The sequence below is a fragment of the Saimiri boliviensis genome, chromosome 8, assembly GCF_048565385.1.
Source record: "Saimiri boliviensis isolate mSaiBol1 chromosome 8, mSaiBol1.pri, whole genome shotgun sequence".
Lineage (NCBI taxonomy): Eukaryota > Metazoa > Chordata > Mammalia > Primates > Cebidae > Saimiri > Saimiri boliviensis.
The window spans coordinates 122,287,177-122,359,265 of record NC_133456.1 but is presented as its reverse complement, the minus strand read 5'-3'; the positions used below and the strand labels follow the sequence as shown (position 1 = coordinate 122,359,265).

The 72,089-nt window shown below is 44.6% G+C and overlaps 1 long non-coding RNA gene across 1 annotated transcript; it reads left to right on the top strand.

Annotated features, from left to right (window-relative positions):
- Nucleotides 1-26,808: 26,808 nt before the first annotated feature.
- Nucleotides 26,809-48,894, top strand: LOC141585284 (uncharacterized). The gene is made up of 4 exons (XR_012518684.1): nucleotides 26,809-26,974; nucleotides 33,557-33,634; nucleotides 47,723-47,923; nucleotides 48,799-48,894. It is a non-coding gene; the product is annotated as an uncharacterized LOC141585284 (long non-coding RNA).
- The last annotated feature ends 23,195 nt before the right edge of the window (nucleotides 48,895-72,089 follow it).

The following is a 72,089-nucleotide window of genomic DNA, read 5'->3' as shown; positions in this document are numbered from 1 at the left end:
CCTCACGGTGATCCGGTCCTTACCTTGCAGCCTGGCCCAATCCTCACAGCACCTCTCAGTGGTGAGCATGAGTATCTTCATTCTATGGATGAGGACACGGATAACCAGAGAGGTCAAGTGACCAGCCTCAGGTCACACAGCCAGTTCAAAACAGGACTGCTACTGAGAACCTGAAACAGGGGGATCCTGAGAGGGAAGGAAGAGCATGCATCCTCTCATTCGAAACAGACGTCCGGCTGAGTCCCAAAAGTAAAAGGACTCTGAGTGGGTGCCACCCCCGATGGGGAAGGCAGCCCCCTGGTCACCAGCCTGGGGAGGCCACACAGTTGCTGCTGTCCCGGGGGCAGCTGGTCCCTTCCTCCCACAGACAGCAGCACCTGCTCATCAGATCACCAGGCAGAGGCAAGATGAATGTTCACAGCACCACGTCCGGCTGAAGCTCTGCACAAACACGGCACCCATGGCAACCAAACACAGGGCAAACACAGGAGCAGGAATGCCGCAGTGAGAACGCGGCCCGGGAGTGACGGCCACAGGCCGCCCACTTTATGGGCACTTACTAAGTGCCAGGCACCACATCAAGGATTCAATACCTTATTTAATCACTGATGAGGAATGTGCTATTGCTGTCCCCTTTCACGACGAGGAAACAGACACGAGCAGAGTTTTTGGAAGCTGTGTAAGGAGAAAACCGAAGGCTCTGTCTGAGGCCGGGCAGCTGATGCCACAAACAGCCACAACCTCCATGCTACCATTGCCCCTGACAGACACCCAAGTAACACAGCTCCTCAGGAGAGCTGGGCCGCCAAGCTAGTGATGAGTAAATGATGACATAGAATATAAGCTCCTCCAAGGCAGGAATTTTGTGTTTTGCTCATTGATGGGATGCAAGCTTCTACAATTGCGTCAAGCATGTGGATGACTTTGAATAATCATGTGTTGGCCAGGTGCAGTGGCTCACATTTGAAATCCTAGCACGTTGGGAGGCTGAGGCGGGTTGCTTGAGCCCAGGAGTTTGAAACCAGCCTGGGCAGTGTGGTGAAACACCATCTCTATAAAAAATATACAAAAAGTTAACCAAACATGGTGGTGGGTGCCGGTAGTCCCAGCTACTTGGGAGTCTGAAGTGGGAGATCTCCTGAGCTTGGGAGGTCGAGGCTGCAGTGAACCATGACTGTGTCACTGAACTCCAGCCTAGGTGACAGAGTGAGACCCTGTCTAAAATAGATAGATAGATAGATAGATAGATAGATAGATAGATAGATAGATAGATAGATATAGATTTGATGAAGAAAGTCCAGAACCAGAAAGGCACCCTGATATGTAAATGCTGAATTGGTCAAGTGACTTGATCTCACGCATTGCAGCTTGAAATTCAGATTTTTCCTTACTAAGGTCTAATAGTAAAGTCCCTTAAACATGTCATTTTAAATATAGTATAATTTGTCAAGGAACTACATCTTTATCTCCATTCTTGTTTCACACAGGAGACGGTTAGGGGAGAAAAGTGACACATTTATCGTCCTAGAAAGCTGCTGGCCCGAGAAGGACTTTGACCCCAGCACCTACCTCAACCAGCCACACAGGCTCACCCTGGGTCGTCTCATTTCATCTTCAATAGTGCCACCTCTGCTTTCATGACATGGAATTTTGGGTTCTCATTTACGCCATGATGGTGGGATTTTCCATATCACTGTGTGTCATGGATAGTCTGTTCCACGTAAACAATCATCCACATATTGCATCTACTCAGGGCAAAGCCAGTGACCCTCAGAGGCTTTCCATGGTTTCTGCCCACAGCCCCAGGGATCGACTCTGACCTCCCCTGCTCAGGTATGTCCTGGTGACAGCAGGCATAGAATCTGCTGGAAATAATAAATACCATCCAGCAGCAGAGGGGGTTTCTGCCACACTGGCGTTTTATTAGACCTGCGGGGCCTGTCAAGTGCGTTTGTTTTGCTTTCTAGATAAATGTGGAGCCAAAGGGCATTTTTCTGACTGAATTCTTGGCATTTGTTCAGGCTTCTAAATAAGCAAAGTGAACACTGCCAGTCTCGTCTGGCACCGCTCAGAAGTGTTTAATGAATAATAGGATCATGGATGGGACCTGATACAGGGGTTTCCAAACTTGGCAGGCAGTGGAACCCTTCTTTCCCTTACCCTGAAGTCCGTCATTGTATTATATTATCACATCATATGTATTATATTATCTTATAGAGCTAGGAGTTCTGTGGTGAAGCCAGGCAGCATCTGGGTCCTCTCCGTCTGAGCCCTCCTTAACCTTCCTCTCGCCCTGGTCCACAGCTTCTCTGGGATATCCGGGCCTCAATTCGCACATTTCCAGAAAACCGGTCTAATCTAACCCCTTCATTACAATGGTGGTAAACAAAGGGCCCCAGAGGCCAAGAAACTCAGCCAGGATCTCACAGTGAGTTCAGGACCCAGCTGGGGCAAGCACTGCATCCCAGACTCAAAAGTCAGGGCAATCTGTGTAGCCCATCACCAGCCCAGACCTGCTTCGTTTCTAACCCGCGGCGCTGGGAACACACCTGCCTGGGACAAGAGCCTGGAAAGAATGCAGCTCACCCTGGCCAGAAGGTTCCTGCAGGTCTCGTGCAAGTGGGTGCATGCAAATGACCGCACCTGGCTTCCTTGTGAAAAGTGTGGATTGTAAGAGACAGCTTCCGCGTCTTCCAGGGGTGACGGCCCCAGCCCCAAACCCATCCTAGTTTAGATGTGAGAACCTGTCACAGGAGACAAAGCTCTCCCTGGTTGGCCTGACTTCCCACCTCTCGGTGAACATTTTTTCTTCGAAATGTGTTCTTTAATGCTCCCATTCCTGTCCTTCACAAAAAACAAACTCGAAACCTTCTGTTTCAGCCTTTTATTTACCAGAGGTGGTTCAGAGATGCACCTTGCAAAAATGACACCTTGAGAGCTGAGTTAGAGCCGGGAAGAGCTCATTCAGTGCCAGGGCCTGCATTCACCAGCGCAGCCCTCACAGAGGCCATGGCATACTCGTCATCTTCAGGCTCCCTCCCAGCTTCAGAAGGCTATGAGCCTAAAAGAAATTGGAAACAAGCCAGTCACCCTCCTTCGAGGTGGAGGAGTCCATCTCCGGCCAGCAAAGAGGTGCCACCCGTGAGGCCCCCGCCCTGCTGCAGGGGCAGATGAGCTCTTAGAAGAGGAAGTGCTGTGACTGATGCAGAAACACGACAGAAATGCCTCCAGTCCCCACGGAGCACACCTACTTCCGTAGCCTTTTATTTCCTTCACCTTCTCAGTCACCTTTCTCCTTAGCTTTAACTACTTGAGGAAAGCTGGCCAGATACAGCGGGGCCCTAGTGTTTGTTCTGATCCCCTCTCCGGTCTGCCTTGTCTCAGCTGATAGCGTGGTGCCAAGCCCTGAAATGGGAAGCTCCGCCTTCCTCCCTACACCGCCACACCCTCCTCCTCCAACCCTGCTGCACCCCTCCCCTTCTCTTCCCTTTTGCACTCTTCTCCTCTCTCCTGCATGCTTCTCCCTCCCTCCCTCACCCCTTCCCCCTTCCTCCGGCACCATGACCTCTCCCCCTTCCTCCTTGCACCTTTCTTCTCCCTCCAGCGTCCCTCCCCTCATCCCTCCTGCACTCCTCCCCATCTCTGTATCCTCCCCCCCTCCCCTTTCCCCCCGCAGCCCTCTCCCTCCCTTCCTGCACCCCTCACCCATATTTGGAGGAAGGTCACATGGGGTCTTTGGCTGGAACACTCAGTGGTGCTCAGAAATCCTAAACACTGTGGGCTCTGCAGTGCCTGCCAGAGAGAACAGGGAGTCCTCTCGGAGGCCAGACTCCAAGCAGGCAAGATGGAAGAAGCCTTATTAGGTCATCCAGCCTGAGCAAGGGGTGAGCCTCTTTCTTCTGCTCCCCAGCCCATAAGAAATGCCTGATCTGGCCGTCTCCGTCCCTCCATTGGCTTCTGAGTCCCTTTGGGAATGTGCCCTCCTCCCAGTGACCCACAGTCCTTCTCTGGCTGCGTCTTATCCTTCTCCAGACCTGGAAAGGAAACCCGAGGAATGACTTCTGCCCCAGAGCCTGCATTTTCTTTGTTCTCATCCTCCTGACCTCCCTTGCATTTTCTTCGGCACTGAGCGCCTTTACTTTCCACAGGGCTGCTTTGTCTGTTAGGTTTGTGGTTTACCCTCTGCCTCCTACACTAAAATGTCCAGTCCTTGAGGAAGGCATTGTGTTCGTTTGGGTCGTGTGTGTATCTCAAGCGCAGTTCCCATAAATATTTATTGAATGAGCTTCTCAGGCACTAAGAACCTTCAATGCATGTTCTCTCGCCCCCTAACCTGTGCTGCTGCTTCTCAGCTCTTCCTTCAGGTCGAGCTGTTTCTATCACATGCCGCTTGGAAGGACAGTATCCTTGTCATTTCCTAACTCATTCTATCTGGAGGGCAACAGTGCCTTCATCTCCCATCTGGGATGGTGGAATAGCCTGAAGGCTGGCATGAACCCCTGAGGACAAGGCCTATGTGTGGCTTCCTTAATGACACAGAACAGACCTTAAATCAATGCTGTGGACTAAAGAGATCTCTGGGCAAGTTCACAGCAAAGGGCAGCATCCTGGGTCAAGCTGTGATTTCAAGGGTTACAAAAGGTATCCTTCCTGGGTTAGAATTCCTCCTCTGCCCATTTGCTAATACCTATGATTCCACTGTGAGAACTGCGTTCTGGAAAGCCCAACTCTATTTACAAGCGATAAGACTGAAATCTCAGAAAGGTGACGTGACTTTATAAGCTTTAACACGTTTAAATATCCAGGGAAGGGAAATACTTGAATTAGTCAACAGAGAGCAGGCACAATGATGGTGAATGGGTCTTTCTTAAACACTAAAGGGCAACAAGAAGAGGAGAAATGTGGAGGGCTCAGCATTGGAAGATTAGGGTGGGAGTGGGGATCGACCAAAGAAGTAAATGTGGAAGAGCAGAAAGGCAGGTGACACCAACAACTAACTTCATCCTCTTCCCTTTCTGGGTTAGTTGTATTTTAAAAAGACACACCTGGCCAGGCGTGCTGGCTCATGCCTGGTGCACTTTGGGAGGCCAGGGTGGCCAGATCACGAAGTCAAGAGATTGAGACCATCCTGGCCAACATGATGGAACCTCATCTCTACTGAAAGTAGAGCATGGTGGTACACGCCTATAGTCCCAGCTACTCGGGAGGTTGAGGCAGGAGAATCGCTCCCAGAGGTTGTAGTGAGCCAAGATCGCACCACTGCACTCTAGCCTAGCAACAGGGCAAGACTCCATCTCAAAAAAAATAATTAAAAAAGGACACATCTGAAGATTCTACCTCAACATGGCCCTAGTTAATTAGTTGACCTTAATACATAAGATAAAGTGATTGGACCAGAGCAGTGATTCTTTGATCTTAATGCACAATGGCATTACCTGGGTAGCTTAGAAAATACAGATGCGTGGACCCTGCTCCCAGAAATTCTGATTCAGATGGTCTGGTTTACAGTTCCAGCACTGGTTTTTAATTTTTTGTAAAGCTCCCCAGCAGACTCTGACATGCACCAAAGTCATTTCTGAAGTCATGTTTTAATTCTAAATTCAGATGGCACAGAATTTGAGTTCCCAAAAGCCTCGTGTTTGGTTAATTTTCACTGCCAGGAGGGCCACCCGTTCCACCTACACACTTCTGTAGCCTTCACAGATGCACACACGTGCACATGAATGTGTCTGCACACGGTGGGGCTGTGCTCATAGAGAGCTGGAAGCTTCCATGGTGTCACATCACAACACAACTTCCAATGGCAATACGTGCATGCTATCCTTATTCTCTCTTCATCTCAGGGTTTAACAAAGTAGAGGCAAGGGAGTCCCCATGAGTAAACTCTTGATTGACCATTGGAGAAGACAGAGTACATTTCCCTACTGGTACCCACCAATAGTTCATTGATTTGGTAAAACACTCTACACGTCATCTATGAGGTTGTCTCTTTCTTGGACTACTAGAAATTCGTAAAACATTGAAAGGCCATCTTTAAATGTAAAAAACAAAACAGAAAGATTTGGAGGGGTGATAACAGTGGATGCAATCATAATTTATCATATTGCCAAACACCAGAAGCCTCATTTTGATACGGTAATGTCAACTAATGAAGGCATCAGGCTCTGTCTTCATCTGAGTTTGGAAACAGCATTATCAGCACTAGCATAATCTACTGATTTTTCTGTTTACCTCTGAGGATTTGCTGCACATATGTCCACCAGAACCCTAACAGAACACATGCGTGTACATAGGAAAAATGAGTCGCATTCTCAGAGAAGTCAGCCTTGTAAGTATTTGGGAAATACTTCATCCATCCCTGCAGGCCTGAAAACACCCAAGAGCTTTCTTAAGTTTATGCAAATGTATATATTGTCATGTTGCCTCTGAAGGTGTCCATTTCACAATAATTAGCAGCTTAGCCTGAAGGCACAGGTATCTACTGTTGTTATTTTCCCAACTCTCAAGTACAACTCGATTGGCAAACCACCACTTATGACCGCAGACTCCATCTGATTTTCATCAAATGTACTCTTTGCAGTGAAAAGAAAAGCCAAGTTAAACTTTTACAAGGTCAGCACAGATATATCTTCGCAGTGCCACATCTTGTATATGGAAAATAATAGAGGCACAGTTTCTAGAAAATAGCTGGTTTTTATAGCTGCTGTGAGTTTTATAGAGGAATGAGTAAAAGAAGGCAGCCCCTGGGCCATCTCAGCATCTCATCAGCCACAAATAGGAGACCATGAGCAGTGCAGATGTTTGAAACACAAAAAAATTCCAATCCAGGAAAAAGGAACAAGGTTGTGGGCTTTCTGCACACCTGACCATATGGAAAGTGAGTTAATTTTATTCCAATTGCATTACAGTCAAATGAGACAGTGTTTTTGCCAACGTGAAAAGCCAGAATCTCAGTCCGGGTGCAACAAAGCTACTGATTTATTACAAACCTTTCAGACTAAAGGGGAAAAGTGATCTAGTTCTGGGACCAGAGCCATCCCTTCATTACCGCGGGGGCAGCCGACAGCTGCTTTTCGTGGTCTAGTTTGATGAGCGCTTCAGCTTGCCACCGTGCTCGAAGTTTCCATCATTGGGAATCCTCCATTGTATTCAGATATTGTATCTCCCTGGATTCCAGAAACCTCTACAATATCCCTGGTGGATACTTCCAGGGATGAGAAGCTAACTACTCTCTATAAGGCATGAATTTTGGAAACGTCTCTGTAAAGAGTTGAAGCCCTTCCCGTAATCTTCATTCATACATCCTAATCTTGCCACTCCAGAGTTCCATCGACTAAATCTACTACCCTCTCTCCCTGGCAGCCCTTCAAATATTACCGGGAAACCCACGAGTCTCCTCCAGGCCTTCTCTTTCCAGACTCAAAACCCTGAGCGTTTTCAAACCTAAATGATGCCATTTCCAAAGTCATCATTTGGACCACCTCTCTCTGGACCTGATAGTTAAAATACAAACCCAAAATAGTAGGCACAGTCTTCCAGAAGGTGTCTGACAGCACAGACTACAGCAGAACTGCGAGGACTTTCACGGATTTATTGGCTTCATTTCTCTCAATGCATAAGGTCCTGTTTATAGTTCGGAGTAACTACATTGTGGGCTCACACAGAGCTTAAAGTTAACTAAAAACCCCTCAATGTTCTTCACATGAATTCTTATTAAACCAGGTCTCCCTGGGTGCATGTATAACCTAAACATGTACATACATAACCTACACATATATCTATATGTGTATATATACATATATATACACACACAGAGAGAGACAGAGATATATGTACACACACACAGACATAGATATATATATATATACACATACACAGACATATATATATATATACACACACAGAGAGACATAATAGATATATGTACACACACAGACATATAGATATATGTACACACACACAGACATATAGATATATGTACACACACACACTAATGACAATTAAATTCTCTTTGTTGCTGTGCTACATTCTGCCAAGATGCTTTTTTTCCCCATTTTTGAGATGGGGATCTCACTCTGTCACCCAGGGTGGAATGAAGTGGCATGTGCCATCACAGCTCACTGCAGCCTCCAATCCTGGGCTCAAGAGATTCTCTCGCCTCAGCCTCCCAAGTAGCTGGGCCTATGATTGCATGTCACCACACCCGGCTAAATTTTTCAGGTTTTTTTGGTGTGGAAATGGGGTCTGGCTATGTCGTCCAGGTTAGCCTCGAACTCCTGGGCTCAAGTGATCTTCCCAACTCAGCCTCCCAAAGTGCTGGGGCTCCAGGTGTGAGCCACTGCACTCAGCCTATGATCTTGAATCTTGATTCTTCTCTCCAGGGTATCAGTGATCCTTCCCAGCTTCATGTCATCTGTGCAGTGATAAGGACAGCTTTAATTTCTTGATCCAAATTGACAATAAAATAAGGCATTTAAACAACCAATAGAGAAGTCCTCTGGGTAGACACTGTTGCACATGGAGATCTACAACCAGATGTGACTTTCCTGCCAATTCTGTCTCCTACTCTACTTTTCCCCGTCTTACTCTGAAAAGATTTAATAAAAGAGTTTTGCAGATTCCCAGCCAAGTTCAGATGGGCTGCAAACATTTGACCTTCCCTCCTTAGCCTCTTGCTCTCTTTGGCTCTAATTTTCTCATAGCTTGTTGCTTTTCTAACTGGGTAAATGACCAGATGCCTCTACTTCATGGAGCTTTCTGGGGCAAAAGAGCCAATTTCCCACACTGCTGCATCACACCATCACCCAGAGAAGACCCTTCTTGGTGTTTCTTCTTGGAATGTTGCTAAAAAGCCCGTTTTGGGTCAGGGCTGGTGGCTCACTTCCATAATCCCAGCACTTTGGGAGACCAGTTCAAGAGAATTGCTTGAGTCCAGGAGTTTGAGACCAGCCTAGGCAACATAGCAAGACCCCATCTATAAAAAACTTAAAAAAACTTAAAAACTTATAGCTGAGTATATTGGCATGTACTTATAATCCCAGCTTGTAGTCCCAGTTTCTCAAGAGGCTGAGGTCAGAGGATCACCTGAGCCCGGGAGGTTGAGGCTGCAGTAAGCCATAATCATGTGACTGCACTCTAGCCAGACACTGTCTGCCCCTCTCACCACTAAAAAAGCCCGTTTGGGGTGATGCTTTTCACAAGCGTTGGCTCATTCTGGCCTTCTCAATGTTTTTCCTGCTGGGCACCACCATTTTTTGCATCTCGTCTTGGACTGGGGCTCTCCTTCCATTTCTCCCATCTATTTAAATGTAGACTCCTTGGAGAGTTCAATATGCAGCCACGTCATTTCTTCTGCGATCTCACTCCCTTTGGGTTTTTGTCACTCATTGAGGGTATTTCCGATCAATATCAATCTAGATCTAGGCAGAAGGAGCTGGGCCCTGGGGAAGTGAAGGATTAGCCTTCCTGAGAGAGAAGTTTGGCCTTTGTTCTTGGCTGCTGAGAGGTGATCTCCAAGTCCCCAGAATGTCCAGCCCAATAAGAGGGTCTCTGTTTGCCTGAGGGCTTTAGCCACTGGATAGTCTAATGATATGATTTATGATGGGGCTTTTGGGACACATCATATCAGTTCCAACCTCCAGAATTATTAGCCTGAGCCTCTAAAAAGGGGATGGAAACTGAAGGTCACCCACATGAGCAGTATGTGATAGACCCCAAGCAAAAACTGTGGACAGCCAAAGCTCAGGTGAGCATCCCCAGGTGGCCGTACCCTGTGCACATTGTCATGGCAAACTCTGACTCGTATCCAGTTTTGTGCCTCTGTCTGGGGACAAGGCATCCCCAGAACTAAGGGGACATTGCTGTCCTCTTTCTGTATCACACCCCTGCATGTGCAGGTGAGTGGAGTTTGGATGCGTGTGCTGGGATGTCCACGTGGGCGAGAATGAGTCCCCCCGCAGCGTGGAAGGAATGAGAGGCCAAAGGGGTGAGCTATGGAACAAAGGCCTGCAGCCAGGGCCAGCTTGCCCCGTACCACATATTCCACTGCAGAATTCCAGACAGTGGAGAATTCTAAATTTGAACTTGGACTTCAAGGTCATCATGACAGCATTTTTTTCAAAGCAGCAAGCTACAGTGTATTTTATTTAATAGGTTGTTAGCTTGATTTACAGCCTTTAAGTATCTAGACATATGGTATGTAGGTCTCTATTTGTGCTCTTGCCTCAGGCCCTGAAATGTCAGGAGCCAGCCTGTTGCTGGTTATAAAGATTCTGCTTTTAGAAGCTTCTGCCACGATAGTATCTTTAAAGACAGGCCGCTAAACGTTAACAAAGCATCGCATCTACATTTTCACAGACGATCTTGAAGTGTATGTAACAAGATGTTAAAATGGGGTTTGAGTTGTCTCATTTTCTGCTGAGGTTTCAAAAGGCTAAGAATAAAACAGTAAAGTGAGTATTCCCACATTCCAGAACGAAGCCCTGGAGCACCGTTTTACGTTATCCATTGCTGCATAACAAGATGCACCAAAATTTCACAGCATAAATTTCACAGCTCTTTCATTTCTTCAGGGCACAGAGGCTCACCTCTGTGACCACAGTCTGGGACTTCACCTGGAATACAACAGAAGGGAACCGGCTAAGGTGGCTTGACTGTGTCATGTGGCTGGGAATGCTTCTGAGCACTCGTTTGTGTGTCCTTCCCACATGGCTAGCTTGGGCTTCCTCTTAATATGGTGGTCTGAGTGATCAGCTTTCTTATATGCCTGCTGCACTCTCCCCTGAGAGAGAGCTGAAGATGTCAGGCCTCTCAGAGGCCAGGCTAAGCACCAGCACAGCCTCACGTCCTCCAGGTCCAGCTGGTCAAGGCAAATAACAGGGCCAGCCCAAGTTCAAAGAGAAAGAGCAGAAAATGCCCCGACTTCTTGATGAATGGAGCCAAGAGAGAAGAAAATCTCATATAGGGAGAGAAGGAAATGATGGTGGCCACCTTTGGAGATAATACGCAACTATCCACACAGACTTGCAAAGGAGGGAAGGGAAGATGTTTTGCAACCCTTAGCTCTATGCCAATCAAAGGTTTAAAAGGTTTAAGGTTGGAAATGAGAAAGAGAGTTTCTTTGGAAAAAGCTGGAGCGCAAAGGCACTTGTCTTCTGAGCGTCCCCTTCACCTCGAGCCTGGTAAGAGGGGCTGCAGGGAGACATCACGCTTTGATCTATCTTTCCAGTTTTGACTTTACTGTGTGTCAAAACACAGTTTTTGGCATTTTTCCTCCAGCTACATACACCATGGTCAAGGAGAATTAGCCTTTTGTACACCCAGGTTTGTAGCAGTGTTAGAGTTATCCACAACACCCAAAAGGTGGAAGCAATCCAAGTGTCTGTCAGTGGGTGGATGAGGAATCTCTGCAGCCCACATGACGAGTGCGAACCTTAAAAGGCCGGCTCTCTCAAGGTTCACACTCTGGCTAACAGGACCGAAATTCAATTTAGAACCAAGCTGCTACTTTTTGACTAGAAGTCACACATGTATTTAAGAGTTCCCGGAAAACGCATGGACTTTCATTGCTTCCTGTTCCTGTTTATGTTGCCTGTACCAACCAACAGACTAAGACCTGCATCGACAAATTAGAACTCAGCAAGCATCAACCAATCAGATTAAGCAAGTTTGAATCCTTTATTTGCATAAGTGGACCTGAGTGGGAACATGAGCAGGAACTATCTCTGAAAAAGCCCAGCCTCTCCTTTGTTATCTAGAAAGAACCTTCATTTTACACTGAAGGCTGCCTTTCCCTAGTTTGCAAACTGTTTACAGGAATGAAGTCTCTTTTTAAAAAATCCCTTTTCAGGGAAGTATTGTTCACAAGGGTTATCCCCCAAATCAGAGGATCCCCAGCTATGTGCTTGGAGCCTTCAAGACTAGCAAGGCTGGGGGCTGGGGCGCTCTCCTATGCACTTCGGGTCTTATTTATGTAACATAAATTTCCTGCTGGACCTCAGTTCTTCAATTGTGTTTTTATTTCTTGTTGCACAATTAGGCCTCTGGGAAATACCAGTGTAAAAAGTTAGGTCTTTCTGGGGGTTCTCAGTTAGACAGCAATAGGGAGGGGGGAGTTTAGGGACAAAGGAGGGAAAGAACCGGTCCTCCCCCATTTCACTTTTGGCCCAGGCCTAGCACCATCTGGGTCCCTTCCCGCTGGTGCTCCCCCAGGCATTGGAGGGCACTTTTGCCTAAATGGCGTCCCTCTTTAGGTTGTGATACTCATCAAGCCCAGCAAAGTAAGGGTGACACAGCATCGCAGTCCTGAGAACGCTGCGTTCTGCCCTGGCTGGCTGCAAGGAAACACAGACAGCAGTCTTTGCTTTTGTTTTGTTTTATTTTTTTTTTGTTTTTGTGATGGAGTCTCGCTCTGTCATCCAGGCTGGAGTGTAGTGGCAGCAATCTCGGCTCACTGCAACCTCTGTCTCCTAAGTTCAAGCAATTCTCCAGCCTCAGCCTCCCAAGTAGCTGGGATTACAGGTGTTTACCACCACATCCAGCTAATTGTTATATTTTTAGTAGAGATGGCGTTTCACCATTTTGGCCAGGCTGATCTCAAACTCCTGACCTCAGGTGATCTATCCACCTTGGCCTCCCAAAGTGCTGGAATTACAGGCGTGAGCCACCGTGCCTGGCCTCACAAAGAGCAGTCATCTGAGAGCTGTATTGTGAACACTTAGAATGACTGAATCTGGGCTTCTCCAAGACTCTCCTCCTGCCTTCACCCATAAACATCCCAGAAAACCAGTCACTAGCCTGTCATGGTTTTAAATGTGGCCCACAGTATCTTGATACTGTCCCCACCTTGAATCTGGGACAGTTTGGGACTGCTCCCACCAATAACATATAGTGGAAAGAAAGTCAGGGTGATGGTAGGGACAGGGTCTGTAACGCAGGCAGTGAGCACCACCTCCCCCAGGGGCTGCCCCTGGGGGCTCTTCAAGTTTGAGCTTGTCCCTCCAGCCGTCCCTGTTCCTGCCAGGTGCATAACCATATACATGAGCAAGCCATCTGGAAGAGTGTCCACTTTCCTCCCCTCTCATCTCCCAGCCCTTTGATTTATCCAAGAACCACAGAGCAGGCACAAGTCACCCTTGCTTTGGCCCTTCCAAATTTCCCAGCCCCAATCAGCCGGCATCCTAAGATAGTTGTTTCATCCACGACCTTCTGGGCTGCTTTCTCACATAGCATTAGCAACTGGAACACTGTCTTTGTATCTGCCCTTCAACTAGAATTTATAGAGTGCTTTGTTGATTAAATAACTGTTTAAAAAACAAGAACAAGGACTTAACCCTAGTGAAGAGCCAGGTACAAGTATTCCAGAGGGGCTCTTGACGGGCACTGTGACTCTAGGCTGAACAAAGTGCAGTCCAAAGGCAGCATCTCTTGTTTTGTTTGGGGGTTTGTTTGCATGAGAACACACGTTTCTCCAGTACTTACATAGCTTCCCTAAGGCAGCCTGGCCATGGAAAATTCCCTGAGCTGGATTTGGATGGGGATGATGGCAGCAGATTCCCCTTTTTTCGTTGCTTCCTGGAGCTTCTGGGAGATGAAGGACTCAGCAAAGAGTCGGGTCCGACAGGCTTCCTGCTGCTAAGACACAGATCACAGCCCATCATTTTTACAAAGGTTTGGCGGCGGAAGGTGGGAAGGAAAGCAACAATATGAGGAAATTTACATGGCAACCTCGGGATTCACCTCGGATTTCCTTTACAGGAAAGAGGGGACAATATTATTACTGATTCATTGATTTTTTCCAACAGGAGAGAGTTGAACATACACAGGCAGGAGCTAATGGTGCCCGTCCGTATTCATTCTGCGTTGGAATTGATGGAGCCTCCAGAGAGCGTGTAAAGCAGCGTAAACTCAATCCGTATCACTCACCGGATTGGGGATTTCACATTTTCCAATTTGTGTGATTCAACTCCATAGGACAGGGTGTGTCCTGTTTGTTGTAGAGCGAAGTGAGTTGTTCGAGACCACTCAGTCATGGTGTGGCAGCCCCAGGATAGGCTTCAAGTTCTTTGATGGTAAATAATAGACAGAGAGTCTAGCTCAGTTAACCACAAAGTTACAAGGGGAATTTATTGGAAGAGTTTGAGGGGCTCATAGGATTTTAGAACCAGGCTTACAGAGGACAGGAACCAGGTGTTTTCTTGGGGTTTGGGATCTGGGGACAGTCTATCCAAGTACTGCCACTTGAATGAATGAACTCTGATGACTTCCTGTCTTTTCATCACTGTTTTTTGTCTTACCCCGCACAAGGAGGGATTGTGATTCAAATCCCAGAGAGGCTCCTGGGTTAGGAAGCGCTCACTTGGTCTTGCTTATGTCAAGTAAATATCCCTTAACCAGAGACGGGCGTGGAGCCTTGAGTAACAATCTCCACCAAACTCATCTCATAAGAGAGGTGTAATTCTATCTTCCTTCCCCCCAGATTGGAATGCAGTTACCAAAGGAGTGGATGCTGAATGACCACAAGGACAAAACCTGCCCATTCCATCAGCACTACCCAATGCCCGGTCCAGAATCTTCTCATTGCCTTAGCTCCATTGAGGACATTGTACTCCCATAAAGCTCTGTATCTAAGATGATACTGCACTACCCCTCCATGAAAGGTATTCCAAGAGGTAAGAAAGCCTAAGGGAATGGACAGAGGGGCTCCTCCTCTGGGTCACATGTGGACTCAGCTGGAATAAACCTTCGAGTCTGGGAAAGATTAGAAGTGTATCTTATTCGTTACCTTCTAGGCTGTTCTCTCTAAGGCAGTTTTGCCTGAGACACAGGCTTGATAACAAATGCAGTAAAATTGGGGAAAACGCTGATTTAATGTAACAATATGGGATGATGATGTAATCTATGTAGTAAACAAGAGTAGCTATGGAGTTATAAATAATCGTTTTATAGCAATCTTGAATATCTCTGATACCAGATGTGTAGTACATACAATCACTTTATAGAAATTCCTTTCCTTTGAAAAGATGAGGAAACGATTTACAATATAAAGTTTACATGTGTGCCGTGTGCCGCTCACATGGGCTTTATTTTGTGCTTTTGGTTTGATTTGTTTAACTCTTCTTTGGTCAGCCCAATAGAATAGGCATGGTTACGTGTTTCCTGGTTTTGTATCCCTAAACCATGGCACAGAGAATCTGGGGTGTTCTGCTACGTCTAGTCAGGTCCAAGACTGGCTTATTGATTTGGGAATCTAAATCGCATATTCACTGAATAAAGTGTCACCCCAAAACCTGGCTTTGTGACTCTAGATTGCATACTCAATGAAGTATATTGTCCAAAAAGTTCATTGTCCTAATTTTTTTTTTTTTTTTTGAGACAGAGTCTTGCTCTGTTGTCCTGGCTGGAGTGCGGTGATATGATCTCATGTCACTGCAATCTCTGCCTCCTGGGTTCAAGCAACTCTTATGCCTCAGCCTCCTGAGTAGCTGTGATTATAGGCATGTGCCACAGCCCCTGGCTAATTTTTGTATTTTTAGTAAAGACAGGTTTTGCCATGTTGCCTAGGCTGGTCTTGAACTCCTGACCTCAGATGATCTGCCTGCCTCGGCCCCCCAAAGTGCTGGGATTACAGGTGCGAGCCACTGCGCCCGACCTCATTGTCTTTTCTTAGACCTGTGATTCATGAAGAGCTCTAGAATTTTCTCTCACCTGGGCTTTAGGTCTTTTAGAGGAAGCCTTCAGAGAATGCTGAAGGCAGAATTTCTAATAGATTTTGATTCATGATGGCCTCTAGGAAGGCGAAAACCTGGGCAGTCCCTCCAGCTCTGTGACCCTTTGTTTTGCTTCTCCACTCAACACAACCACCACCTGATGTCTGTGTTCAGGATTCTCTCACTTTCCTTTTATGTATTGTTATTTCATCAATATGCCTTCTAGGATTTTTTTTTTTTTTTTTTTTTTTTTTTTTTTTTTTTTTTTTTTTTTTTGAGACAGCATCTCACTCTGCTGCCCAGGCTGGAGTGCAGTGGAGTGATCGATCATGACTCACTACAGCCTCCACCTAAGCGATCTTCCCACCTCAGCCTCCTGACTAGCTGGGACTGCAGGTGTGTGTGCCACCATGCCTAGCAACTTTTAAATTTTTTGTAGAAATAGAGTCTCCTTATGTCACCCACTGATCTGGACTTAAGTGATCCACCCACTTCGGCCTCCCAAAGTGTTGGGATTATTGGCGTAAACCACCTCTCCCAGTCTGAAAAATATTTTTACATTTATTGGTTTTAGCCCTATAAAATTAAACTAGTTAACAGCTAGATGGGTATATTCATTCTATTCTTCTTGACTCCTGTTGAGTAGCTTAAATATTTGATAAATTTTTACAATTTGCAGATTTCTAAAAAAAATTGTTTCTAAAAATTCTTTTAAATATTTCTGTGGTATAAGAAAGAGAAATGGTGGTTTTGAAAGTTGATGTTGCCAGGTGTGGTGACTCACGCCTGTAATCCCAGCACTTTGGGAGTCCGAGGCAGGTGGATCACAAGATCAGGAGATCGAGACCATCCTGGCTAACAAGGTGAAACCCCATCTCTACTAAAAATACAAAAAATTAGTCAGGCATGGGGTGTCTATAGTTCCAGCTACTCAGGAGGCTGAGGCAGGAAAATCGCTCGAACTCGGGAGGCAGAGGTTGCGGTGAGCCAGATCAGCCAAGATCACACCACTGCACTCCAGCCTGGGCAACAGAGCAAGACTCCATCTCAAAAGAAAAAAAAAAAAAAAAAAAAGAAAGAAAGTTGATGTCCAGGAATATCTGTGGACAAATGTTTTTTTAAGATAGCATCGTGTGGTGAAAATTTGGCTCCTTGTAAAACTGGGATTTCTACTGAGATCACTTAGAAAATCTTTATAAAATATAATGACCAGTATGGGAAGAGATTTCACTATAAATGTGAAATCTCCACCAAATAAATGGTGTAAAATCAGAGAGCAAAGCCATGCCAGTTTTCCAATGCCTGTGCCTCCTTTTTCTGATTTGCGTCTTTCCCTGTATCCCCTCTCATCCGTCAGCATCTTATCCCCAGCCCCATTCAGTATTCTCGGGAAGGCAAGCATTTCCAGGGATTAGAAAAGCACACCCCAGACATGCATCCCTATCTGGTGCTGGGAAGTGAGCATTCTTCTTCTCCTGGGAGAATTTACACTTCTGAAAAGACCTAATTCCATTAGAAAGGTTGGTGCTCATAGCCATGATTTTCACAAAGCTGGATAAAGAGTTGGGAAAGTGTGTCTGATTACTTGGCTTGAGGCACTTGGGCAGTTGGGAAGACAGTTAGGCAAGTTAAAAAAAAAAAAAAAAGTCACTGTGAAGGGCAGGGCATCGTGGCTCACACCTGTAATGTTATCACTGTGGGAGGCTGAGTTGGGAGGATCACTTGAGGTCAGGAGTTCACGATCAGCCTGGCCAACGTGGTGAAACTCCATCTCTACCAAAATATACAAAAAAAAAAAAATTAGCTGGGAGTGGTGGCAGGCACTTGTAATCCCAGCTACTGGGAGGCTGAGGGACAAGAATTGCTTGTACCCGGGAGGCAGAGGTTACAGTGAGCTGAAATTGGGCCATTGCACTCCAGCCTGGGTGACAGAGTGAGACCTTGCCTCCAAAAAATAAAAGTCATTGTGAAGCCCCCCATTTCTCTCTCACACATCTCCATAGAGAATCTTTGATGCCAATAAAGAGAGAATATTTCCCAGTATGCAACAGCACGGCAGGCACAGAATTCGGAGTTTTTCAGATGTTCCCACGTGAAATCAGCACACTTTTGCAGTGGACTTTTCTATTTCCATTTTACAACTATAAAGGCTGGGACTCAGAAAGGGTAACTTCCTCACCCAATCCCACAGCTTGCAGGTGCAACATTAAAACGCCCACTTGGCTGTCCCTAAGCCCATGTCCCTGCCAGCATACTGGCCTCTTTCCTTTGTCCAGAGGTTGCAAAAAAAAAGGACCTTGCTTCTGCTTCCAAAGTAAAGAGAGATGATGCTTACTCCTTCTGGCCAGAAATGGCTTCTTAACAGTGAGGGGCAGAATAATCTTTACTTTGCCCTTTAGTGAACTATTGAGTTCAGTTTTTGCCAATTGTCAAGGTTCTGCCAGCGGTGAATGAGTGACAGGTAGCAAGTTAAAATGTTTAGCAGCTCAAGTCAGTAGCTTCTGGGCTCATTAAATCTGTCTTAGTCTAGACCTGGAATGATGTGTCCGCATTTTGTAGGACCCTTTCTTAAAGAAAGCAGGGAGAGGCTGGGTGCAGTGGTTCATGCCTGTAATCCAAGCACTTTGGGAGGATGAGGCAGGCAGATCACTTGAGGTGAGGAGTTCAAGACCAGCCTGGCCAATATGGTGAAACCCTATCTCTACTAAAAATAAGAAAGTTAGCCAGGTGTGGTGGCACATGCCTGTAGTTCCAGGTAGGGAGGCTGAGGCAGGAGAATTGCTGGAATCCGGGAGGCAGAGGTTGCAGTGAGTTGAAATCATGCCACTGCACTCTAGCCTAGGCCACAGAGCAAAAAAAAAAAAAAGAAAAAAGAAAAGAAAAGAAAAGAAGATAAAGAAAGAGAAAGAAGAAAGAAAAACAAAGAAAGAAAGAGAGAGAGGAAAGAAGGAAGGAAGGAAAGAGGAGAAAAAGAAAGAAAAAGAAAGAGGCCAGGCGCTGTGGCTCATGCCTGTAATCCTAGCTCTTTGGGAGGCCGAGGTGGGTGGATCACCTGAGAGGTCAGGAGTTCAAGGCCAGCCTGGCCATCATGGTGAAACCCCACCTTAAAAAAAAAAAAGAAAGGAAGGAAGGGAGAGAGGGAGGGAGGAGGAGAGAAAGAGGAAAGAAAGAAAGAGAAAGAAAGAGAGAGAGGAAGAAAGAGGGAGGAAGAAAGGGATGGAGGGAGGGAGAAAGAGAGAAAGAGAGAGAGCAAGCTAGAACTTGCATATGATTCATTTAGGATACACCTCTGAACCTCCAGAAACATTTCCTTTGTTGCAATAGTATTTTACCTCTTCTTCAAATCCAACTTTATCCAACAACCTTGGATATAATTTAAACTGGATGACACCAAAGGAGTTCAGCAAATGCCATGCAAACCATGCTGCTTTGATATGCTGAGTACTTCGAACTGAGGTCTCTTCGGGAACAGCAGATGCCAGCAGACAGTTCCCTGAGCTCCCCTTATCTGCCAAGAGACAAATCCTCCAAAAGGAACTAGAATGTCATGAGTCCCCTCAGGGAATCTTACCAACCAGGGAAGGTGAACTCATCCTAAGAGAGGAGAGTGAAGATTGCATCAGCACCACCCCCAAGAAGCCCCAAGCCCCTATTCTTTTTGGTCGATCGCTCAGGATGCTAAATAAAAGCTTCAATCATCTGATCCTTCTTGGAGGCTCCTAATTCGCTGGACCCTCACACATAATTAGCTATGTTTTTTTCCTGTTCATCTGCCTTATGTCAATTGAATTCATAGCCCAGCCAGGGAACCTAGAAGGGTAAAGAAAGGCATGTTTTGCTGTCCTACAATATTTACTTCTGTTATTTCAGACAGACTAGCAGAGGTCTGCTGGATACATTTAAGGTGCTGGAGAGGCTGTATCTTTGGAAGCTTTATCCTGACGGGACTGTCTGTCCCAGTCACAGAGTCAAGTTTCTGCAGCTCAAGACACACGCACCGTAGCCCAGCTTGGCCTGCTTCAGACTAGATGGGATGAGGACTGCAGAAGGAGGGGTAGAAAGAGAAGGAGAGCAGAGCTCCTCCCGGGGCCCTTCAAGTGACAGCCGTTGCGCCCCTATGACTCACTGTGGCCCTCCCTCCCTGTGGGCATTGGGGGCACCACCCCAAGGAGACACTACCCTGGGCCCTGCCCAGGAGGGTTGGCCCAGAACCCTGGCCGAGGGCAGCCTGCATTTGCGCTCCCTTGGAAAGCGTCAAGCAGCTTACAAGCATGACTCGGGCTTGGAATCGAGGGCTTGTTTTCCACTCCTCCCTGCCAGGGCCCCTCAATCATGATCCTGGACACCCTGCAGAGCCCGCCCCGGCCCGTCTGTGCAGAGCTGGCAGGCAGTGGCCGATTTCACGGGGCTCTAGGAGTGTGGCCAGAAGAGAGGAGGGCAAGACGGCAGCCTTCTTTGTCCCTGGAAGCTGAAGTGGGCTCTGAGCTACTTCTCAGATGGAAAACAGCCCCAGCCAGGCGGCTTCTCAGGACCACACAGCCTTGCTACAGGTGCAGTGTATGAAGGGTTAACAGCCAAAAGAGGGGGCCTTCTTGCATTAATCCGGACCATTCCATGAGGGAGGGTGAAACCAGGCAAAGCAAAAGGTGAAAAATGGTGGACAAGTCACAATGTGAATAGTCAGACATTTTGTCCTTTATTTAAAAAAAAAAAAAAAAAAAAAAAAATCTCTGAAAAATCTCTCCATGCTGGCAATAGTTTGCTGTTGCTCAGAACATCTTCTGGTCTGTTCTCAAGGAAAACCTCCAAATCTTATAATTAGGTACCAAAGAGGTAGAAAATAAAACACTAAACCCAGAAGTTAAAAAAAAGCTAGGCACAGTAGCTCATGTCTATAACGCCAGCACTTTGGGAGGCGGAGGAGGGCAGATCACTTGAGGTTAGGTGTTCAAGACCAACCTGGCCAACATGGTGAAACCCCAACTCTATTAAAAATACAAAATTAGCTGAGCGTGGTGGTGTGTGCCTGTAATCCCAGCTACTCGGGAGGCTGAAGCAGGAGAATTGCTTGAACCCAGGAGGTAGAGGTTGCAGTGAACTGAGATCATACCACCGCACTCCAGCCTGGGTGACAGAGTGAGATTTCATCTCAAAAAACAAACAAACAAAAAAACTGTAGCCAAATATTTTCCCTCTGAAGTAGTGCTTCTCACACTTTCCCAGGCATAAGAATTCCTGGGAGTCAGAGACAAGATTTGAATCAGCAATTAGGGCTGAGGGTGACATGGGTACAGTGATAACAAGATCCTGCCTTTCTTTTTTTCTGAAACAAAGTCTCACTCTGTCGCCCAGGCTGGAGCGCAGTGGTACAATCTTCACTCACTGCAACCTCTGCCTTCCAGATTCAAGCAATTGTCCTGCCTCAGTCTCCCGAGTAGCTGGGATTACAGGTGTGCACCACCACACCCACCTAAATTTTTGTATTTTTAGTAGAGAGATGAGGTTTCGCCATGTTAGTCAGGCTGGTCTAAGACTCCTGACCTCATGATCCGCCTGCCTTGGCCTCCCAAAGTGATAGGATTACAGGCGTGAACCACCTCCCCTGGCCGAGATTCTGCCTTTCTAAGGAGCTCTAGCATGAAACCATTGCTGCTGGTCACACTTGGATAGAAGGGCCTAACATATGATGGTTTTGGATGTAAAACATTTCAGCAAACACAAATGTTTTGAAGGATATATGCATACTTATTCATTAGTTCATTCATCCATTCATCCAGTATTTAATGACTATGTACAACATGACTTCTATGCTAAGGGCCAAGGAAATACATGACTCAGTTATAGACCTCAAGATACTCAGAGTTCAGCTGTGAACCCTTCCACTAATTTACCTTGAGTACTCAGGTGTCTTAAGCTTTCCTAATTAATGGGTAAAGCGGGCACAGAACCAGTGTTGTTAATCAAACAAATGGAGCAGTTGAAAGCAGGTATGTTAGCAAGCACAGTTGAAGCAACTTCTCAATCAGTTAAGTGCTGTTCTTTGCTCACTCTATACTCGATGTTATGCTGGGAACTCTGCAGGATAAAGAATACCTATGGGCCAGGCACAATGGCTCACACCTGTAATCCCAGTGCTTTGGGAGGCCAAGGTGGGAGCATCATTTGAGTCCAGGAGTTTGAGATAAGCCTGGGCAATGGAGCAAAACCCCATCTCTACAAAAAATAAAAAAGTAGCTAAGTATGGTGGCATATGCTCATAATCCTAGCTACTTGAAAGGCTGAGGCAGAAGGTCTCTTACTTATACAAATTTTATTTTACATTTTTATTTATTTTGTGACTATAAAAATATATTCAATGTAAAATAACTTAAATAATGGCACATAGAAAATAAAAGTAAAATCCCCCAACAGTAAGTTTCGTGTATATTATCCTATAATTTTTATATACATATATGTGTATATTATAGAGGCTAAATAGTCTACATACTTAGCTAACTTATTTTACTCTCTAAACAAGATATTGTAGACTTTTTCAAAGTCAATTCTTTTGCTTCTTACATTTTAGTCCATTTGTGCTTCTATAACAAAATGCCTGAACTGGGTAATTTGTAAATAATTAAAATGTATTTATCATGATTCTGGAGGTTTGGTGTTCTTACCTGGTGAAAGGCACAGAAAGGCAAAGGGGCCTATCTGGTTCTCTCCAGCCATTTGTAAGTGACTAATCCCATCCTGAGGACAGAGCTCTCATGGTCTAATCACCTCCTAAAGGCATCACCTCTTCATACTATCATATTGGCCATACGTTTCAATATATGAGTTTTAGGGGACACGTTCAGACACATAGCAGTCTCAATATTTTTAACATTTTGAATTGGGTTGTTTACATACTTTGTCACCTGTGCCCTATTGGTAGACACTTGGACAGTTTTCGTTTTTCTATAATAAAAATGTGATTACAAAACTTTTGAATGTATATCTTTGCATGTTTTATTTCCATTAGATACATTTTAAAGAGGAATTATCGTGTAGAAGAAGATGACCTCAAATATCACCAGATTGCTCATTACAAATTCTGTTAGCTGCTTCTTTTTCTTATTGATTTATAGGAGCTTTCTATAATCCCTGCATATTCAGTCTTTTAAAATTGCCATATATGTTGTAAATATTCTTTCCAAGTTGGAAGAAGCATTATAACTTAGTTAAAAACGTGAACTTTAAAGTTCATATTTTGTACCTATAGTACTGTACAGAGGATTACATCAAAACAATGCTTATAACGTTTTTGCTACAGGGCTTGAACTTAGTAAGTGCTTTGAAAAGTCATTTATAAAATAAGGGCTTGCAATTTCCCTTAGAGTAGTGTCTTTGGCGTGTGTGTGCATATACATATACATGACAGTACCTTTGCTGTGTGTGCACATACATACGTGTATTTAGTTTCGTTGAATAGCTCTCTTAATACTTCCTCCCACTGTGACTCAGTTAAGAAAGGTTTTGTTTGCCTCAAAATCATAATTATACTCTGGTATGTTTACTGCAGACTCTCCCACCCCGTTTTTTTTGTTGTTTTTAAGAGTCTGCGCCCTTTGCTCTAGCTATTTCCCTGCACACTCCGTGCGGTCCCTGTTCTTCTCGGCCTCCTTTCTCGTTGGGCCAGCTCTGTGCCTGCAGCTGCAGGTGGTTGGGGACACACGCCACTTGCAGTGGCTGCAGATCCGCAGGGAGCCCGCACCAGCCCCCGCAATCCCACACTTCACTTCCCCCTCTGTAGGTTGCTAAGTCATCCTTTCTCTTCTCTCACACCTCACGCTTCCCAGTCTCAACCTGTACCCTGGCTCTGCAAGAGGCAAGGGTAGAGAGCCACGCCCTTCCACCAGCCTCCAGCCTCCCGGCCCCTGACCCTCTCTCCTCTCCTTCCTGGCAACTCTGCACCCAGGATCTGCCCTCCCTCCCGAACCATCAATCTCTCCCTCACTACTGGATCATTTCGGTGTATAAGAAGCTCCATCTTTTTCAAGATCGCCTGTCTTTAAAGAGCCAACCCAGATCCACCTCCTCCTTTTCTCTCTTACCCTTTTGATCCTACGTCTGAAAACAGCTGCCTGTTTTCCTTCTCTCTCCCCAGCCCACTCTGCTCAGCCGCCCCCTCTGTTTCCAGCACCCTGCGCCCCAGCATCTCTGTCTTGCCAAAAGCTCTGCGCATCCTCATCTTACTCCAGCTCTCGCCAACACCCCGCGGAGCCCATCTCTACCGCTTAACACATTTTCTCCACGGGTTTCTGGGTTGTTACTTTCCACGTTGTCTTCCTATTTCAGCAACAGCTCATTCTGGGTCTCTAGCATTTCCTACCTCCTTCTACTTGCTAAATAGCGAAGTGTCCCAAGCTTCATTCTCAGCCCCCCAAGTTTCCTCATCCTCATATGAAGAGCACTTCATCCAGTCCCCTGCTGTTAAACTCGGCACGCTGTTAGGATTCCTAAATTTATACCTCTAGCCCCATTTCTCCCTGACATCCAGACCCATATCCTCAGCTATCTAATTAACATTCTCATGTGGACGCTGAATAGGCGTCTCAGACTTAATATCGCCCACACCAGGGGCACCATGTCCTGTGGCCCAGCCTGTGCACTGCCTAAAGGCAGCCATCCATGAAAGGAAGACGGGCTGAGATCCAGCCCAGTGGTAGCTTTGCGAAGCCATAAGCGCTCGTGTGGGGCTTGATCCACACGGTGGAAAGGGTACCTTTTTCTATAGGGAGTGCCTTCTCTAATTTTCAGGAAGGTGGGTAGAGGCTGTACCTCTGGCCAAAATACTTCTTTTGATTTTCTTTCTTCCCTACCCTGTATCTGCTACTGTCAGTATATGGTACCATAGCACTGTGAGGAGGAAAAGGAGACGGAAAAGGAGGAGAAAGACGAGAGAAAGGAGAGGGGGAGGGAGGGAGGGGTGGAAGGAGGGAAGGGAAGGGAATTTAGTTTCTTTATCTTCATTACATCCAATGTGATTCTCAAGGCTACCCCTACTCTCCCCACCTCCTGCCGTGCTGATGGTCTAAGCCTCTCTCACCCCCTGCGAATCCTCCCAGCTGACTTCCCGGCTACCATCCCACCCTCTCTGCAATTCGTCTTCCACTACACAGACAGATGCCTGCTTTTTGCTTTTTGCTTTTCTTTCGAGATGGAGTCTTGCTCTGTCGCCCAGGCTGGACCTCCCAAAGTGCTGGGATTAAACATGTGTGAACCACCGTACCTGGCCTTTTTTTCTTTTGTTTTTGAGACGGGGTCTACCGCATCACCAGGCTGGAGTGCCGTGGTGGAAACTGCAGTGCTTGCCACCGTGACCTGCTAAGTTTTAAATAGTTTTTGTAGAGACAGGGTCTCCTGGTTGCACAGGCTGCTCGGGTCTCGAACTGCTGGCCTCAAGCAGTCCTCTCATCTTGGCCTCCCAAAGTCCTGGGGTGACAGGCGTGAACCACCATGTCTGCCTCAGATGCTTTCTCAGATGCAAACAATACCTCACCATTCATCTGCTTGAACCCCCCCACCCCAGTGTCTTCCATTCAAACCAAACTCAACCCAAACCATTTCTTACACATTACAGCTTTTCCAACAAATCTTCTTCCACTGTGCCCTAGGCCGACTGAGCTCCAACCACACCAGCCTTCTTCCTGTCTCAGATACCCCGAGCTGTCTGCTGCCTCAGACCTCTGCACCTGCCACACCTTCTCCCACGTCTTCACACGGCCACCTTGTTTTCAATATTCAAGTCTGAATTTACAAAAGAAATGCCTTGGCCGGACACAGTGACTCATGCCTGTAATCCCAGCACTTTGGGAGGCTGAGGCAGGCAGATTGCCTGAGGTCAGGAGTTCGAGACCAGTCTGGCCAACATGGTGAAACTCCATCTCTACTAAAAATACAAAAAAAAAAAAAAAGCTAGCTGTGGTGGCATATGCCTGTAGTCCCAGCTACTCCGGAGGCTGAGGCAGGGAAATTGCTTGAACCAGGGAGGTGGAGATTGCAGTGAGCTGAGATCATGCCACTGCACTTCAGCCTGGGTGAAAGAGTGAGGCTCTGTCTAAAAAAAAAAAGAAAAAAAAGAAATGCCTTGTTGACCAAAGTGACTAAAACAATGAATCCCTCTCCACCATTACTTTCTGTCTCATTTCCCCATTTCATCTTTACTGCGCTACCCACCTCCTGAAGCTACTGCATCTGCCTCTTTGCCTCCTGATGAGCAGTCTGCCCCAACATCGCACATCAGTGGAAGTGCAGGATCCCTTTGCCCTGTTCCCACCCTGTCTCCAGCGTTGGGAGCAGGGCCTGGCGCTAGGTGAGTTGATTGAGTCGGTGGTCTGGGAGGCAGAGATGGTGCCAGCTGGAATGATCCCAGGTACACAGAGGGAAGGAGGAAGGAGGAGGGGAAGGGAAGGAGACAGGAAGATGGAGACATGGAGCTGGTTGCAAGGAGAAACTACCTATGGTGGAGCAGGCCCAGAAGACAGAAAACTGCACTTGGCACCAGAGGGTGAGATCCACTGAGCCCACCTCTGATACCCTTCTGCCAAGGCCCTGCCACCCTTGTTTACAGAGCTAGGAGCTCTCAGCTCTACTGGTATGGGGCACAGTCTTGCAGCCCTGGAAGGCAAGTGGTTGGATGCACCTATCATCACTAATTCTTTTACTTATTTATTATTTCTTTTTTGAGATGGGATCTCTGTCACCCAGGCTGGAGTACGATGGGGCAATCACAGCTCACTGCAACCTCCGCCTCCTGGGTTCAAGCAATTCTCATGCCTCAGCCTCTCAAGGAGCTATAATTGCATAATGTGCCACCACATCCAGCTAATTTCTGTGTTTTTAGTAGAGACAGGGTTTCACCATGTTGACCAGGCTGGTCTCGAATTCCTGACCTCATGATCAGCCCACCTTGGCCTCCCAAAGTGCTGGGATTACAGGCTTGAGCCACCGTGCCTGGCCCTGTGACTGCTAATTCGTAATTCTGCCTCCAGTCCAGGTGAGGGGCTGCTAACAAGCTCAGTGACGTCAGCAGCAAGCAAGCTGTGAAGAGCTGAGTTGCAGCTGGGACTCATGATGCTCTAGGGGTACTGGAAGCAAGCTCCAGTCTCTGCTTCCTTTCACGTTTCCCTGGACCCCTGAGACCTGCCAGGAGTTTGGAGAATCGATAACAACGGCAATTTGGGCATTTGCGATGCAAGACAAGTGTGAAGGCTGCTAGAACTTGCCTCTTGCAGGAGGAAAAGGTAGGCCAAAAAGTAGCTGTGAAATCGCCTGACAGCTGTTTTTCTCAATATTTTCATAACTTCTTCCTATCAGTTCAGGAGTGGAGGCTTTTTGCCAGCTGAATGTATGTCTTCTGCTTTCAGAATAAAACCTCTTTCCCAGTAATCTTCAAAAGTACTACATTCCCGACTGGATAAAGGAGGGGACGGGGCCCTTCCCTAAAGAGACCCCCAAGGTCAGGTCTGTGTCACCCAGGCTATCTCTGCAGTCACTTCAGCTCTGATGTTTGACCAGTAATAACCTATTCCACCCTGCCAGTGTCCACATTTGGGCATTTGTTTTGGTGAAGGGGGCCCCAGAAGGGAAGGAGAAGAGAGACAGATACAGGTGGCAGAAATAACACTGCTAGAGCGATGTTCGAAATTCACCCCACCCCCACCCAGGCAACTTTTCTGGGTGCTGTTTTCTCCTTGGGTTTCCATACACCCTGCCCCACCGCTGTGGCACTATGATCACACACACACACACACACACACACACACACACACACTCTGTCTCTCTCTCTTTCTCTCTCTCTCTCTCTCTCTCTCTGTCTCTCTCTCACTCTCTCTGCAAGTCAGCACGCCCTGAATGTGCTTATCTTCAAAGCCATCTCAGACTTGTTTTTGCACCCTCAGAAGATAGATGGTTGTGGCAGGTGTAAAATGACATCAGCAGCACAGTCATTCAGGGAGGCTCCCGGCCAACTTTCTGTCTGTTTAAAATATCAGGGCTTGGCCCGATCATAGGATTTTGGAGCAAAGTCTGTTGTAAAGCCCACCTGGGTAAACTCACCGAGATTCTCCCTCTTCTGCACGTCAACCAGGGGTTTGATTTACCCGAATTTCTTCTCCTGGGAACTCTGGGTTCCTTTGAATTGTCTGTGAAAACCTGTAGCAACAAGTTAGCTGAACCTTGAAAGAAGTAGACAAGAACTCTAACCTTGTATGGTCTCAAGCAAGGGAAATGACTTGCAGAACACTGAGCAGTGACTACCCATATAAAAATTAGTTTGATGGCAGGGACTCAAACAAACTGTGCAGTCAACCACATGGTTTACAAAGGAAAGATCTGCTAATTGAACAGCATTGCTCAGTGCATGGCCGACAGCCCAGAGCTTAAATTTAGCTAGATGCTCAATCCTCAGTCTACACCAGCACCCCACTGCAGAGTGGAGGATTATTTCCATCCCAGTGGGAAGATGAGGGGAAGAAGAGATGAATGTTGGGTGAAAGGCAATCCATGGTGCTGAGTGAGGGTCTGAAAGGTGAAATCAAACCTCCATCTTTCCTTATTCAACTAGAAAGGCTATGCTGCATCTCAGAAGGGCTCTCCTTCCCTGGATTCCTAGCATTTATTGATTCAAGAATCCATTGGCAAATGGTTTATTGACATTTATAGTTTGTATGGATTTCTCCTTGCTCATGTTCAGGGGAACTTGGCATGAACATTTACTGGTTCATTCATGGAAGCAGTTCGTCTGTCTTTCCCCAGGGCAGGAGATGAAAGTTACAGACACGAGGGGACCTGTCTGTGCCGTCTGTCCCCACATTGATGGTGTGGGTGTTCTCAGAGGATCCTAGCCAGGGCTTCCCCGACTCCCTCTCTGCTGAGAATTTTTCTGGAAGTTGCATTCTCCTGTAAGAGGGTGACATTCCCAGAGAAAGGGGGATGGTCTTTCAGGGCTGACACCTGCATTTTGATCCTTGCCTGTAAGTCTCACTTCTCCTTGGCCTCTGTGCCCCGTGAGCTTGCACTCCCGCGTCTCTCTTTGACTAATTCATGCCTTGGTTTGCATCTCACTGCATCTGTCAGTTCTCAGACTCACAGCTGTGTTAGGGAAATACCAAGAATAAAGTAATTTCCACATTTGGAATCCAAGGGACTTTATAAGGGAACTATGGAACCTCATCCCTTCCAGACCTTTGGGATGAAATGGAGCCAGCCACCATGTAGGAGGCTTTGGAGCCGGGGTATAGACATAGGTGTCACTTTGCAGGTCCAGGCTAATGCACATAAAGAGACACATACTTTGTGTTTTAAAGTTTAATCAACAGGCCTAGTAGAAGGAAGCAAGGCTCTTGGAAGGAACAGCTGCTCTCAAGTCTAGGGAAGGAAACACAAGAGGAGCTGGGACACCTTGTTGGGCCATGAAGCAAAGAAGCCATTGGAGACTGATGGGTCACGTGAAACCAACACAGACACCAATATGAAATGACCCCCAGGTGTCAAAGATGGAACACTGTGGGTGTGAAAAGGATTGTGAGTGCAATTGATTGAAACACAGTGATTATATAAAAAAAAACATTAGTTTATCATTGTATTAGTCTGTTCCCACATTGCTATCAGGAAATACCTGAGACTGGGCAATTCATAAAGGAAAGAGGTTTAATTGAGTCACAGTTCTGCATGGCTGGGGAGGCCTCAGGAAACTTACAATCTTGGCGGAAGGTGAAGGGGAAGCAAGGCGCCTTCTTCACAAGGCGGTAGAAAGGAGAAGTGCTGACCAAAGAGGGCAAAGTCCATTATAAACCATCAGATCTCGTGAGAACTCACTATCATGAGAAGAGCATGGGAGAAACTGCCCCTGTGATCCAGTTACCTTCACCTGGTCTCTTCTTTGACACATGGAGATTACAATGATAATTCAAGGATTTTAACTCAAGATGAGATTTGGGTGGGGACACAAAGTCTAGCCATATCAATCATCATCATCATCATTATTTGAGAGTCTTTATCCTTCACCCAAAAAAACCCCAGCAAAAAATGCAAACAAACAAGAAACCTCTTTGGACACTACTGCAATTAACTAGGGCACCAAATCCCTACTCTGAAAATGAGCAGTTCAGAGGAAAAAATTAAGCATCTCCCTAGCCTTTCCTGTATGAACAGTATTTGAGAGTATCCAAACAGCCCTCATTGATGTGAACACATTCACTGTATGGAAGGAATCTCACCAAATGAATGTGAAAGGGTAATGAATTTCTAGAAACAATCTCTTATAAACTCTAATAAAATGATTGCTTGGAGCCAAGTCATCAATGACAGACAGGCGAGGAATTTTACAACAGGACTCAGGCTGTTACTGCCTACCCCCAAAACTTGATTGAGCTTCAAGCTTCGTGGGCGACAGGACATCATGCATGTGTTCATAGAATGGGATAGGAAGGATTCAGCACCACCCATGCAATCTCTTTGCGAAAAAAGGTGACTCTAAACGAAACCAAACATCTAGAGCTAACTTCCTGTGGACAGGAGAGACAGCGGGAAAGGAGAACGGAAATGATACAGCAAGGAAGGAAACAGCCCCGTGTGGGGGTGGGACATTCTCTAGGGCAAATGGCCCAATTTCTGCCATCAATCAATGGCATAGGGGAGATACGGGGCTTTTCTAGTTCGAACGAGAATTAAGAGAAACAAGAACCAAAAGCAATTTGTAGACCTTATTTGGATCCTACTTAGAACAAACCAACTTCAAAAATTTTTTAACACAATTAGCAAATTTTATAACAGACTGGGTATCAAAGGACAGCCAGCCCCATACGTATATTTTTTTAGAGCATCACACAGTTAGTAAGTGGCACAGCTGGGATTTATGCTGAGGCATTCTGGCTTCAGAGTCTGAGCTCTGACCTCCACTACATCGTCTCTCCTCCTGGCTGAAAAATGGAAAGAATAATCATATCAGAGAGGGTTGCGGTGAGAATTAAATTATTATTATTAGTCCTTCAGAGTAGGGTGATCATTTTCTGACCAGTGAGCTGGTGTAGAGTACATTTTGCAAAGTATGTTCCAAACGCAATCCTCAAGCTGAAACAAGCATTTCCATTTATTTTAATAAATTCAAAGTGAAGTTCTACATACAAAGAGTGCCCTACTAATGCATTCCGGTGGAAAGAAGCTCTTAACATGGTTACATTTAATGGAACGCAAGAAGGGTCACTCTGACCTCATTTCCATAGCTGACTCCTAAATGGAATCTGTAGGCTCACAGCAACACTTACAGATTGATCTGGTAGCATCTGGAGTAGGTTTATGCGTTCGAATGTGTGTGCGCCCTGTTCCAAGTGCCCTTCTCCCTACTTTAGCGGTGTCAATCTTAGCCAACGCGGCTTTGCTGGCTGTTTGTTCACCAAGGCGTGTTGATCTGCCATGCTCCGCCTCAACTCAGTAGGCTCCGTGTGGGGGAGAAGAAATCTAGGGGAGCTAATTCACTGCAATCGGCAATGTTCTCCTAACAATGCCAGGAGTACGGGAGCTGTCAGAGGAGCTGCTGTATGTTCCAGCCATCTTGTTTTATGGGAATGGACGCTGCCCAAATAAATGTTATACTTACTCACTCAAAAAAAGATAACAACAGAAATTATTATGTGTGATAACAGCATTATGGCTATGTAAGAAAATATCTGTGGTTTTAGAGATGGATAAAGAAGAATGCAGTGGAGAGATGATATCAAGCCTCCATAAAAAGGGCTTTCACTGTACTATCATCTCTGCTTTTCCTTATGTTTGATATATTCATGATATAAAAAAATTTAAAGCTGCTCACAGTGCCTCACACCTGTAACCCAGCACTTTGGGAGGCTGAGGTGAGAGGATTGCTTGAGCACAAAAATTCAAGAACAGCCTGGGCAACTGAAAGACCCTGCCTGTCTCTACTAAAAATAAGTTTAAAATTAACCAGGCTTGGTGGTGGCCACCTGTTCTAGCTACTTGGGAGGCTGAGACAGGAGGATTGCTTGAGCTCGGGAGGTGGAGGCTACAGTGAGCTATGATCACACCACTGCATTCCAGCTTGGGTGACAGAGCAAGGCCCTCTCTCAAAAAATAAAATAAAATAAAATAAAATGAAATAAAATAAAATAAAATAAAAATTGAGAGGATTTAAGATGAATCTTAAAAGGTAAAAATTAGTGAGCCCTGGCTATTAAGAGTGCCTAGCTTTCTATTTGCTTTAAATGTCACATTAGAAATTGTTGATCAAGTCCTCAGCATCTCTTCTACGAATTCTAACAGTGAGAACCTCATTGAGTAAAAATTACAGCAAAAAATTAGAAGTCAAGAATTTCACTAAACATACAGCTTATTGAACAGCATTACTGTATAGTCATCAGTAACTGTTAAACACTTCTTCCAAGACCACCCAGATTCCAGGCAGGACAGAAAATAGGGATGCCCCTGAGAGGTCATTAGTAGGGGTGTGTCCTCCATCTGAGGAGGAGACTCACTTCTCGCCCACGTGCTGAGCCACAAAAATTGCCTGGGGAAATTCCAGAGAGAGGTTGATCTCTGTTTCTGGGCATGTGCTTCTCATTGTTATTGTCCAATATCTGATTCCCATACTTCTGGGCAGTGGGTGAATATCATATCCCCACTTCCCTGAAGTTGGACATGGCCGTGTGGCTTGTTCTGGCTGGTGTGCTATGAAAAGAAAGCTTGTGTTTCTCCACCTCCTTCTTCCTCTCTGCAACTGTAGCTGGAGAGATAACCTGTCTCCACCCAGCAATGTGTGCTCGACATGGCTTATGAAGAAGAAACCTCTCTATCTATCTCTCTGTCTTCTCCTTTCTCTCTCTCTTCTCTCTAGCTCTATCTCTTCTTTCTCTCTCTCGTCCTCTCTCCCTCTCTTTTTCTCTTTCTCTCTCTCTATAACTGTCCTCCTCCTCCCCTTCTTCTCTCTCTGTCTCACATAAGCCACTGAGATTTAGAGGGTTTTGTAAGTGAAGCATAGCCTACCTAATAGTTTCTACTATAGGGTACAAATGCAGTAAGCACTGTGTGTGTGTGTGTGTGTGTGTGTGTGTGTGTGTGTGTGTACGCGTAAGCTTTCTTCTTCATACCTTATATTTTACTCTTCATTTTGTATATTCCTACGTAGTACTAATTAATGAGTGTTTGCTGTGGCTTTACACACATTATCTGCTTCCAGTCTCATCATAAGTCATGTGTAAAGTTCTAGTATTGTCATCTCCATTTCATATTTGAGACAGAGACTCAGAGAGGTTAAGTAGCTGCCCAAGACCACACAGCTGGTGTGAGGCAGAGCCAGGACGAGAACCCAAGTAGTTGGATTCTGGTGAACAGCTTTGAAGTATTAAGGGAGGCTGTCTTGGTACTGCAGGAGTGTCCCACCTCTAAGGTTTCAGCGGTTCTATTTCCTCTTACATTGGTTTACTAAACGTTATTTAAAAATTTGTTTCAGAGAGCAATTCAATAAAACAGGAATTTCAAGGGTGAGTCTGTGAGGTTTACAAATTAGAGTTCTGATTCAGGGTGTGGGGCATTGCTTCTCTGTAGCATTAATAACAATATTGATGTTTTTTTCCCCAGAACCAAAAACCGTTCACAAATTGCTGTTTATTAGAGCAAAACTTTCCTTCTTGATCACTTCTAATTGGCTAAACAATTACATGGAAGCATCTGAGAGCTTCCCAGAATGTTTCTGTTTGAGGCTGAACCCATGGGCCCCTCTCTTCCAAGGAAGTTAGCTCCGTGGGGAAGGGACTGGCCTTGTCTAAACCCCCAGACTCAGGGGATCCTTCCTTCTTGCTCCTTTCTTGCAGCCACAGCTCCTGAGTGCACGACAGTCAGGCCCTCTCCACGGGATTCATGTGCGTTCATCCTGGCAGGAGCACTCCAAGGTAGGTACTATCAGTCCTAATTTCTCAGATGGGGAAACTGAGGCATGAAACAGTTAAGGAACTTTCCCACGGCTGCAGAGCTCATGGGCAGCAAGGCCGGAGGTTGGTTGAACAGTCTGGCTTGGGATCCAGGGCTCCCTACCCTGCCTCACCCCTGTCCCCTGCTCCTGTTTCCAGGGACCTGCTGAAGGCCTCCTGGGATAAGGTGACACTGTACCTCCCTCCATGACCTCCATCATCATGGAGGGAGGTACAGTGTCATCTTACGGTGTTTCTCACGGGGCTTCCTCCCCTGAAGCTGGATATGGGATTCCCTTGAGGTTTCCCCAGCATGAGGACCTTGGAGAAGATACAGCCCACAAAGAATGTGGACAATAAACTGACATCCCTGCAAAATGCATCCAGCAGGCTTCTTCCCTTTCTGGACTTTTCGGACATTCCCAAACATTTCTTTTGTCATTATGCTTAATTTGGGGTCAACATTGAGAGAGACTAGGGTAAAAACAGCTTTCTCTAATGCCAGATACAGGTGAAGGGGAGGAAGGCAGCAAGTCACACTGCCATGTGTGTACCTATGCAACAATCTTGCATGTTCTTCACAGGTACCCCAAAACCTAAAATGCAATTTAAAAAAAACAAACAGCTTTCTCGGATTATCATTGTTAGGCAATGCCTAAGGCATTTGACAGTAGGGTGGTTTTTTAATCCTGCCCCTCAAATCTTGGCATACTGTAGAACTCGGATGAAATTTAATATCAAGGCAGTCTTGAAACAGAAAACTCAGCTATTAAAGGGTAGCCTTGGGGTGGTATAGCGGACACTGTGACATGCCTTCTAGATCCCCCTTCATGGGCAGACTTGTTGACCCCCCGCTGGGCATGCTGGTGGCTGGGCATCAGCTGTCAGCCCCCGCCACACACACACTGAGGACTCCTCTTAGCTGCAGAGCAGCTTTACCCCACACCACAGGGGGATACAGGCCTGACCAGCTTGGTCCAAGTCTGTAAAACATTCTAGTTCCAGGGCCGTCATCAGACTTCATCGCAGCTTGACTTATCCCTCTGCAGTCTCCTGCCTCCTCTCTCCCTGCCATGGGAATTGATCTCAAGCACACGCCTCAGACACATGCTACACACTAAACTCTGCTTCAGAGGCTGCCACGCTGAGAGCATGAGGCATTAGGGTGCCCCAATAGCGACAGGCAGTGTGTTAATCTGTTTTACCTGCTGATAAAGACATACCAGAGAGTGGGTAATTTATAAAGAAAAAGAGGTTTAATGGACTCACAGTTCCACGTGGCTGGGGAGGCCTCACAATCATGGCAGAAGGCAAAGGGCACGTCTTACATGGTGGCAGGCAAGGGAGAAAATCAGATCCAAGCAAAAGCAGAAACCTCTTATAAAAATATCAGATCTTGAGAGATGTATTCACTACCACGAGAACAGTCTGGGGGAAACATCCTCCCTCCCCCATATTCAATTACCTCCCACTGGGTCCCTCCTGCAACGTGTGGGAATTATGGAAGCTACAATTCCAGATGCAATTTGGGTGGGGACGCTGTCAAACCATTTCAGGCGGGATGTGTGAAGTAGGTAGCAGCCAATGCTACCACAGGTGGGTGTGTGGTTTATTTTCTCTGCAGGGATACTCTCTGAGAGGGAGGATGGGGACCTAAATCCAGCCTGTTCTCCACTAACCACATGCTGAGCTCTGCATGGGGGCTTCACCTGCCAGGAGAAAGCATGCTTTCTGCAATTGCACCATGATACTGTATGAACTCACACTGTCCTGCTAGCAGCCCTCCCATCTTTGCTTTGGAGAAAGTAGTGAGAAGCTTAAGAGAAGTGAATTTTCTCCGATTTCCTGTGGCCCTTCTGATTCCGGCCCCTGCAGCCCAGGGAAGTGCAGCTGTAGCCCTAGGTGTTTTTGCTTCACTGGATACCCTGGGACCTAGGGCAACGAGCCAACATCTTATGCCCACTGAGTCAAGGAATCAAAACAGGATTACCTGTTTTCGGAACTTACTAATGGTGGCAATGAAGACATTTAAGGAAGACAAACATGAAGCGTCACAGTGTATATCCTCAAAAACTGTCACTTCTTGCATTTTTCTTTGAATCCAGAGTATTTCCTCACTTTTCTGTGCCCATAGAGTAATTCTAGGCACCAACCAGAGACTTTGAAACCCTCAGTTTCAGCCATCATCAGTGAGGACAGAGGAAGTCTGAAGCCCAGACCACTGCCTGAGCTACAATCACAAAGTTCTTTATATAATTACATGTGTGGCACTGACTTCAGTTTCTATCATTCAGAGCTTCTTCCATGAGGCTAAATCACTGGTCACAGGTAAGCAAAAAGAAATGCATTTCCTTTGCCAACAACAACTGCCTATGCCCACCTAATAATCACTTCTAGTCCAAGATTACCTTCTGGTAACTCTCTGGACAGACCCCAGGAAGCAGTTGGCTAGACAGAAATCCTTCAAATTGAACCTGGGTTTCAGTGCATCCAGATGACTCAGGTAAATACACCAGCTCTGAGGCATCTCCCCAACCCCAACAAAAATCTCCTCAGTCACTCAGTTTGCTTTCCACTCATTTCCTGCCGCTTCCCTTCCTCTGCTTCCTCTTTTTCTACTTCTTTTGTCGTCTTTCCCCATTCTGACAGAGGAAGACTGATCAAAGCTTTTTTTCTTTATTTATACACCGTCATGTTCTAGAAAGCCTTCTTAAAAGAGTGCATAAAACAACTAGATTGTATAAGGGTAAAGTGGGTCAAAAGAAAAAGGAAAAACACAGGCTATGAAAATGCATGGCCCAGGAATAAGACAAAGAATGACTAATACAAGCGAAGCCGGCTCTTAGGCTCCACGTTTCTGTGAGCTGAGGCACGTTACAGCTGTGGGTGCGTACCTCTGTGATTGGCGCCCCTCCCTCCGCTGACCATGTCATTGTCCAACGCCATGGCTGTAAATACAATTTGCACTGATGACTCTTACAGCCAAGATTGTACCCATTATCTAGAAATCTAGTGACAGGTGTTATTAAGGGCTGCAAGGCACCCGATGGAAAGGCTGTACTTGCCACATTCCCTTGCATTCCTGTAATTAAGTTCTGAACAATGACATGTCAGGCAGGACATAAAGAAGGCTACTCACTCACGCCTGAAAGCCGACACTTTGGAAAGCCAAGCCAGGCAAATCACTTGAGCTCAGAGTTCCATTTTCCATGGAGTTACCATACAGGACAGTTGAGATGGATCATCTAGTGACACAAGCAAAGACTTCCCATGCAGGGAGCTGTTCACCTCTCATCAGGCCAGGGCCTTCCAGAGAGTCCTTAAAATCACACCTTATACCCCTGATACTCGAGCTTTCTAATTTCTGCCTTATCTTACCTGGAGCAGATATCTTCTTGCCTTTTCTGCCCGTTTGTACATAATTCATTTCTAATCCTTTTCAATGCTTCCATTGTAGCAAGAGATTTAAACCTATGCTATTCAGGTCCAGCATGAGCATTCTTTATCTACCTTACATCTATTTCCAAATTTCATCCTTCCCAGTCAACTTTATGCTGTATTTATTTGGTCAGTTTTCTATGATTTATATGGCTTAGAGAAACCATCTTTTTTTTTTTTTTTTTTTTTAAATCAATGGGTGATTTGTCCTTTTTTAAAAAAGGACAATTGATTTAAAAAAAAACAAACAAACAAACATGATTTAAAGTAGTGTTCTAAAAAGTCCCTATAAGATTTTGTTTTGCTTTATTTCTTTTTTTTTTTTTTTTTTTTTTTTTTGAGACCGAGTTTCGCTCTTGTTACCCAGGCTGGAGTGCAATGGCACAATCTCGGCTCACCGCAACCTCCGCCTCCTGGGTTCAGGCAATTCTCCTGCTTCAGCCTCCTGAGTAGCTGGGATTACAGGCACGCGCCACCATGCCCAGCTAATTTTTTGTATTTTTAGTAGAGACGGGGTTTCACCAAGTTGACCAGGATGATCTCGATCTCTTGACCTCGTGATCCACCCGCCTTGGCCTCCCAAAGTGCTGGGATTACAGGCTTGAGCCACCGCGCCGGGCAGTTGTTTTGCTTTGTTTCTTGAGAAAAAGTCTCACTCTGTCACCCAGGCTGGAATGTTCTCTGCTCACTGCATCCTCCACCTCCTAGGTTCTAGCACTGCTCCTGCCTCAGCCTCCCAAGTAGCTGGGATTGCAGGCACACACCACCATGCCTGGCTAATTTTTTTCTTTTTTCTTTCTTTCTTTTTTTTTTTTTTTAATTAGAAACAGAGTTTCACTGTGTTGGCCAAGCTGGTCTTGAGCTCCCAACCTCAGGTGATCCGCCCGCCACAGCCTCCCAAAGTGCTGGGATTACAGGCATGAGCCACTGTATCCAGCCAAGGGTTATTTTTTTAAATTTTTTATTTATTTAGCTCAGGTGCTCTTCCATTCCTGGCTTCACTCTGTACCTCTTCCTCTCCATTTCCTGCCATTCAACAATGCACATGCTGTAAAGTAGATTTATTATCTACGATCTTTTTTGACAGAATCTCCGCAGTGTAGGAGTTTTCCTAAACCAGGGATTTCCTTCAAAGTCACAGTAAACAAGCAGAAATGTTTTGCGAGGTCACAGCACTATGAGCAGGCCCCTGGACTGGGCACTGGGAATCCTGGATGGGACTCCCACTCTGCCTGCATCTGGTATCTCCTCTGTAAGGCCCCTGAGGGGCCTCAGTTTCCTCCTCTGGAAAGGTAGGGCCAGACCACCAACCCCTGTCAAGACAAAATGTCCATGAATTTTAAACACTTTTCCAGATGGATTCTATCTGCCAGTAATATTCGTGACTATTCTTTCACAAAATATGTCCCTTTCCAGAAACACATACAGAAACAATTATGAAAATATTTAAAACACACATTGGATTTGCTCATCTCTTTTCCTCCAGGACTGTATATTTTGAAGTAAACAAGAAATAAATAAAGGGGCCACAGAGTCATTTCCACCTAAAAGCCACAGCACCAACAGACTCCCAACCAAATTTTGAGACCATCTTCAGGGAGTGAGGTGTTTCTAAGGAGTAATTGATTAAGTTGGGGTCCTGTAAGAAAATCTTACTCTGAAGTCTCCTTTTAAATAACACAGGTAGAAAATAAGAGTTACTTTTTTAAAAATTTAAGTCCTGAAGAAAAAGAAAATAAGGAATCTATTATTGTGTAAACATTTCCTCTGTGGTTTTGCTTAACTTTCCAAGATTTGTATCCATGGATTGTGAAGAGTTTTTTTTCATGGCCAGAAATCTCAACACCTTGTATTCTGTAGAACTATTTAAAAGTAACTGAACAAAGAGATAGTAGAGAAAGTATGTTTGTCTTTGTAGACTGTTGGAAGCATTTTTTTTCTTGGCTTTTTTTTTTTTTTTTTTTTTTTTTAGATGAGGTCTTGCTTTGTTGCCCAAGCTGGTCTTGAACTACCACATTTGGCTATCTTTTTTAGCATTTAGCAGAAAAAACAGTCAATGGCATGAATGCATCAGTTATTTTGGTTTAATGTAAACAGTACAACCACAGAAGGAAAAGGAAATTTGGAGACAGATTTCTCATTGCACAAACATCAATTTATGCTACATTCATTAGTTTCTTCTCCTAATCCAAAAGACAGTATTCCTTGCTCAATGTTTTAGTTGCTCTTTGTTTCTGAAACACTGTCCTCGTTTTTCACTGCCCACCATTTCAAGCTCATTGGTTACCTTTCTGGATAGTATCCCTTAAATTGGGTGTTTCTCCTGATAACTGGATCAGAATTTCCTTTTTACTTATTTTATATCAAAGCCTTTCCAGAAAGTACTTGTTTATTTACTCAACCAGCTAACAAATATTCACTTAGCATCAGCAGTGCTCCTGGCTCTAGGACATGTACCATACAGGATTTATGTCTGCCTTCCAAGGGTTTATGATCTGAAATTTACCTTGGGAAGGCATGTAAATCCACAACTGCATAGTAATATAATTTGATTCAGCAAATATTTATGGAAAGCCTACTATGCCTAAGATACTGGAAAGACAAAAATATATAAGATCCAGTGCAACTCCCAGTCCAGCGAGGAAACGGATGGGACACAGACAGGCCGTACTAGTACTGTGAGCTCAGATAGGTCACAGAGAGGTGGTCAAATATGGAGAGAATGTGGGGAAACATTGAAAGAAGTGCTTCCTCTACCTGGAAGACTCAGAAAAGTCTGCCTAGAGGGGTGTCCGACTCTGTTCCTGCTGCTATAGCAAAATACCACCAACTGCATAATTCATAAATAATGGAAATGTATTTCTCACAGTTCTGAAAGCTGAGAAGTCCAACATGAAGACACTGACAGATTTGGTGTGTGGTACGGGATCATTCTCTGTTTCCAAGATGGTACCTTGTTGCCATGTCCCCCAGAGGAGACAAATGCTTTGTCTTCACACACTGAAAGGGACAGAAGACAAAAAGGGGGTAAACTCTCTCCCACAAGCCCTGGCATAAGGGCACTAATCCCTCCCATGAGGGCAGAGCTCTCATGGTTTAACCACCTCCAAGGGCCCTACTGCTAATACTATCACTTTGGGAGTTAATTTTCAACATGCAAATTTTGGAGGGACACATGCATTCAAACCATAGCAAAGACCTGTGCAAGACCCAAAGACTGAGCAAGAATTCGCCAGATGGACGTGGAGGTGGATTGGTTACTAGGCAAGCAAACAGGGCAGGGAGGGAGCGTGATCCACTCAGAGGATGCTCCTTACCAAGGGTTGGCTTTCATCTTATAACCGAGGCAACATGGAGCCCCTGAAGAGGTGAAGCAGAGATGCAGTACAAGACGACAAAAAGAGATATCACAAAGTAGTATATAAGAAGGAACAGAGTTGACTTCAGTTGCTTGATGGAGTGCAAATTACAGTGGCACAGCTGAATGGCAGCCTGGTCTAACTCAAGTTACCCAAGCTTTTGGTGTCTCAGTATCTTCATCTGTAAAACTGAAGACAAAAGCTGTAGAAAGGACAAATGACTTAATACCTGTAAGATGCCTAGAAAGGGGCTCATCACATAGTAATTGTTCATCAAGTGTTAGCTGTGGTTCTTAGTAATAATATCATCATCATCATTACTATCACCATCGTTTTAATAGTTATATCACTTCAGCATGGCATTACTAAGCAAGTGGGATCGGGTTTGGAGCTCACACCACAGAAGAAAAGCCTGTCTCTTCCATCTAAGCTTTCAGTGCAAAAGCCAAAGCCAAGGCTGCTGTAGAGCCTTGATCTCCTGCAGCATCAATTGGGTTTCATGATGTTTGGAAGAACCTCAATGTCTCCCATTTCACAGCAGTGGGACGTGCTCCTTGAGCAGGGTTCTGGGAGAAACAGCATCTTCCTTTTGTTGGGCTGGGTCTTCACCGTGACCGGTGTCATGGAATTGAATTCAAGAAGAATCCTAGATTGTTGGGGACAAGTCCCTCATTTTACAGGTGGAGAAACTGAGTCACAGAGTCTTCAAGTGACTTTTCTGTGGCTACCCCACCAGTTTACCTAAAAACTCAACTCTCAGTGGTCCCAATGCCCAAGTCAGTTTCTTTCAGGACATTCCATGCCAACCAGATCACAGAGATTTCTTAGTCTCCGTTAGTGTTTATTACTTCCTTCTGGAAGATCTTCCGCTTGGCCTAACAAGTGAATATTCTTTGTATGATTGAGAATTAGCAAAAGACTTTATTCTCAGACTAAAGTCCTCCTAAGACACCTGTCTCTTTTAAGGAAAGGAAAAACAGATTGTTCTTTGTCCAGAGTCTTTAAATGGGAAAAATCTCTCTCAAATCTTTTCAGTAACTCCTATGGAAAGACATTCCCTACCATTCCCTACCTGCTGCCTTCTCCAGCCTTAATCTCTTCGCTTTTCTTCTCTCCTTCTATCCCCAACTACGTTTCCCCTCTGTTGCTCCCTGAGTTCTCCCAGACAGTTGTCCCTTGAGAGTTCATCAGATTGCATCACCAAAGCACCCCTCTCCACCAGGAGAATGCAGGGAAGGAAAAGGATGGATTTGCAGCCTTGAACAACCCCTGGTTTTCATACATATCAACAATGATGCTGGCTTTTTCTTTCTCCTCCAGAAAGACTTTTGACTATAGCACTGCAATATGTTACCGGCAGGCCCAGCCCCAATTTTATTGTTGAGTGAGCTGGGTTCTGTTTGTACTGGAGTGCATTCCATTCTCAATTTAGTTTGGGACAAACCAGAAAGGGAATGCACCTCGAACATAATAAAATGCCACTTGAAGGAGAAAAGGGATTTAGTTCCAGGCCCCTGGCCAGATTAAACTCATTCTTCTGCTACCACCACCTCCAGATGAATGCCTCGCTCACTATTTGTTATCTTCTGCTTTAAAATGGAAAAAATAGGCATCTTTGGAAAGCCTGCTATAACTTCAGACAGCATTGGTGGTAACTTTTGAGTTCCCATGTTTGGTTTGGAGAAATTCAAGCCAGGATCATTACCAAGAACAGGGCCTTTTTTTTTTGTAAGATGTAAGAGAAGTGATTGAATGGTAGATAAACATTGTTATCACTAAACATATAAAGAGATGTTTGTTGTCCTGGTGTCGGGCATTCTGTGGCAGAGAGAACTTGAATAGCTGCACAGCTTTATGTGGCTAATTCTGTCTGAGAGTGTGGACAGCCTTATTAGGGAAAGATAGTATACTGTTGTGGAAGGATAATTTCAGAGGAGAGCAGTCCTCTCTCTCTCTCTCTCTCTCTCTCTCTCTCTCTCTCTCTCTCTCTCTCTCTGCCAGAAGAACTGTGGTAAGTGAAAAGGATATTGTTCAGTGAATTGTTTCTAACAATCCAGTGTGAGAGCAGGGCTATCCCCTATTTTATGGTTTCTGAACCAGGCCTTGGTTTGAAATAATTAACCGGGTTTCCTGACTCCCAGCTCTAAAGGAAGACCATGACTGTGGGAGTCACAGGCAGAGACCCAGTAGACCCTTACTCACCTCCTCTTGAGGGAAGATATCTTCCCTTGGCTCTCATAGGTGCTTTTTGAAATTGCTCTCAGGTCCACAATTGCTGAAATTCCCTGGAAGCATAATTCCTCACCCTGTTTCTTGGTGTGTAATGCACAGTGGAACCAGCATTAACTGTCATGGAGCTTATCATCATTACAACTAAGAATTATCTTTACAGAAAATTTATTAAATAATAATCTATCTTATTTAAGAAAATGCATTTTGAAACCAGAAGCTTATTCCCTAGAATTTACCTTGATTGCTTGGTTAGGTATTTTTCCATATGAAGATATTTTGATAAGCCTAGCATTTCTAAAATTCTTAGGGGCTTCTTTACCTGCTGTCTTAGAATAAAAGGTTTAAGATTGATACTTTTCTTATTTTACCAACATCATTAGCTTTTAGGAAGACTTAATATCTGCCTTTAGAGGTTCTAAACTTGGGTTTGATCATTTCTGAAAGATCTTAAATAAATTGGAAGAACTGGCTGAGCACAGTGGCTCATGCTTGTAATCCCAACATTTTGGGAGGCTGAGGTGGGAGGATCACTTGAGGCCAGGGGTTTGAGATTAGCCTGGACAACATAGTAAGACTATGTCTCTATAAAAATAAAAATAAAAAAAATTAGCTGGGCACAGTGACGTGCACCTGTAGTCCCAGTTACTTAAGAGGCTGAGGCAAGGTCACTTGAGCTCAGTAAGCTGAAGCTGCAGTGAGCTGTGATCTCACCACTGCACTCCAGCCTGGGCAACAAGTGAGACCCCATCTCAAAAAAAAAAAAAAAAAAAAAAAGGAAGAAATTTGCACAGAAATTTGCACATTTCTTGACTTACATGTTTCTCCTATCTCCAGGCCACTTTCAGTATTTTACTCTATAATGTAACCAAATGTATATAATATATCTATAGCTATAGGTCAATGTGTATATGTATAGAGTATCCCAGAGAACCCAGAAAGACACCAACATCTGCTACAAGGTATACCGGCCATACAAACAACATTTCAACTGCAGTTTCGAATATCATGCTTTCTTGTCGAATCAGGTTCCAGCTTTTCCCCTCCAAAAAGGTAATTTTAAACATGGAAGAAGGGTGAAGGGGGATTTTCCTTTATTAGGGAGCTATAGAGGTAGTTAAACAGAAAACTGAACAAGTAAGGACCAGTGCAGGGTAAGCAGTCATGAAGACAAGAAGTATGAATTGACCAGTGAAACCTGATTGGACTAGGAATAGTACAGGCTGAGGGCAGGAAGAGTTTATAGAAACAGAGCCTGATCCAGAAGGACGCACCACAAAATCAGAGCTGGTCAAGCTGAAGTTGCAAAGAGAATAGCCACAGACATCCTCTGGGTCCAGGTGGAACTCAGCTGGATTTCTAGCTAAGGCTCCTGCTGACTTTTATTTATTCTCTTCTGAGTTTTTGTCCCCAAACACACATATGCATGCACACGTGAAAGGTAAATCTTCCAAAGTAAAATGTCTTGGGCTTAGGGAAAGAAGAGAAATCATATATTTATTTACTTATTTGTTTATTTAGTGAGAGAGGTCTTGCTCTGTCACCTAGGCTGGAGTGCAGTGCTGCAATCATGGCTCACTGCAGCCCCAACCTCCCTGGCTCAATGGATCTTCCCACCTCAACCTCCTGAGTAGCTGGGACCACAAGTGTGCACCATCACACTCGCCTAAATTTTTGTATTTTTTTGTAGAAACAAAATGTTGTATTTTTGCAGTGCTGTGATTACGGCTCACTGCAGCCTCGATGTCCCAGGCTCAATGGATCTTCCCACCTGAGCGTCCTGAGTATCTGGGACTACAGGCACGCACCATCACACCCGGTCAAATTTTTGTGATTTTTGTAGAGACAGGGTCTCACCATGTTACCCAGGCTGATCTGGAACTCCTGAGCTGAAGCAATCCACTTGCCTCAGCCTCCCAAAATTCTGGGATTACAGGCGTGAACCATTTCACCCTGCCAGAAAATTTTCTTTTTCTTTCTTTTTCTTTCTTTTTCTTTCTTTCTTTCTCTCTCTTCCTTCCTTCCTTTCTTCTTCCTTCTTCCCTTCTTTCCTTCCTTATTTCCTTTCTTTCCTATTTCTCTCTTTCTTTCTTTCCTTTTTTTTTTGAGAAAGGGTCTCACTCTGTTGCCTAGGCTGGAGTGCAATGGCGAAATCTTGGCTCACTGCAACCTCCACTTCCCAAGTTCAAGCGATTCTCCTGCCTCAAACTCCCAGTAGCTGGGGTTACAGGCACCAGCCACCACACCCAGCTAATTTTTGTGTTTTTGGTAGAGACAAGGTTTCACTGTTTTGGCTAGACTGGTCTCAAATTTCTGGCCTCAGGTGATCTGCCTGCCTGGGCCACCCGAAGTGCTGGGATTACAGGCATGAGCCACTGCTCCTGGCATTTTATTTCTTGTTGACTAAGCAATGAGACCAACCAAACTAGAGTCAAGGGAAACGCAAACCGCAGGACCACTGAAGCATTGTGGATGATGACCTCACATGGAAGGGGCTGGTCATGCCTCGCTCCTTACAGCCAAAGGAGGAATCAAGTTTTATAACCTTGAGCACAGTTATTATTAAAGAAGATCAAAGTCTCCTTTAACATGAGGGGAGGGACAACGTGAGGGAATGCCTGCTGGTACACATAAGTGCCTCTCTATAGGATTTTGAGAAGAACCCTGATGGTCTTTGGCTTGGACTCTATTGGTAGCTCAAGATAATATCATCAGACTTGCCCAGCTCCTCTGGAGGAAGCATGAGCTTGTTTAGTTCAGGTCAATAGACACTTGTTAAGTAGAGCACCTGTTAAGTGCCAGGCATTGTACTAAGCCAGTGGTTCCGAAACCTGAATGTGCATTAGAATCACCTGGAAGGGATTAGGAGGTGTGCGTAAAGAACTTTCAGTAAGTTACCACATGATACTAAAGCTGTGATCTGGGGAACACACTTTGAGAACCACAGCTGGAAACATGGTAGCTGCTCCTTGGTCTAGTAGGAGGACAGGCCTTTTTAAATTATTATTTTACTTTAAGTTCTGGGGTACATGTGCAGATCTTGCAGGATTGTTACATATGTATACACATGCCATGCTGGTTTGCTGCCTCCATCCCCCCGTCACCTACATTAGGTATTTCTCCTAAGCTTATTCCTCCCCAATCCCCCTCAACCATGCGTGTATATTAGAGTCACTTGAGGAGCTTTTGAACTGTCACTGCTGAAGAACAAGTTAAACATCCTTGTGGAAGCAGTAAAGCAGATTTAGGAGATGGAAAATTCTATAAACGAATGACCTGATTTCCTCCACAAATGAATGGGAAAATACAAGAGGGACTGTTACAGATTAGAAGAGCTTTGGAGAGCTCTCACCCAAACAAAATACGTGGATCCTGTTTGGATCTTGGTTCTAACTCAATCAATCAAATAATCCAATTGTAAAAAGGCATTTTTGAGCCAGTTAGGGACATTTGAACATGCAGTTGAGTTATCAGATATTATTAAGAAATTATTGTTCATTTTTTGTTGTGATAACAGCATTATATGCATGCATATACACACATGCACACACAGGCATAGTCCTTATCTGTTAGAGATGCATGCTGAAGTATTAGAGTCAAAATTATAACCTTGTTTGGGATTTGCTTTAAAATCCTAAAACTCTAACCACCACCACCAAAAACTCTGGAGAAAGTAATCAACATAATAGGATTGGAGAAATGCTGATAATGATTGTGGCTGAATGATGGGCAGCTACAAGGGAGTTCATCACACGTTTCTCTTTATTTCTGTGTATTTTTGAAGTTTGATTTTTAAAATTATTTTAAAGATACTGACACTTGGGTTCACAGCAGACTAAATAAATTAATACTTTGATTGAGGAAGAGAGAATAAAGCCCTTGCTGTCAGTATTCTTTAACCTTTCTCCCCACTTCTGGTGATTCTAATATTACAGCTAGGATTGAGAACAACTGGATGATTACAAGACACCTATGATTCTACCAGAATAATTAATCAATGATAAATATGGTATCCATATGTTTTATATTAGGCACTTAAAAAGACTGCCTGAAGAAAGGGACAGATCCCTGGCGCTCAGATCTCAGCACCCCTGGGACTTATTTTCCCCTTGATCTAGCTATCTATTTATCAATCTATGTATTTACATTTATATTTGATGGATATATACATGTCCATATACATTGTATTTTCCAAAATACATATGTCCATCCAATATGCTTATATCCATCCAATATAAACATATACATGTGATGGATATATATATGATGGACATATATATATATGTTTGGAAAATATAACATATAAGATATATATATATATATATATATATATATATATATATCTCCACCCAATACAAACATATATATATTTACATTTATATTGGGTGGATATATGTTTTGAAAAATGTAATATATATATATATATATATATATATATATATATATATATATATCCATCCAATATAAGTGTAAATAGGCTATATTGGATGAATACATATATCTGTTTTGGAAAATATAACAAACATATATATGTTTACATATTAACATATATAATAGATACATGTTTAGAGACAGGATCTTGCTTTGTTGCCCAGTGGAGTGCAGTGGATATTCACAGGCATGATCATATCACACTACAGTTTCCAACTCCTGGGCTCCAGTGATCCTCCTGCCTCAGCCTCCCAGTACCTGGGACTATAGCAACATGGCATATTTTTAAAAATTAAACTTGCCATTTTGAGATAATTTTAGATTCACATGCAATTGTAAAAAATAATGGAGAGATCCCCTATACTCTCTACTCTATTCAGTTTCCCCTGATAATAAGATCTTGCAAAACTATGGTAGAATACTATATGAAATACAATGTCATAACTGGCATATTGACATTGATACAGTTGAGATATAGAGCATTTTTGCCACCACATGAAAATTTCATTTTGTACTTTGATAGCCATGCCCACTTTCCTTCCACTATCACCATCTCATTAGCCTCTGGTAACCACTAATTTGTTCTTCATCTCTATAATTTTATCCTTTTCAGGAAAACTATATAAATAGAATCATAAACCATGAAACCTTTCAAGATTGGCTTTTTCACTCAACATAATTCCCTGGAAATTCATCCAAGTTTTTGCAAGTGTCAAGAGCTCAGTACTTTTTGTTGCTGAATAATATTCCACAGCATGGATGTACCACAGTTTCTTTCACCATTTGCCTGTGGAAAAACAGAGCAACATCCAAAGTGAGTATAACATTTCAAAATTTGTGGGACATAATTAAAGCACTCCTGAGAGGGAAATTTTATCTAAACTTTATCTTAAAAAGAGGAAATGTCTCAAATCACTAATCTAAGCTCTTATGTTAAGAGCTTCTTGTTAAGGAAGGCATGTTGAAGACTCCAGCTATAATTGTGGATTTATCTACCTTCATTTCACATCTATCTATTATATCACATATTTTATAGCACTGCTGTTTTGTGTGGATACATGAAGAATTGCTATGTCTTCTTTGTAGATTGGCCCTTTTCTTATCATTTTATTTGCTGTGAAGTCTTTTTTTACCTGAAGTTAATATAGTCACTCCTGCTTTGTCTTGAATAATATTTACATGACATATCTTTTTATACCTTTTAAAACCTGCCTACATCTTTATGATTGAAGTAAGTTTCTTATAGACAGCCTATAGTTAGCTCATGCTTTTTTATTTGCTTTGCCAATTTCTGTCTTTTAATTGCTGTATTTAGACCATGAGCATTTAATATAGTTGTTGACATATTAAAGTTGTCTACCAGTTTATTTTTTGTTTTTGCTCTATTCTCCATTTTTCCTTTATCTATTTTCTTGTTTCTTTCTTCTTATGGGTTCCATCAACACTTTTTAGAATTGCATTTTGATTTTGACTGATGTATGGTGTTTTGGGTATATCTCTTTTGATAATTTTCAGTGGCTGCTCTAGGTATTATGTTCTCTATATATTTGTATCTATATAAAATGAATTGCCAGTCTACTTGTGTCATCATGTTACATGTTTGAATGAAATGTAGAATCCTAACTTCCCTTTACACCCTTTTTACCTTCTCTATTTGCAATTGTCTAATTTTGTTTTATTTTTCTCTAGAGATAGAATCTTGCTCTGTCACTCAAGCTGGAATGCAGTGGCACAGTCATAACTCATTGTAGCCTCGAACTCCTGGGCTCAAGTGATCGCTTGCTTCAGCCTCCTAAGGAGCTAGGACTATAGGTATGCACCACCACCCCTAACTTTTTTTTTTCTGGAGACTGGAATCTTCTTATGTTGCCCAGGTTGGTCTTAAACTCTTGGCCTCAAGAGATCGTCCTACCTTTGCTTTCCAAAGCGCTAGGATTATAGGCATGAGCCACTGCTCCTGGAACATATAATTGTCTTAAATATTTTCTCCATCTACCAAATAAACCAATTATAATTTTTGCTTCAACCATCAAACATAATTTAGAAAACTCAGGAGAAGAAAAATCTATATAATTACTCATATTTTTGCTCACCATGTTCTTTGTTCCTTTCCCTGTGCTAAAATTCTTCCTTTTATTATTGGCTTTCTGTTTAGGGCATTTGCTCCAACCATTCTTTTCGGGTTCCTCTGCTTGTAACAGATTCTCTTGACTTTCCTTCATCTGATTTGTCTTGATTCCCCCTTCATTCCTGAATATTTTTGTTGGATGTAGGATTCTGACTTGACCATTATTTTCTTTCAGCATTTGAAAAATGTGCCATTTTCTTCTGGCTTCGATGGTTTCTTATGAGAAATCTCCTATCATTCAGCGGTCTTCCCTATAGGTAAGTTGTTGTTTCTTTCTCATTGCTTTCAAGAGTTTTCCATTGCCTTCAATTTTCAGAAGTTTAATTATGATGTGACTTGTTCATTCCTTTGGATGTTTCCCATTTGGAGCTCATTCAGCATCTTAAATCTGTCACTTTATGTCTCTTGCCAAATATGGGATATTTTCATTCATTATTTCTTCAAGCACATTTTCAGCCCTTCCCTCCCGATATGATGCAAATGCTAGATATTTTGTTATAGTCCCACAGGTCTCTGTGGCTCTGTTCACATTTTTCAGTGAATTTTTTTTCTCTTTTGCTGATTGTATAGTTTCTATTGCTCTGTCTACAAATTCACCAATCCTTTTCTCTTTCTCCTCCATTCTGCCATTGAACTCATCCACTGAATTATTTTTTAAATTTTGGTTATGTATTTTTTCATGCAACATTTTTCATTTTTTTTTTGTATCTTCTATTTCTTTGCTGAGATTTTGTATTTCTTTGCTAGACTCTCTATTTGTTCACTTGCTTCCCGTGTGTTTGTAACTAGCACTGAAGCACTTTTATGACGGCTCTTTATAGTCTTTGTCAGACCATCCGGACACTTTCTTGGTGTTGCGTCTATAGATCGTTGATATTCTTTTTTTCTTTTATTTATTTATTTTTCATTCAGCTTGCTCTCTTCCTGGTTCTTGATACAACAAGTGATTTTCTGTTGAAACTTGGATTTTTAGGGGTACCATGTGATAAGTCTCTGAATCTTAATGCTCTATGTTAGACGACTTCCTCTAACATCCTGTGGCAGAAAAAGGCAAAGATGCCATCTCATTATTGACAGGTGGGAGCAGAAGTCCAGACTTCCCACTCAGCTTCCACTAACACTGAAGGAGGGGGAAGTCCTTATTATTACCTGGTGGGTGGGACAGTCCTGGATTCTCACTGGCCCTTCACTGATTCCTCCCTGGCTGGGAGGTGTAAGAGCCCTTCATTATTCCTTTCCATGTGACTGACTTCCACTGATAGCACAGGGTGATGATTTTGTGATCTCTGGGCAGAAGAGACAGTCCCGATTTTCCGTTAGGCCTCCCCTGATGTCTTCTCAGTGGGGTGTGGAAGGGGCACCTCACTGCTGTCAGATGGGGATGGGGTGGAAATTCAGGTCCCCCGTTTGAACTTTGCTAGCATGGGCGTGAATGGCAGTAGAAACAGTCTTTTCTGAAGTGTTTGACTGGAGCAAAAAGTAGTTATTGTCTAAAGGGCTTCTGCCTCTTTCTTCGTCCTTTGGCTAGTGAGAGTGAACTTTTGTTGGTTTCTTTATTAATATTTATTTGTTTTTATTCTTTTAAATAGAGATGGGAATCTTGCTATGTTACCCAGGCTAGTCTTGAACTCCTGGCCTCAAGTGATCCTCCCACCTGAGTCTCCTAAAGTGCTGGGATTACAGGCATAAGCCATTGCACTCACCTATTTTTTATTAATTTTCTTATTTTTATCTGTGCCCTTTGGCATTTTCAGGTTGGCAGGTTCTTCAGCTCCAAGTCTGGGACATATGAGGTCAACAGAAAACCCAGAGCACTCATCACTGTGTTATTCCTTGGGTCCTGAAATCCCTAACCTGACAACCTTCTACCACCTTTTAGGTGTTTCTTATATTTTGTTTACATGTAGTGTCCAGGATTTTTAGCGGGACTTGGAAGAATAGGAAAAGGTATGGCTACTTTAACTTCCTACCAGCACATAATATTTTTGATATAATATTTGACACATACCAAAGAATATATGTAAGTATATATGTGTGTTATAAAGTAATAGCACTGACATTAGGCCTTTTAAAATGGCAAATATATAATAGACTTTTTCCTAACAAAAAATGAAAGCTACACTACTCAATCCCACACAACCACACTTGAGTTAGTCACCTAAGTGTGGCTGTCTAGGACTCTGAAACAAATATCCTTTGCCTAAAGAACCTGCCTCCAGGCACGGTGGCTCACACTGTCATCCCAGCACTTTAGGAGGCCGATGCAGGCAGATCATGAGGTCAGGAGATCGAGACCATCCTGGCCAACATGGTGAAACCCTGTCTCTACTAAAAATACAATAACTAGCTGGTTGTGGTGGTGTGCACCTGTAATCCCAGCTACTTGGGAGGCTGAGGCAGGAGAATGAGAACTGCTTGAACCCAGTAGGTGGAGGCTGCAATGAGCTGAGAGCATGCAACTGCACTCAAGCCTGGCGAGAGAGCGAAACTCCATCTCAAAAAAACAAAAACAAAAACAAAAAAAGAGCCTGCCAATGAATGAGTCTTGATCCCATGACTGGGTCAGCATATTGCCATTGGTGGTGGCTGTTATTTAAAAGCCACCTTTCCTCTATTCTGAAGTTTCCTGTCTCCAGGCCACATGTCAACATCGAGAGTGACACAACCCTGCAGCTGGCAAGCCTGTGAAGCCAGTGACTCAGGATCACAAAAATAAACACTCTCATTGCTGAGGAGTCCCACAGTCCCCGGCTGCTCTGCCCTATTCTCTGCCCCATCCTGTGCCCTCTTTTTTGTGTCCTTCTCCTGGATGCTTTCTGCATCTCTTTTGCTTTGTGATGTATTCGCCATGCCTTTTTCTGTGATTTTAATGAACATCAGCTGTCTGAGAGAAGCCTCCCAACATCTGTCTTTTTTTTTTTTTTTTTTTTTTTTTTTTTTTTTTTTTTTTGAGACAAGGTCCAGGCTGGAGTGCAGTGGCATGATCTCTAGTCACTGCAACCTCTGCCTCCCAGGTTCAAGTGATTCTCCTGCCTCAGCCTCCTGAGTGTGGGAGTATAGACACCCACAGCCACACCCGCCTAATTTTTGTATTTTTAATAGAGACAGGGTTTCACCATGTTGATCTGGCTGGTCTTGAACCTCTGACCTTGAGTGATCCACCTGCCTCAGCTGAGCCACCATGCCTGGCCCCCAACATCTGTCTTATTCAAAATACAGCCAGCATGCAGACAGGCTGGGACACACCAGGCCGGCCTGGGGACTCTGGCCGGGAGATGGGAACTGATAATCAACTGAAACATTACCTGAGAGGGCTTTGGGTTGGGGACCTAGTCTCCTTTCTCTCCAGGAAACCTTTAGTAGCATATGGATCTTACTCTGCCTCTTCTAGACAGTTCCTCTTTTTTTCTGGGAAGCAAGGGGGCATGAAGTGGACTTCACACTATTATTGAACAGATGAGAGTCCCTGAGGCCATGGATTCATTTCCTCACTGACTAGCCTTGTCACCCTGGCTGATTCAAGTTGCCCTAGCGTGCAGAATGGGGTGGCTTCAGCGAGGCTGGCCAGACCGGGTGTATGCTCTGCCTACAATAGGCTGTTTGGGGTGGCTCTGGGAAAAGATCAAGTGAGTCTCACAAAGAACAAAGAGTTGCAGCTCAGTTACCTGCTGAGAAGCATCCCCACCCTGGATCTTGCCTCTGTGGTCATTGACCTTACTCTCCATTTCTTCTGCTTCTCTAGCATCATGGTGATGGTGGAAAGTACCCTGGGCTCTGCGGTCAGAGGAGCCCACTTCTAGGGCAGTGTGCTTCCTTAAGCCATGTGAACCTGAGGAAATTGTGTTTGTCTTTGACCCTCTGTTTTCTTCTGGGTTTACAAGAATGGGGTAACGATACCTTTTCTACAATCGACTATTTATTAAATGATGTGATGAAATGAATGATGATGTCACTGGAGACGATAATAGCATCGTGGAAACCATGTTATCTAGGACTTGCTTCAGAATATCCTAGCAAAAAATAAAAAGGGGTAAGAGACAGGATAAGTGAAACAGGCTTGGCAAAATATTGATAACCATTGAAGGAACATGCTAGGTTTGGGGTGCCTAGTCTAGTATACTATTTTTGTGTCTGTTTGAAATTTTCCATAATTAAATATTTTAAAAATTAATAACCATTTTACATCCCAATTGGATCAATAAGATAATGGATAGAAATACCCTTTATAAATATAAATACCCTACAGAAAAACAGTGTCTTGCTATAGAAAAGAACCAGTGTCACACACTGGTTCTCACTAAATCACTGCAAGGGTGCCCCTCTCTCATGGGTTGAATTTTTCTGTAATCACTGTAATGCATCCGACCGGCAAACACATGGAGAAGCCCATCCTCTCTGCCCTAATCCCCAGCTCTCCAAATAGAGGGAAGCTCCAGGGCCTCTCGTGGAGCAGAAGGCAGAGTTGCATGAACGCCCAGACAGGTTCGAACTGCCTTTCCCTCTTTTTCAGGGTGACGGTTCTTTGCGATGGGTTCATGACTGCCACTTCCTCTGGGTTCTCTTGCCTCCTCTGTCTGGGGTATGTGTCCCACTTGCCTCCACTCCTGGATTCTCCTTGCTTTTGTCCTCAGACCATCAGATTCAAGAGAGGCAGTGCAGGTGGATGGCAAAGGGACCGGGACACAAAGAGCTGAGTCGGGTCCCGGGCCAGGTCCAGGGCCCACTAACCATGCGCAGGGCGGAGTCCCCGGGCTGCAGTGGGTCAGCATCACTGTTTTCATTTTTGTTTTTAAAGGTAGCGTCTCACCCTGTCTCCCAGGATGGAGTGGAGTGCTGAGATCACAGTGAGGCGGGAAAATGGGATCGGGAGGCAGGGAGCATAAGGCCAATCCATACTTCAGCTATAACAGGAAATATCCTCTCCGCAGTGTGTACGCCATAAATGATGTTGTAACTTTACTTCGTCCTCTCCTTTTACGTAGGGCATACTCGAAGTAAACAATGGAGTCCTCTAGCAGGTATTTAAACTCCCAAAAATTCTGTAAAGGGGCCTCTGAGCCCTTTACATTCTGCGGAGTGTACTTCATTTTCAAGAAAACCCTTCATTCCGTCCTTGCTTTGCTTGTGTGTTTTGTCGAATTCTTTGTTCAAGACACCAAGAACCTGGACACCCTCCACTGTTAACAATAGTTCACTGCAGCCTCGAACTACTGGGCTCGGGTGACACTCCTGCCTCAGCCTCCTGAGTAACTGCGGCTATAGGCACATACCACCATGGCCAGCTCATTTTTTAGTTTTTGTACAAAGTCTCGCCATGTTGCTCAGGCTGATTTCAAACTCCTGGGCTTAAGCCATCCTCCTGCCGAGGCCTCCCAAAGTACTGGGATGACAGATGTGAGCCACTGTGCCTGGTTCTGAGCTCTGGGACCACTGTGTGTCAGGTGCTGGTCCTGCAAAGATGACAAACACTGATTGCCATCCCAAGGAACTCACTTGTGCCTGCAATAGAGAAATGCAGATAAACAGAGTTATGAAATGAATTAAGTTCCAGGGATAACACATGTAGAGAAAATGAATAGACTCTCAGCCAGGTGCAGTGGCTCACACCTGCAATCCCAGCACTTTGGGAAGCTGAGGCAGGCGTATCACTTGAGGTCAACATGGTGAAACTCCATCTCCACTAAAAATACAAAAATTAGCTAGGCATGGTGACGTGTACCTGTAATCTCGGCTACTCAAGAGGCTAAGGCAGGAGAATCACTTGAACTCAGCAGATGTTGCAGGCAGAGATGGCTCTACTGCACTCCAGCCTGGGTGACAGAGTGAGAGCCTGTAAGAAAGAAAGAGAGAAAGTGGCAGAGAGAGAAAGAGAGAGGGAGGGAGGGAGAGAGGGAGGCAGAGAAGGAGGAAGGGAAGGGAGAAAAGAAAAGAAAGAGAGGGAGAGAGGAAGGAAGGAAGGGAGGAAGGGAGGAAGGGAGGGAGGGAGGAAGGGAGGGAGGGAGGGAAAAGAAAGAAACAAACAAACTAGGACCTCAAAGGAGATGCTGCACTTTGCCTCTGGGTATTTAAATGGTGGATAGAGAGAGGGCTGTGTTATGGTGTCATGGTCACAGAGTGACCCTGAACTCAGCATTAAACGATGAGGAGGTGGCATGAAAAATGAATTGCAATTCTGTGCCACAGCAGAGAGGAGAGGGAGTAGATGATGTACACACGCCCTTCTCTCTCCTCTGTGAAATCCTTCCCTTGGACAAATTCCGCCCGCGATGGAATCATGAGTCCCTAAGTCAGACAGCAAGGGGACTAACTCACTTGCTTCCTCCAGATGAAACACTTAACAAGAGCTTGTTAACAAGTGACACGTGATTGTAGAACCACAAAGGGACCCGAGTAGATTTGCAGAAAGAGGAAAGCACAGTTTTTTCCTTTGCTGATCAGGAAAGAACCAAACACCCCTGGAAGCATACCCTGGCTGTCATCCAGGAGGAAGGGTATTTTTCAAACACCGAGAAGTTCTTTTTGTTACTCTCGTCCACTAACAGGAAACCCTCTGTTTCCTGGGTCCAATTTAGTGCCCACTCGTTGTGTTTCCTGCGTTGAGTTTGGATTATTGAGTCTAACGTTTCCCCTCATTTGAATAATATATTTTTCACTGTGGAGTCTATATTGTCCACAGTTAGTCGTATTAGTTTCTTTTGCATTTTGCATAAGCTTTGTTTTTTTGTTTTGAGACTGAGTTTCACTCTCGTCACCCAGGCCGGAGTGTAGTGGTGCAATCTCCGCTCACTGTAACCTCCACCTCCTGGGTCAAAGCGATTCTCCTGCCTCAGCCTCCCAAGTAGCTGGGCTTAGAGGTGTCTGCCACTACACCCAGCTCATTTTTTTGTATTAGTACAGATGGGGTGACAGGGTTTCACCATGTTGATCAGGCTGGTGTCGAACTCCTAATTTCAGGTGATCCACCCACCTCAGCCTCTCAAAGTGCTGGGATTACAGGCGTGAACCACCACGCCTGGCCTGGATATGCTTTTTAGGAGACAAACAGAACAGAGTCATTACAAATATTAACACTTAATGCCAAAAGACGGCCCTTCTCTAAAGAATTATAGGCATTTTAAATGTGTTTTTATCATGCAGCAGAATGCAGCATGCTCACAGCTGACGGCCTCACTCCCTGTTCCCAAGAGGTCTGTTTGCTGACCTCTCTCTTTCTATCTATGCTCAGTCAGGGTGACCTCATCCACCCTTCTGCCTTCATCTTCGTTGATGGCTCCCAGTGATGTGTCCTTGGCTTTTACCTGTGTGCTGAGCAGCAGACCTTTCTGTCCAACAGACACTGGGCATCTCCATTGGAATGTTCTGTGAGGTCCCCAAACTTAGTTTTCCCACCTCCACCTTGCTCCCCTTCTTATATTTTCCAGCAGCAGGCACGCAGCCCCATGTAAGAGACCAGAGAGCTGTGCTGAACTCTGCCTTGTGGCTTTCTACTCTCTCCACCCTTACGCAGTTCCTCATCAATGCTGTCCAGTATTTCAGAGGGAGGCGGCTTTCTCTTGGGCCCATCTCTCACTTGCACTTTCAGCTGCACCTCTCACTTGAGTCAATCACTGCCACTATTTCCAGACGATTTCTTTAAAATTTTGTACAATTCTTTATAAACCCATTGGCTCTCCACTGCTTTAAGATCCAACCGAATTTTTTTTTTTTTTTTTTTTAGACAGAGTCTCATTCTGTCACCAAGCTGGAGTACACTGGTGAGCTCTCAGCTCACTGCAACCTCTGTCTCCACGGTTCAAGCTACTTGGGAGGCCTCAGCCTGGGACTACAGGCATGCACTACCGTGCCCAGCTAATTTTTGTATTTTTAGTAGAGTTGGGGTTTCACCTGCTGGCCAAGATGGTCTTGATCTCTTGACCTCGTGATCTGCTCACCTCGGCCTCCCAAAGTGCTGGGATTACAGGTGTGAGCCACCATGCCCGGCCCCCACCGACTTCTTAACCATTCTTGACTACCTGATGTCTTATGTCTTAACTGGCATGGGCAAAACCTTGCAGCTCAGAAAGTGGTTTAGTAATAACCAGGAAATGATAGTTAGTGACTTTTTTGGGACACAAATCTCTTAAGATTCGCTCTTTCTCTCTCTCTCTCTCTGTCTATCTCTCAAGCACCTCTACTTACTTTCAGACTTAGATAAAACACCCCAACACAGGGCCTGGCATCTGACTTCTTGAGTAGCCACCAACACGTGGGTGAAGTGGGGAAGTAAGCTCCCGGGTGGGTGAAGCCGTCCAACAGGAGCGAGCCAGCCCTCCCCTCCCTCCCTTCCGCGGACCCCCTGGAGATGTGGCTCCTCTGCGGAACCCTTCGCCCGGAGTGCCCTGTGCCCCGCGGACTGGTTCCCGAGCCACCTCTGTGTCCCGGGCGTGTTGGGAAGCCAGACCCGCCGTGCGCCACCTCTCTTTGTCCGGTACGTTTCCTGTCTCACTTCCCTTCCCCCTCGCCCCGACACCTTTCCGTTTGCACCTCTGAAAAATCGTCAACACTTTATTAAACCCTGCCTCAGGCTCTGCTATCTAGAGCAGGGGTCTCCAACCTCCAGTCCCAGTCACGGTCCACGGGCTGCCGGGAACCGGGCTGCGCAGCGGGAGGCGGGCGGGCGGGACCCCCTGAGCTGCGCCTCCCGTGGGATCCGCGGCGGCGGGACGTTCTCAGAGGAGCACCAACCCTGCCGTGAACTGCGCATGCGAGGGGCCTGGGCTGAGTGCTCCCGATGACCTGAGGCGGAACCTTTCCTCCCCAAACCAGCCCCCCGCCACAGGCCACGGCGCCGAAAAGGCCGGGGACTGCTGTCCTAGAGGTTTCCAACGCGCTCCGAGGACGATCCAGTCTGTTTCCGGCACGTGTCGTCTTGCTTCTGGTCTGTTTCCGGCACGTGTCGTCTTGCTTCTGGAAGGTTCCCTCTGGAACCCGTGTTGACTTGGCTTGAGGTGTGGTTGGCAGGCCGTTCAGGCACTTGAGGGAGGTCTGCAGTGATTCCGATTCTGGAATCTGGCTTCCCTGGCTCAAGCGTTGCCTGGGCGGTTTGAATTGGGACTGATTTCCTAGAGGACTTTACCGCCCATGGTTTGATGTTCGCTAAGTCAGCAGGAGTCCCGCGGTCGCTTCAGCTGCAGATGGAGACGGAGACAGGGGATGATCCAATGCATTGCGACAACCTCGTGCGGCGAGGTTTCAGTAAAGTGAGTTACCTAACAGCAATTTCAGAAACATAAAATGACTCACACCTCCCTCCACACCGGGGTGTTATTGGCATCATGAAATGGACGCCATTATTTTTTTCTAACGCAGAGTAAATCTTTTACACTTTATTATTAAGTCTTAGCAACCTAAGATGTCAGAAACGTTGGTATCATTGCCTCGGTAATAGCTAGCCATCTCCTCCTGCATCCTTTAGATGCTGTTTTTCTCTGCTCTGCTCTGCTCTGCTGGTGAAGTCCACACTGGGAGGCTAACATTTGTATCTCCCTGACCCATGTGATCATTCTACAGCTCCAGACCCTCTCTGTCCCATGGCCCAGGAGTTCCAGGCATGCCCTTACTACTTTATGTAGGATGGGTATGAAATTGTACCCTATTTCATAAAATGATGAGAATAGCAGGTGACAGGTTGTATTCCTTTCTTTCTTTAATAAAAATTAAGTTAGTCCAGGCAAGGTGCCTCACACCTATAACCCCAGCACTTTGGGAGGCCGAAGTGGGAGGATTGCTTGAAGCCAGGAGTTCAAAACCAGCCTGGGCAAACATAGTGAGATCCCATCTCTATAAATTTTTTTCTTGAAAAATTAGCCAGGCATGGTGGCATGTGTTTGTAGTCCTAGCTACTTGGGAGGCTGAGGCTGAAGGATGACTTCAGCCCAGGAGTTTGAGGCTGCGGTGAGCTATGATTGTGTCACTGCACTGCAGCTGGGGTGAGAGAGCAAGACTGTCTCAAAAGAAAAAAAAAATTAAAAGTTACCAATCCTACTTTGTCTTCCTTTTTTTTTTTTTTTTTTTTTTAAATGAGGTGGAGTCTCACTTTGTCATGCAGGCTGGAGTGGAGTGGTGTGATCTTGGCTCACTGCCACCTCTGCCTCTCAGGTTCAATCCATTCTCCTGCCTTAGCTTCCTGAGTATTGGGGATTACAGGCACAAGCCATCATGCCCAGCTTTTTTTTTTTTTTTTCTGCATTTTTAGTAGAGATGGGGTTTTGCCATGTTATCCAGGCTGGTCTCGAACTCTTGACTCTTGACCTCATGTGATTTGCCCACCTCGGCCTCCCAAAGTGCTGAGATTATACGTGTAAGCCACTGCGCCTGGCCTGCCTTCCTTTTTTAAGTGAGCATTTTATGAGACATTAAAGTCTGACAATTGCACTTCTGGCTTTCTTCTTCAAACGGTGTCTCAGGCATTGGTTTCCACTGCAGTGAACATGCTGGGCTGCCTGTACCCACTGAAGGTTGTTAGCTTTGTGACAAACCAGCTTCCTACAGCTAGTGAAAAATTTATCTCTTGGTGAGAGGCACAATGTGAATTCCTGTTGCTCTGAATGGTTTGCTGTCTCTCATCAAGGAAGGTGTATGTGAGTTTGAAAACTGAATTATTCTTTTAAAAGATCTTCTCACCCAGAAGGTTGCAGGAATGTTGCTGCTGTGCCTAGAAGACCTGCTTTGTAAAGTGGGGAAGTAAGCTCCCAGGCACGCACCACCTGGGAGAGAATTCTCTCTTACAATTAGATGATACTGGTTTAGAATTCTCTCTTACAATTAGATGATACTGGTTTATGGAGTCTTAGTATAAGATACAAGAGCAATGCAGTATTCAAACTACCTCTTATACATTGGAGACGAACTTGAACTCTGAATGATGATGACCATAACATGAGCAAGACATGTGACAACTGAGCAATTACAAAAGGGTTTTACATTGGAAGTAAATAAAATTTGACATTTAATTCTTGCACAGTCATATTCTCTACATGGCAGTGGAGAAAGAATAATAGAAGCTAGTCTTATATTTTGTTCTGTCAACCTAAATAATAAACAGAGAGAGGCTCTCTAAAAGAAAATGGTATTTATTTGGGAATGGGCATTGCAACAGGGATATATATGCCACCGTAAACTATGTGTGCATTCAGGGAAGTAAGAGAAGACAAAGTTTTGTCATTGTTGTTGTTTTTGAGACAGAGTCTCACTCTGTCGCCCAGGCTAGAGTGTAGTGGCATGATCTCAGCTCACTGCAACCTCCGCCTCCTGGGTTCAAGTAATTCTCCTGACTGAGCCTCCTGAGTAGCTGGGATTACAGGCGCACACCACCATGCCCTATTTTTGGTTTTTTTAGTAGAGAGGGGGTTTCATCTTGCTGGCCAGGCTGGTCTCGAACTCCTGACCTCGTGATCCACTTTCCTCAGCCTCCCAAAGTGCTGGGATTACAAGCGAAGACAAAGTTTTTTAAAGGAAAAATAAGGATTACATGTTGTTTTGAGATAATTACCCTTGGCTACCAGGGTCCATAGCAAGGGGGGCACCAATCTGAAGTTGAACAGGCAGTTGCTGGCCCAGATGTCCTCACAGAAGTATTTTTGTGTGTGTGAGGCTGGCCTTTGTGCAAAGTTGTAGTTTTTGCTATCGTTTCTGAGAGTTCTTGTTATCAGGCATTCATGCATGAGGAACCTCCCTTTATGGCCTTCCCAGGCTCTGTCAGGGTTTTTAGCACACATGACTCCATTTTGATTCAGACAATTTTCACAGCCGCCGGGGAGGATGGAAGGAAGAATGAGTGCTATCAAGGGGAGTAATCCTGGCCGGACTCTTGGACTTCTGCAGGATGGTGGACTTTAGAGTACCTGAGCCTTGAGATACTGGGGACTCAGGAAGGTGTCCTCTTGGTCCAGGTTCAGGGGATAGGCAGCCCACAACAGGACAGTCCTCAAATCAAGGAGGGACAGGATAGCAAGAGACTTTCAAAAGGCACCAAAGACCAATGAGTTCCCAGATTCATCTACTCTTTCTCCCTACTTCTTATTCTGCAAATTTTCAAACTTAAAAGTTGAAAAGCATGCTACAATTAATACTCATATACCCTCTACCTAGATTCGACCTAGAGCAATCACCTGCACCTATAATAAACCTCCACCTAGATTCAACAATTGCTAACAGATTCACCACATTTGTTTTCTCTCTCGGTCTTGTTCTCCCTCTCTCTCACATTATCGGAAAATTAACTGCATGCATCATAATATTTTACTTCTGGTTACTTCAGAAACATCCCTTAAGAAAAAGAACATTCTCTTGATAACTACAATGGCATTATCATGCCCAGAAGAATGAGCAATAATTACATTATGCTACCTAAGAATCAGTCCATGCTTCAATATCTCCAGTAACCCCCAAATGTCTTTTATGGCTGTGTCTCTTTTCCTTTCTTGAACAAGGATCTGATGGAAGCTAGCGGCTTGCTTTTGGGTCTTCTGTCTTCTTAGTCTCTTTTCAGCTAGGACAGCCTCCCATTTTCTCCTATAAATATTGACTCTTTGAAGAATCTAGGGCTGTTTTCTTGCTTCATCTCCAGGAAGTAGCTAGTGATATATCTTGGTGTAATTTAACTTCTCTGTTCTCTATGTTTCATGTAAACTGTAAATGAGGTCTGAGGCATAGGCTTTGCCTAACTTTCAATGGCATTGAATCTGTTCTCTCTGTGGAACAGTCTCCCACAGCTGTGTTCCCAAATTGCACAACTCTTTTGAATGTATGATTTTTTATCTAAACAGCACACATTGTAGTTCTCCCTTTGTCATTCCCAGTCTCTGCGAGTGGATTAACTGCATACACTGTATTGCAAGTGAGGAACACTTTAGGAATCACTGGAAAACATTACTAATCTTTGTCTCCTCTCACACATTCCACTAACACAAATTAATGTGTGGGACTTGGAAGCAAAGGGGAAGATGAGATCCTGGTGAAGTGCTGCTCTGGTTCTTTGTCTTTTTGAGACTGATCCTGCCCAGTGAGCAGAGCACCTTCCCCATACTGAGGTCCCACATCTGACACCATCAAGTCCAAACTCCTTCATGGATATGGTTGTCCTGAGTCCACAGCCACTTTTGGTGGGCAATGGAGAAGGAACTGCAGCCACACATCATGTGTATAGCTCCACGACCCTGTGAAACCAAGCCTGGGCACCTTGCTTTAGAGTCCTGATGCTGAAAGAGTGAGTCTTCCCATGAAAAGCGAGTAAGGCAGTAAATCAGATTAAGTAGGTCAAGCATGGTGACAAAAAGAGCTGATTTCAGATGAATCCCAGAGTTACTAATTCACTGTCACTCCGATGTGGAAATGAAATATAGATTTTCCACACTAGTATAGCTGGTTGCAATGACACCAGCCAATATTGATTAAGTGTGTGCTGTAGACCAAGCACTAGTCTGACACATTATGGTCCCACATGAAGCTCACACCTTGTGAGTTAGGTATGATGATCATCTCTAAAACTGAGGAGCAGAGAGGTTATGTAGCTTTCTCTAGGCCACACAGCAATTAATGAGATCAGCTAAGATTTGAACCCCAGCACATCAGATTATAAGCCTGAGCATTAACCGCTATGTTACACGGTACCTTTGCTATGTGGCTCAAGGAAAAATGTCTGTGAAGGAAGAGGCTGCCACTGAGCTGCTCTGGGGCCAGCGCCAGCCCAGGTGCAAGACTCCCAGCCTGCCTGTTGTCTGGTGGCCTGATCTGATGCTCTCTGAGATCCCCAGTGGCCACCTTTACACTCCAGGTAGACCTGGAGGCATGGGGTTGAGCAAGTCGTTTGCCTGGGAACCTCTGCCACATGAAAGAAAGCAAATGAGGCCTCTAAAGATGACTAAGGCATGTGGTGAGCAGCTGGAAATCTGTGCACAGATTGACAGATCCACTGCTCTTCCCTGTTCTTCCCGTGCCCTAGATCTGCTGCTAATTCTATACCTGCTGTGACACCCAATAAGATCATTTAAGAGGAAGGTGCACTGAGATAAAGAGAGTGAGCCGACTCTTAAGCCATGCCTTATTTATAAACCTCTAAATAGCTAGCAGCCTTGCCAACCCCCCAAAAGTGAAAACAAAGGGCTGCTTTAGGAGGGTGCTCGTCAGATGAGCCTGGCTTTGCTCAGGCTCCAATGCCAGGCAGGTCAGTGTGGGGATGGCAGAGTGTCCCTGCCGTCACCACATCTATGCAATCAGTGTCCTGTGGACAGAGCCAGCAAGAGCAGTGAGAGTCTGAGTGCGCCTGGATGCCAACATCAATGCTTTTTCATCAGCATGCTCATTTATAAATAAGCTCTCTTCTACTCTACCCTGTCGGATTTTCTCCAAAGCCACTTGGTTCATGAAACTACCTGAATGGTGGAAATGGTGAGATTGAGGGACACTTCAATCCACAAAATATTGCTGAATTCCAGTCCTGTTTTTGCAGTTGTGGGTATCTTTGCACAATGTGATTTGCATTATTTTTGCTAAAAGACTGAGATGGAAACACTTATGGAAGAAATGCATATTAAAACAAAAAAGGACCGGGCGTGGTAGCTCACTCCTGTAATCCCAGCACTTTGGGAGGCCTAGGAGGTTGGACCACCTGAGGTCAGGAGTTCGAGACCAGCCTGGCCAACATGGTAAAACCCTGTCTCTACTAAAAATACAAAAATTAGCTAGTGGCAGTGGTGGGTGCCTGTATTCCCAGCTACTTGGGAGGCTGAGGCAGGAGAACTGCTTGAACTCAGGAGGTGGAGGTTGCAGCGAGCCAAGATCATGCCACTTCACTCCAGCCTGCGTGACAGAGTGAAACTGCATCTCAAAAAATTAAAAAAAAAAGAATAAAGCTAATCTATATATGTTGAAACAAAATATGCCAGGATATGTTACTAAATACTAAATGATTATTTAAAGGAACGTATAATAGTGAATACATACATAAGACTATGTTGGGATATGTATTTTCAACATTTGTGTACGTGGAAAACTCTGGAAGGACGTGCAAGAAACTATAATAACAGTGATTATTTAGGTCATGGGAGCTATAGGAGAAAACATTTATTTTTTATCCCTTTCATCCTTCTATTTGAAGTATTTATATGGGCATGAGTGGGGTGTTCTCAACCTCTCTTCGAAACAAAACTCTAGGCCATGCACAGTGGCTCATGCCTGTAACCCCAGCACTCTGGGAGGCCAAGGCAGGCGGATCATCTGAGGTCAGGAGTTCAAGACCATCCTGGCCAACATGGAGAAATCCATCTCTACCAAAAATACAAAAATTAGCTGGGTGTGGTGGTGCATGCCTGTAATCCCAGCTACTCGGGATGCTTAGGAAGGAGAATTGCTTGAACCTAAGAGATGGAGGTTGCAGTGAGCCAAGATCGGTCCACTGCACTCCAGCCTGGGCAACGAAAGCAAAACTCCATCTTAAACAAACAAACTCTAGCAGGAGAAATAATAATCACCTTTGCATTAAATTTTGCATTTCAAAAATATTCCCTAGTGACCATTGAAACTACTACATTTCTAAGAGAGGTTTTAATGTTTGCCTTTTCATAGGATTTAAAATAATCGTTATAAGTACTAGACAGCATAACCACACAAGACCAATCTGGTTCAACTTTTATGTAACAAAATTGTGAGTTGTTTTTCAGTTACCACGGCCCCCAGGTCAAAGGTTACAGAACTTGAGCATGCCCAGATGAACCAGGTGTGCAACCACAGGAGGAACCTAAGCGTTCAGAGGAGCGGGGACTGAATTAAAAAGTACACACCACATGGCAGGATCCACAGTCCAATCAGAGAGAGCTCTAGTGTCACCGCCTGCCAGGATCCAGTCAGATTGTGCCTCCGAGTATCAACACATTGCAAGATCCAATTAGTTGGCACCTCCTCACCCGATGTTTATAAAACCTGACCCAGCCACCAGCTGGGGAGATGGATTTCAGAGTTTCCTCCTGTCTCCTTGTCAGTCAACTTTCTTTTCTCAAAAGCCAGTGCCATAGTATTGGCCTCTATGCACTTTGGGCAGAGAGCCCATTGATTGCCCAGCAATAATAGCATTTTTATTTAACTATTTATTATTTTTGAGACAGAATCTTCCTGTTACCTAGGCTGGAGTGCGTTGGCATGATCTCGGCTCACTGTAACCTCTGCCTCTCGGGTTCAAGTGATTCTCATGCCTCAGTCTCCCTAGCAATGGATTACAGGTGTATGCCATCATGCCCAGCCCACTTTTTGTATTTTTATTTGAGATGGGGTTTCACCATGTTGTCCTGGCTAATCTCAAACTCATGGATTCAAATGATCCATCCACCTCAGCCTCCCAAAGTGCTGAGATATGAGGCACTATGCCTGGCCAATCATAGTATTTACATAAGTAATAATTAACCTAGGTGACTTTCCAACTCAAGAAAAGAACCAGTTAGAGAAAACGAGATAGTGAGACCAGAAACCTTTAGCCAGGGAAAGGGAACCCTGTGTCACTGGGAAGAGCTCCTAATCAGATCCAACACCCTTCCTGCCTACTTCCTCTGTCCAGCCCTCACCCACCCACCCATGAATGGTAGATGGGGGAGAATCAGAATTGAGGTGGAGTTGGAGAGGTGAGTTTTAAAAGCTCTAGGATGGGCGTGGCAGCTCTTGCCTGTATTCCCAGCACTTTGGGAGGCCGAGGCCGAGGGATCACTTGAGGTCAGGAGTTCAAGACCAGCCTGGCCAACAAGGTGAAACCCTGTCCCTACCAAAAATATATAAATGAGCCAGGCATTGTGGCAGCCACCTGCGATCCCACATACTCAGGATGCTGAGGCAGGAGAATTGCTTGAACCCACAAGGCGGAGGTTGCAGTGAACTGAGATCATGCCACTGTACTCCAGCCTGGGCAGCAGAGCAAGACTGGGTCTTAAAAAATATTAGTCTGGTATGGTGGCCGTCGCCTGTAATGCCAGCTACTTGGGAGGCTGAGGCAGGAGAACCACTTGAACCCAGAAGGCAGAGGTTGCAGTGAGCCAAGATAGTGCCACTGCACTGCAGCCCAGGGAACAAGAGTGAAACTTTGCCTTGATTAATTAATTAATAAAAGCTCTTGAGGGCCTCATCCTGGTATTCCTTCCCCTCCTCGGAGCCTGCAGAAAGCAACTGATAAAACCAGTCCCTGTGAGGCTTGGCACTCTGCTTCCCTTTCTTCCTCGTAAATATCTCAAAGACTATTCCTTTCCCTAGACACAGAGAGACCAGACAATGTCTCTAAATTCACGGAGCTAGAAGAGAATCCAGGTGACCCCTTCTGCCTTCCCTTTGCAAATCTGTATATGCATTTATGATCTTCCAATTTTACTTTGCATGAAACTCCCCCGATCTCACTATGAAAAATGCAAATCCCTGAGCATTTTTCTCAGAGACACTGACTCCAGGGGACATTGTGAAGGGTTCAGAAGTCCATGTTTTAAACAAGCACTTCAGGGCATTCAGGACCGCATTCAGAAAAAGGCTGACCTAGGCACAAAGGGGGTGCTTAAACAACGACAAGTTCATGATTAACTGATAAACTAACATGGATGCTCATGTGATTAATATTCTTTCATTTGTGCACTTATTTTACATGTACTATTTTAAATAAATAATGTAGTTCACAATTTTTAAAAGCTTTTCGAAATTTTTGTTGTTGTTGTCGTTTTGACACAGAGTTATGCTGTGTCACCAGGCTGGATAGAGTGCAGTGGCCTGATCTCAGCTGACTGCAACCTCCACCTCTGGGTTCAAGCAATTCTCATGCCTCAGCTCCCAAGTAGCTGGTAATATAGGCACCCACCACCACACCTGGCTAATCTTTTTTTTAAATTAGAGACAGGATTTCATCATATTGCCCAGGGTGGTCTCCAACTCCTGAGCTCAGGCACTCCACCTGCCTTGACTTCCAAAGTGCTAGGATTACAGGTGTGAGCTACCATGCCAGGCCATTTATAAAAGTTCTTAGGAGTGATAGATCACAATGAGTAACCTTATAAAACTGTCCAACATCAGAATTTCTGGCACTTCCTAGCACGTGGGCAAACCCTGCCCTTCCATTTCTTTGTGTATAAAATGGGGATGATTCTTACATCTAGTTGTGATGTCTATGAGATTTTTGGAGTGGGTTACTGTTCCCCTCAAATTCACGTCCTTCCAGAAACTTACACTATTACCTTATTTGGAAATAAGGTCTTGGTAGACATAATCATTTAAGATGTGATCCTATCAGATTCGGTTGGCCCTAAACTTAATGAATGGTGTTCTTATAAGAAGAAGGGATAGACATACTCATTTAAGATGTGATCCTATCAGATTCGGGTTCACCCTAAGATTAATGACTAGTGATCTCATGAGAAGAGGGGAGGACACACACCGAGATGTTCACACACAAAGGTCATGTGATGAAAGAGGCAGGAGACTGGAGCGAAGCAGCCACGAGCTAAAGAATGCCAAGCAGGGGGCCCCCACCAGATGCTGGAAGAGATGAGAAGGTTCTTCTCTAGCAGACGGGCCATGGCCCTGCTGACTGACACCTTGATTTAATTTTATTTTTATTGATTGATTAATTGATTGATACAGGGGCTTGCTCTATCACCCAGGCTGGAGTGCAGTGACATGATCACAGCACACTGCAGCCTTGAACTCACGCTCAGGCTCTCCTCCCATCTCAGACTTCCAAGTAGCTGGGACTACAGGTGCATACCATCATGTCTGGCTCATTTTTAATTTTTTTTGGTAGCTACAGGCTGTCTCTTTGTTGATCTGGCTGGTCTTGAACTCCCAGCCTCAAGCAATCCTCCCACATTGGCCTCCCAAAGTGCTAGGATTACAGGTGTGAGCCACTGTGCCTGGCCTGACACCTTGACTTTAGATTCCAGCCTCCAGAACTATAAGAGAACATATTTCTGTCATTGAAAGCCACCTAATTTGTGGCCCTTTCTTACAGCAGTCACAGGGAATGAACACAACAGGTAAATATTTAACCCGGTCCTAAATATATATATATACATATTTAACCAGGTCTTTGGCACAGAGAAGACACTCACTAATAATTAGCAATTTTGTTAGGTAAATGCAAACTTCTGCACCAATTATTCTAACTTGCATTTTTCTCCTTTGCGGTTCTAGTTCTACCCAACCTTCAAACCAGTGCCTCCTACAACCCATTTTACCTCGCATTACAGTTATGTGAATGCTTAGCTCTACTTCTGGCCTGTAAGCTTCATGCCATGGAAACATGAAGCCTTATTCAGTTTTCTGTGTTTATGACAGCCCCAGGCACTGCAGTAAGAAATATTTGAGTGCTTACTAGGGATTCAGAGCAGTGTCAGGCATGGGAGTTATAAAAGATGGTTGTGATGCTGTCTCTGCCCTTCGGAAGCTGGAAGGTTTACAGGGGAGGGTGATGCACAAATGAGTCACTGTGGGACTCCAGTAAATGCTGTAACAGCCAGGGCAAGAGCCAGGGGAGCAGAGCTGACTCACCCTCCTGTGGGTGCACAGGAAAGACTTCACCCAGGAGGCCACTTTTTGGCTGAGGCTTAAAGTGTTACAAGCAGAGTTCCCTTGGTGGGGAAACAAGAGCCCACAGGGGTTCCAGGCATGTGCAAAGACCAGAGTGGGCAGCCCGGTGGGCACCACTGAGGAGTTTCAACTCTGTCCTGCAGAAATGAGGAGAAACAACCAGTGCAATCACATTTTAATAGATTCTTTTGGGGCAAGGCCAACTGTCTTTTTTTGAAGGAAGCGCTTACTGAAAAGCCTCCGCATACCAGGAAGTGTCTGGTTGGCTGCTGGTGTGTTTGGGGTCATCCCCTCTTTCCTGAGTCCTTAGGTCATTCTGAAATCAAAGGGTAGCACCTGAAACTTCTCTTGAGCTGTGCCGCGGTGACATTAGGATGTGGAATCAGGGTGGAAGCAAAGAACTGAGTGGGCAGAAAGGTTCTGGAAGAGCCCAACAGAAATAGGACATGATTTGGGGGCCTAGACAGAAAAAGTAGTGAGGAGAAGACGAAAAGAGGACAAATGAAGGTAAAAGTTGTTCAGTTCTCTCTCTGGGATCTTGGAGAAGACTTGGCTTTCAGGTAAGAAGTAGGCGAGGCAAGAATGAGCTGCTCCAACCCCTGGAAGTTCTGGAAAGGTGGGGGAATAAGAGATGGCAGACTGAGAAATCAAAACAGGCTGAGAAGAGGAGGGAAAGTCTCCCAGCTAAGAGCCGAAATGAACTCCTAGCTTGCCTCATGACTTCGCACTAACAATGAGGTCTCCAGATGGGCGAGAGAGTGGCCGCCAGCCAGGTCTTCCACCAAGTCTGGAGGGCATCAGCAGAGCAGAGCCTGTTTTGCAGACTGAGATTTCCCAGATATTGTTACTCTTTGTATGTGTTCTACTCACAATTTTCTAATCAACTTTATTGAAGTAAAATTGTAGTGCAATAAAATGCCCATATTTAAAATGTATGCTTGTAATCCCAGCACTTTGGGAGACTGAGGTAGAAGGATTGCTTGCAGCCAGGAGTTTGAGACAAACTTGGGCAACATAGCAAGACCCCGTCTCTACGAATATATATATATATATATATATATATTTGTTTTAAATAATTCCTGCATGGGGGTGCACACTTGTAGTCTTAGCTACTCAGGAGGCTGAGACAGGAGGCTCCCTTGAGCCAAAAAGTTTAAGGTTTCAGTAAGCCATGCATGACAGTGTAAGACTGTCTCAAAAACACGTACATTTGACGAGTTCTGACAAGTGTATACACTCAAGTAAGCCACCACTACAGCCAAGATGCAGAACATTTCCTTCACCCCAGAAAATTCCCTTGTGTTCCTTCCCAGCCAATTCTCCTCCCACTCCCAGCTCAATATAAACCCTGATCTGCTTTCTGTCCATGCAGATTAGACTTGTCTTTTCTGGAATTTCATGTAACTGCAATCATACATTACATAGTCTTTTGTTGGCTTGGCTTCATTCACTCAGCATAATGTTTTCGAGATCCACCCATGTCATTCTGTACATCAGTAGTTTATTCTGTTTTTCAAGGCTAACATTTCATGTATGAATATAGCTCAATTTGCTTATTCACCTGCTGATGAAATTAGAGTTGTTTCCACTTTTGGGCTATTATGAATTAAGCTTCTATGAGCATTTGTCTACATGACTCTCTGTGGACATATGTTTTCATTTCTCTTTGATAAATATCAGGAGTAGGATTGCTGTGTGTATTTCTTAAAGTGTATCTTTAACTTTTCCGTAGTATTTACACAATGTGAGTTTCCCACCACCAACATACGTGAGTTCCATTGCTCTACATTCTTGCCAACATTGGCTTTGGACTTGATATGTCCTTTTAATTTTAAACATTTTAATGGGATGTGTCAATGAAAAGAGTCAAACTCTGTCGAATAGTTAAAGGAATTTATTCTAAGCCAAATGAGATGAGTCACCATGGCCCCTGACACAGTTCTCAGGGAGGTCCTGAGAACATGTGCCCAAGGTGGTCTGGGTACAGCTTGGTTTTATATATTAAGGGAGGCATGAGACATCAATGAAATGCATTTAAGAAATACATAGTTTGGTTCAGAAAGGCAGGACAACTCAAAGTGGGGGTGGCTTTCAAGCTACAGGTAAATTTAAACATTTTCTGGTTGATAATTTGTTGTTTGTCTAAAGACCTGGGATTCTAGGAAATAAATGTTCAGGTTAAGAGAAAAGATTGTGGATACCAAGGTTCCTCTGAAATCTTCCAGTGGCCGCCCTTGGAGCCAATAGATGACAAGTGTTTCCTATTCAGATATTTAAAAGCTGCTGGACATTTAGTTAATATCTTCAGGATTGGGAAGGCCTCGAAGAAAAAGATCTAGCTATGTTAATAGACATTTTTTACAGATGCTGATTTTCTGCCACAAAGGACAGCTTTGGAGGCCCATTTCAAGACATGGCAGAAAAACATGGTTTGGGATTAAATATTTTGATTTTTTTCCTTGTCTCATAATGTGCGAGAGTAAGCCTGGAAAGTCACCATATATAGGGTCAGATAAAACCCATCTGATGAGAATTTATGGCTTGTGGGGCCTGACTCAGACCCTTTAGATAGGAATTTGGGCAAGATAAAAAAATTCAGATCTTAGTCCTCAGATGTAATGTGTACCGGTTTCTCTTGTACTTTTAATTTGCATCTTTCTGATGATAATATTGAGCATCTTCTCATGTGCTGGTTGGTCATTCACATAGCATCTTGTATGGAGAATCTGTTCAAATCTTTTGCTCATTTTCATTGGATTATTTGCTATCATTAAATTCCACAAGTTCCTAAATATTCTAGATACAAGTATTTTTGTCATATTGATGACAAATACACCCATATGACCAGCACCATGAAAAGATTATCATTTCCCCCAATTACCTTGGCATCTTTGTAAAAATTCAATTATCTTCATATGTGTGGGTCTATTTCTGGACTCTCTAATCTGTTTCTTTGATCTGCACGTCAAGTTACACATTAATACCATATATCTTAATCCCTATAGCTTTATAGTAAGTCTTGTAATTAGGTAGTATAAATCCTTCAACTTTGCTCTTTCGTTTCAGAATTGTTTCTCTCAGCAACATCTAGTAGTTCTCATTGTTTGGGTGTTGCATAAATCTTTATTTTGTTTAATTTGGCCTAGAGTACTTCATGGATTTTAATGCTTCTGTAAATGGTGCTGTTTATTGTAATTTCAACTACAGCTGCTCCTTGAGTGTTCTTTAAATGTTTTCAAATGACTTTGTCTCAATTTTTAGTCACTAACTG